This window comes from Spinacia oleracea, chromosome 2, assembly GCF_020520425.1.
Source record: "Spinacia oleracea cultivar Varoflay chromosome 2, BTI_SOV_V1, whole genome shotgun sequence".
In the NCBI taxonomy this organism is placed as follows: domain Eukaryota; kingdom Viridiplantae; phylum Streptophyta; class Magnoliopsida; order Caryophyllales; family Amaranthaceae; genus Spinacia; species Spinacia oleracea.
In genome coordinates, this window is record NC_079488.1 from 85,754,493 (window position 1) to 85,826,581 (window position 72,089).

At 36.5% G+C, this 72,089-nt stretch overlaps 2 protein-coding genes and 1 long non-coding RNA gene across 10 annotated transcripts; all 3 read left to right on the forward strand.

The window, feature by feature from the left end:
- Positions 1-1,008: 1,008 nt before the first annotated feature.
- LOC110777309 (uncharacterized) lies at positions 1,009-6,907 on the forward strand. Of its 7 annotated transcripts, none has more exons than XR_008928155.1 (11): positions 1,009-1,279; positions 1,391-1,480; positions 1,984-2,161; positions 2,308-2,395; positions 2,525-2,656; positions 2,753-4,503; positions 4,630-4,725; positions 4,857-4,984; positions 5,480-5,547; positions 5,690-5,845; positions 6,537-6,907. It is a non-coding gene; the product is annotated as an uncharacterized lncRNA (long non-coding RNA). The 7 variants fall into 7 exon arrangements; XR_008928154.1 differs by lacking the exon at positions 5,690-5,845 and having other exon boundaries at positions 2,753-3,340; positions 4,350-4,503; XR_008928149.1 differs by lacking the exon at positions 5,690-5,845.
- A 10,738-nt stretch (positions 6,908-17,645) lies between these two features.
- Positions 17,646-22,335, forward strand: LOC110777311 (fatty acyl-CoA reductase 3). Of its 2 annotated transcripts, XM_021981916.2 has the most exons (10): positions 17,656-17,834; positions 17,923-18,026; positions 18,458-18,657; positions 20,225-20,325; positions 20,429-20,621; positions 20,714-20,875; positions 20,983-21,064; positions 21,445-21,711; positions 21,808-21,935; positions 22,038-22,335. In XM_021981916.2, exons 1-10 carry the CDS (start codon positions 17,756-17,758, stop codon positions 22,186-22,188), a joined length of 1,467 nt encoding a protein of 488 aa, XP_021837608.1. In that variant the 5' UTR covers positions 17,656-17,755; the 3' UTR covers positions 22,189-22,335. The 2 variants fall into 2 exon arrangements, with proteins under 2 accessions (XP_021837609.1, XP_021837608.1); XM_021981917.2 differs by lacking the exons at positions 21,445-21,711; positions 21,808-21,935; positions 22,038-22,335 and having other exon boundaries at positions 17,646-17,834; positions 20,983-21,094.
- Positions 22,336-28,394: 6,059 nt separating this feature from the next.
- LOC110789284 (uncharacterized) lies at positions 28,395-30,260 on the forward strand. Its single transcript, XM_056835534.1, has 3 exons — positions 28,395-28,940; positions 29,229-29,805; positions 30,123-30,260. Exons 1-3 carry the CDS (start codon positions 28,677-28,679, stop codon positions 30,146-30,148), a joined length of 867 nt encoding a protein of 288 aa, XP_056691512.1. The 5' UTR covers positions 28,395-28,676; the 3' UTR covers positions 30,149-30,260.
- Positions 30,261-72,089: the final 41,829 nt, after the last annotated feature.

Below are 72,089 nucleotides of genomic sequence, written 5' to 3' on the forward strand. Positions count from 1 at the left end.
ATTGCAACCGGCAACAATTGTTGCATCAACACGTGACAATCATGAGATTTCATTCCAACAAATTTCAAGTCAGACCATGGACACAAGGCTACGAAAATTTGAAGAGTATCCAGCAGGGACCTTTAAGCCATGCAAAGACTCACAAAAGCTAACTTTCTCCTTTTTAGACAAGGTGAAGCAAGCTGGGGGAAGGTACCAGCGTTTTCCCCTCTCTTGAGGTGCCAACTCGGAGCGACCCATAGCAGCCATATCTTTTCTAACTTTAGGCCCATCTTTCGTTTTCCCTTGCATATTCAACAATGTCCCAACAATGGCATCACAAACATTCTTCTCAATATGCATTACATCCAAACAATGCCTAACTTCCAAATGTCTCCAATAAGGGAGATCCCAAAACGTAGACCTCTTCTTGTAACCACCACTTGACTGACCTTTATAAGGCTTACCAAACTCTGTCTCAATGTCTTTAACCCGTTCATAAACCTCACACGCACATAAGGGAGCAGCAGCTTCTCTCTTCTCCACTTCTCCATTAAAAGCTTTCTTCTCTTTTCGAAAGGGGTGATCTTCAGGAAGATACATCCGATAATCCATGTATACATCTTTCCCACAAAACTTTAGGCGCCTCGAGACCAAATCATCATGACAAACTGGACATGCCTTCTTTCCCTTTACAGAATACCCTGACAAATTTCCATAAGCCGGAAAGTCATTTATCGTACAAAAAATCATGGCACGAAAAGTGAAATTGGTTTTGGTGTATGCATCAAACATCAACACCCCTTAATCCCACAACAATTTCAAATCTTCAATGAGTGGCTCTAGATACACATCTATGTCATTTTCGGGTTGTTTAGGCCCAGAGATCAAGAGTGACAACATGATGTATCTACGCTTCATGCATAACCAAGGAGGCAAATTGTATATGGTGAGAAGAACCGGCCAAGTGATATATTGAGTACTAAGTGTCCCAAATGGGTTCATTCCATCTTTTAATTAGATTGGAGTTTTATAGTGCAGAAGAAAACATTATTTGTATTTGGACTGATATTAAGTATATAGAGTTGTTGCTAATTACATTTCCATTGATTATTGATCATATGGTACTTCCTCCTCTGCTGATGTAATTTTGAAGCGACTTAAAACAAGCGCACCTGGACCATGCAAAGCTTGTCAGAAATCCAGCAATATTCTGCATAATGTAGGGGCTGTTGTTGTGACCTGTGGCATATGAAAGATGGAGTATATGCTGCCGTATTGACAACACTTCCAGAGGATAGTAAGTGTTGTTTTCTCTACTTTAATTGTGTAATTATTATCTGGAAATCCTCTTACAAAGGATTTTTCATGGTTGTTATTTTCTATTTATATATGCTCCATTGTTTTTTAGTGTTCAAGGTTCATGCAGACGGAAATCATCTAATGATATGTCAGCTGAAGTTAAGAACTTGCTATCAGCTCTTAACGATCTTCTAATGAGGTTTGATTTGATTACGTTTAGTTGTTCATTTAATGCTTCATTTGATCATTTGTTTGCAAAAGAGCCAGTACTGTAAAGGGTAGTGGACTTTGTCTTGGCGCTTTTCTATATGCCACTTGGACCTTGGAAGATATATTTCTTTACTTTGCATCATGGGAAGTTTCACCGCTTTCTTCGTGTCCATTCTTTCCTCTTTCCATACTATGTCAAAAATAATTTCAAATCCGTCTGACCCCTCATCAGTGAATTTTCTGGTACATGATGCATTGTTACCCTTGCTTTAACCCTTCCTAAACTGGCCAGATTCATCTGTTTCCTTGCTTATCCAAAGCCTAAGATTATCTTGTGAAACTTATTCACATTGAACAACCTTGATGATTCTGACAATATGGTACTTTAATCTGTGTCAAATATGTAAATCGAATATTCTATGTCATTCTCAACATAGTCTGGTATATGTTTATATTCTCTAACTTTTGCAAGATTTGACATACCCTTTTCAGGATCCGCCTATGGAAGAGTTATGTCATACCCTCAAGTACGGTAAGTTATGGACAGACGGGTACTGATAAAAATATATTCACTGAGACCTATTGCTGAATATGCAATTGAGGACATATTTCATACTCCTATATCACAATTTTCTCCCTCTTCTTCTCAGGCTTCCTTGCAACAACAATGGTGAGTTCCATTAAATCTTCTCATCACAATTAATTGTTTTATGCCAGTTCTTATTAGTTGCATCACCGTTTTCTTCAAATTAGGTTTAGATTTAGGATTTATGAAAGAGTTTTTAAAATTTAGGGTTTGTCTTGGGGGTTTATCAGAAGTACGAAAGGAATGAAAGTCGAGAAGTTGAGGCATAAGTCCAAGGTGAGCTCTTGATCCGGGTTCGTGCAAGGTATCTTAAACTAGGTATTATAGAACATAAATCATTATTTCTCTCGATGATCTTCTTTTCAAAATTAATAGTGTGTTGAATGGACTTGCACTTAAACTCCGTACCTTCCTAAACCTTTGATTAATGCTGAAAATTTGGATTAGGTTCGAGCTGGAGCAAGTTAGTTGATTGTCTTCTGAAGAGCATGGACGAGCATCCAATCCTCTGCATTTCTCCTCTCATCCATCTCTTGGTGTCGAAGATCGACCTTTTCTGCTTTTGGTTCAGGTTTAACTGTAAGAAATTTTGGTCATCGTAGATTGAATTCTCTGTCTTCCTCATTGTCCTCATTTTCTTTCCTGCTTCGTAATAATCTCTTTAAATTGCTACAGCTGTCAAGGAGCTTCAAGTTAGAATCAGATGCTACATTATTGGAATTGCCTTTGATGGCCTCTTGTATATTGTTTCTGATGGCTGGTGATGCATATACTTCTTATGTCTTGTGGTAATCTTCCATTCCTGATGCTTTTACTTCACCAACATTACCCTCAATCGAGGAGAGTTCTACCTTGTTTGAATCTTCTACTTCACCAGTATTCGCTGGTCTTTTACTGAAGCAATTGTCAGCTTCACACAGTTTCCATTCTGTAACATCTTCCTATAGAAAACAAGTCCTTCAACTGTAGGGCTTACATCAATTTGATCATCTTTACCGACCATGCAAATTTCTTCCTTTTTACTAAAAGAATCGTCATCAGTAATCGTTGATATAGGTGTAGTAGTCTCCTTACTTGAGTCTTCTCCGACTTCTACTACTGTGTAGTTGCCTTCACTTGATTCATTATCTTTAGTTTTGACAATAAAGTGGTAAGAATCAAGCTCTACATTTTGAGATTCTATAATTTTTTCGAGGAGGTCAGAGAAAATTTGCCTTGTTCATCCATGGACTCTTCAACAAGGAAGGTCACTTCCTTGGCTAGGTGAGAATCCTTACATATCTCATTCTTTGATTCATAATTCATATCAATTGTGACCATTACTTGCGCTTGTGTGTGCTTATTCCCTGTACCATATGTCACAATCAGGCTGCAGTTATTTATTATGTCAATCAACATTCTGTAAATACTTATCTAATCATTACTTTACACTATCTGGAGTGGGGCTTGGATGCTACTCTATGTTACATGATTGTCCGATTTATACTTGGCATGTGTGATATCTGGGAGTAGACATTGTCCATAATATAAGTAATACAAGTATAATAAAATTCTAGATTTGAGAAGTATGATTTTCGTTTTCCGTATTTATTGGATATCTTTAACAAACAAATGGACAAATGGTTGAATACTTTAATGTAGATTAACTGTAAGTCTATTACCTTGAAAGTGATGACTAGACATTTAGTTTGGTGCAGAGATATTACTTGTCTGGGTAGACTCACTGGCTGACAAAGAATCAGTATCACTGAAACTCAGACATTCCACTATTTCATCATGAGAATACGGTGGGTATGCGTCATCTAGGAACTCCAAAAATATACTCGCTAGCACTATTGCTCAACTCAAAATCTGGTATCACTGTAATTTGTCTTCGCATAAATCTCACACTTGTCGTGGGTGGTATGATTTTGCCCCTCTTCCCATTCCATATCTAAGTTTTCGCAAAATAACTCACTAGGAGAGCTCTGACGCTCAAATGATATTTGTTTCCGAAGAGTAGTTGGGGAATAGTCTTCGTCTTTGAGACTGGAATTCATCCTTAACAGACCAGTGTCTTCAGTTAGAATTGGATGGAATTCTCTGTGATATGAAAGGGTTACTCAGATCATTAACTTACCTTCCAACCCATATTTGGGGGTTATAATCTCTTGTTATAAATATTATTTAAATAATCCATAGGTTGCAGTTGATTGTAGTTTACAAAGGAGAGTGGATGCTTATCTTGCTGACTACCTTTTTCATAAATCTAAGAGTTTAAATGTTTTGCAAGATAATGGGATTTCAAGATCAAGCAATAGTGTTAGTATAGCCACCAATAAAGGTGTCTTCGAGCAACCAGAACCCCTGAATCTTTGTAGTTCTTCATGGAGAGAATTACTAGGTGAAGAAACTTGCAGCGTCATGATTAGAAGCTTGCTTCGAAGGTTTATCTTCTGAATTCATCCCTGTTGTTGAAAAATGCGGATTTATCGCTCGGGAGATTAGAGAATAGGCTATTATATCTTGTACTTTATATTGTTAATAATAGAGTTGCATTTTATATACAACAGGAATGCTCGAACGGAAGAAAAATGTTGGAGTTTCGCCAAAGTCTTCCAGCATATAAGGAGAAAGATGCACTAATAACAGGTGTAACATGTAATCAGGTAATTCATCGCATTAGCAGTCAAAGAGTTGAAAAGGGAGGGTATTGTTTATCATTTGGTTTTGTTTAAAGAACTAATCTCATGGAGTATTGTTTTATGCAAATTCTAATCAAAGTTCCTATTCATTCCAGATTTTCTTCTTATTGTGTCGAAAGAGCTACTTTCTCATAGACCAGAGTTAAGTTGATATTGATGAGTGCGACATTACTCTAAGCTATTCTCTTCTTATTTTGGTGGTGCTCCTGTGGTGAACATCGTGGTAAGTCCGCCATCGATTAACTTGTTATTTCTCCTAAGGGGTGATTTGACAAAAGTAATTATAGTTCAGTTTATGTCTTGATGAAAAGTGGGATATTGTTTATAATTTGGTTATATTTCCTAATAGCTTATAATGTGACTTTGGATCTTTCTTCTTAAGGAAGGGAGCTTTAAATCTTATGATTAACACTATATTACAATTGTATTGCATTTCCAAGGGAAAACGGTAAGGTAACATCATAGTTTTAGGCGTCTCTTAGTTGATCTATTTTGTCCCCTATGTTCGGCATAAGATTCATCAACTAATATCTCTCTTATAATTTAGGATTTAAGGTTTTAAGTTGGTTGTTATTCTATTTGATGTTCGGATTTTAGTGCTCCCTCCTCTCTTTTGATTTTCTGTTTTCATTTTTACTAGACTTTTTCTTGATTTTTTCTCTCTTTCTGAAGCACCATAAAGAGATTCTAAAGTTACTACTTGATGAAATTCTTGCAGGAAGAATATGCTCAGCAGGTTGGTTTGTGTCTGCACCCTTGTCAATCCATGATGAATTGAAAAAGGAGGTATGTACATAATAATATACTTCAGATTTTTATTTTTATTTGGTTAGGTAAATTTTTTTTCTCGCATTCTCTTAGTTGCTTATGGTTATGGGATGAGGCGTAAATTAGGCATTATAATTTCCTTCTTACCTTAAATTTACAGGAAACATTTCTTATTCAGTTTTTCCTTTCTGGCTAGAAAGCAGAAGACTTGGTTCAGAAGTGCACTTTTAAATAAGTTTAACAAAGATAGGTAGCTAATTACGTTCCCGAACCAAAGCGTACCATTACTTTGGTAACAGTCAAACCATAAGTCCAGGTTAGAATTGATCCATCAATCATGTCCTACCTATCGTGTGAGAAAAAATCTCTAAGTTGTCTACAAAAGAAAAATATTGGTCCTTTTATAAAGAGAAACAAGAAAAATAGTTTTGTAAATAATCATCTTTAGGCTTCTACCCTGATTTTAGTGATGTTATGCTTGAAGGTTTATCTAAAAGGTAAGGGTGTTAACATTCAGTTGTCTGTCTTTCTCTTCTAAAGCTCACTCTAAGTCAGTAAGGTACTTTATTAATTAGTAAGACTGACACAGTTCAATCATATCCATCTGAAAGCCTGTATTATGATAATTGTTGCTGTACAAAAAGCATCCACAAACTCGATCTTGCATAACACTATTTAGTTTATAGTATTTCACTCTTTTGAGTTATCAAACATTATAAAAATGTTTGTTTGGGATGTGGGATATTCAGTAATATTGAAGGTTTTGAGTGGATATCTTTCAACAAATATTGTGCACAACAAATTGATTCTTTAAATTCTCAGCAGCTATCTTAATGCCGTATTGTTTTAGAAATATTCTCAACGTAGTCCAAGTTTATTTAGCTGGTTTGAAATAGTAGTTTTTAAGTTTTCAACCAATATTAATCTGGCTATTAGTCATTAGTTGAGTCATTGTATACTTGTATTTATTTTTTCCCTATCATAATATACGTTCTATCTGATTTCAGCGTGTTACAATGTCTACTCCCCAAATATTTGCACGGAGTTTACAGATGCAACCAACTTTGTAATGGAAGTTGTTCCTCATTTGAAGAATCTCCTTTCGTACCATTACACAAATAGGAGGTTGTCAGACTTAAAATCTCATTAGTTGTGTTGGAGAGGGAGTTGCATCCAAACTATCAACGACCTACATTGTAAACGTACTTATGGGTCCGTATTGTGTATTATATATTTCGTATATTGCAACTCGAATTTTAGCATACCTTTGCTAGCATTGCATTTTCATAAATTTGGAATGCTCGTCTTTTATACAACATATTTGTAAAACACTTTTACCGAACCTGATTGATATGAATGATTATATTGTATTGACGATATGTTTGTATTTGCGATAAAGTTTTTAGAACCGACCTTTTACGTAAACTTATATGCATAAGATATTATTATATCTTGGGGGACCGTGCGCGCTAGCGCACGGGCCAACAACTAGTATTGTTAAAACTTACGGTATGTCTAGTAGAGTAACTATATTGCATATAAGTAAACTATATCAACGTAAGAGTTACTATATGGGTCGCGGGTTTTTTAGATCACGTGAACATTACTTGTACATGTCATCTTTAAAAACTGTAAAATACCTAAATATCTTGGTCCACACTAATAATAACGTGGACCTGGTCCATACAATTGGATTGTAATAATAAAGACAAATACTTCGTATATACTCCGTATCACTAAATGCGCATTACGCTAGTGGTTATTTCAGCCTTTCAGGGTTAATAAGTAGGTAAATATTTTACGAAGTTTCCTATCACACTAATATCTTTAGTTAATTGTGTACATGGCAGTTTGTTCGTTTGGTATAACTTCTTTTAGATATTCACCCATTTTCCATCTAATGAAAACTTGTCCCTAGTTTTCGGCCCAAAACATGTTTAGAGAAAGAAAAGGCCAGGGTGACAAAATTAGCTAATACCAAAAATTAGAACAAATTTATCTATTTGATGAACGAATTGATAAACAATTGTTGCATCGTGGACACCCACTATCCTAAAAGACGATTCCGCGCTACCTTCCGATGTAGTAGAACATAAAGCGGTCGCCTTACAAGATTAGCGCAACTCCAAATTTGTGTGCACTCATAAACGCGGATGGAGCCAGAACATGCATATGCCTAAAACCGAAAGCAATTTGTGAGAGAAAAAAGAGTGTGTTTTGAATTTCTGGAAATTGGGTAATGTGTATTTGGAATGAACGGAAACTCTGATTAAGTAATCAGGGTTAGGGTGATCAAGCAAAAGTAAAAAAAACGGGGAGAAATAATAATGGCTGTAACGGACGCAATTAAGGCTAATTATTCCAACGATTACGTAATCAAATACAGATTCACGTAACATAGTTAATAAAAACAGCCCGGGGCCAAAAAGAATAGGTAAGACACACAAAACCCAACCCACGCCCGCACATCGCATCTCCCGAGATCCCAGTCTCGAAGCCCGACCCGACCCAACCCAACCAGCCAACTCGCGCGCGTGTTTTATATGTCAATACATACCACTCTCTCACTTTCATATACAAGAGTATAACAATGCTCCTACTTTATAAACAAAGCAAAAAGAAGATTTTCTACCAATGTGGGACAATTCCCACAATACACATTTCCTAATATTTTCATGCTTTCTCACTAGAACTTCTAACCTAAACAACACCTCATAACTCTTTAAATAGGAGCGGCGGCAAGCAGGGGCGGATGTAGCATACACAAAGGGTATGCAGTTGCACACCCTGACATTTACTTTAAAAAAAATAGGAGCACCTTAAGAGCAAATACATGAATGCAACAAGTTGTTGGTTTTAGCATATTTAACTAGTATAGTACCCGTGCGATGCACGATTTATGATATGAATATTAAATTTGCATATCTAAACTTTTACTAAACTATAGCTATAAACAATTATCATCAACAAATCTTATTGAGATAATGCAAAAGAGGCAAATCACGGTTTGTAATCTAAATATAAATTTATATGAAGTCTAAACTATAATGGTATACAATAATAATCAAAATAGAGGTTATAGATATTCTCCTAATTAAAATTAATGATGGATAATTTCGTTATTGCCCTATTAGTCGTCTTACTTGTTAAAAAAATAAAACAAAAAAGGGTACATGGACAAAATTATATTCATCTTAATTCACCACTTGTCTCAAAAATAAAACAAAAACATCCACCATTCCCTTCGATAGTCATATCTACTTAATACTCGCCTCATTTGCCACATTATTCGACCACTTAACACGTAACCTCACCATTTACTTTATTTAGCTAGAGATCACTTTGAGGCGAGGCGCGACCTTTACATATATCGTACTCGCCTAAAAAATTTCATCCCCGTCCCACCACCAGTAATAAGAACAATAGCCACCCCTGCCAATCCCCGTCTCGAGGGGGAAAACAAAATTCATCCCTGCTCCACCACCCACCAGCGCATCCACACCCACCTCAAACCCTCCCCTAGACTCACCTATTTTTTCAGTAAGAGAGTTTGAATTTTAAATCTTTTTTCTAGAGTATTCGACAATTCGGTTATCTGATTAGAGTAATTGAGTAAATAAACAAAATTTATACTACATAATATGTAGGATAGTATTCTATCCGTCTCAATTTAATTGTCACATTAAGTTTTCACGAAGTTTTATACGATATGTAGATTTTGGCTTATCTATTATATTCAAACACAAAAGTATTTTAATTGAATGAGAGAATAAGTGATACCTTAATTTTTAATAGTGAGAAGAGAGAGGTAATATATTAGTGAGTTCATACCATAAAAGAAGTGGAGAATGAAAATTAAATTGTGCGATCGAAAAAAGAATTAGAAAGTGTGACGATTAAATTAGAATAGAATCAGTAGTAAAAAAAAATATTGATATATTTATAATGAATAAGATGAAGGATAATCAAGGAAGGCAGGTCCAATATAAAATTCATCACCGCCTCATCGCCCGTGTGGAGTACATTTTTTTAACCCCATTACCCACCAAAACTATCATCCACCCCCGCTAGGCCATGAGACGAATCCGCGAGGGATCTCCCAAACAACCCGCCCGCTAACAATCTAACATCCCTATATTCAGTAGATAATTTACTTTATTTTTCACCTAACTTTTGAATAAATTGACATATGCTGATTTCAGGGTATTAAAACTGATTATGTTGATAAAATAATTTTAAAAAGTGACATACATAATTTGGATTTATTGAGTGTCTTCAAATCCAATAAATTTAAACTCGCTCCATCACCAGGGTGGGTACTTGATATCCTTAAACCCGCTCATCAACACAAAATCTCTATTTATTAATCAATCATCAATGTCTATCTTCGTCGTTAGCCCAACCTAAAACCAAAATCGTCCGATCATAAAGTGTGATGCACGGTTTACATATCAAAATGTTAAATTTGCACGAAAATTTATATATAAGTGATATTGAAATCCTTTACATTAACATATTCAAAATATTTATGTTGTTGCAAACATATTAATACATATTGATTTTTATTACAATACTACCACCATTTTTAAATAGTTGCACAATTTTAACTATTTTTTTTAGTTTGAGATGAAACTCAACATTAATTTTAATCTAAGTTTTTTTAGAAAATTTTATCATAAGTTTATTTATTGATTATTTCCTTAATTTCTTATTTTTCTAAATTTTCAATTTAACTTATTTACTTTGCTTTTTTTTTTTAAGTCTATTCCTTAAATAAATAATTACTTTCTTAACAATATGATTTTGTTTTAGATGACAATTTTATTGAATGAAATTTATAATCAATTATTTTCTTAATTAGCTTCATTCACAGTCAATTATAATTAATAGTCAATTCAAAATTTACTTGAGTGCATGCATATTAGGTTCTTGCATTTTTATTTTTTTTTTGTCAAATTGCATGTCATTTGAAATTTATTTTTCGTTCTAAATTGCGGAATTAAGAGATAAATTAAGAATTTTATTCCCTTAATTATTTAAACTGTAATTTTGACTCTTAAAGCATTAGTATTATCAAGTTTTAGAAGAAAACAAAAATGTAATACGCATTAATTTTATCTAACTTTTGTCAACAATCAAAATCTCACAATCTCCGGCTTTAATTTCTAAAATTTTGCAAGGGGTCATCTCAGGGACACCATATATAGTGAATATACATGTAATACATGAGATATTTTATATACATTTTTTATAATATTTTATGAAAAGGATTATTGGAACATGAAATATTTTTATCTCAAAGGTTATCGCAAGTGTACAAGTAGATTAGCATATATTGTACTCCTTATACTTCATAACATGGAAAAGAGATGAAGTATATGAGTATATAAAAGTTTTCTTATTTTAATCAAGTTTCATAAACTATTTTTTTGGCAAATATTGTTGCAATTTTAAACAATGTTATGCTAAAGATTAGCGGCTACTTATGGCTAAGATAAAACAATATCATTTCATTTGTAATTTTCCATAATAAATTTGACTCATTTTCGCAATCAATTTACAGATTATGTAATAGATATTTTTATACGTATATGTAAATCTCAGTCCTATTTTTTGGGAAGTTATTCACAAATTACGTGATATTATTGGTATTTGAAAATTTTGTTGCTTTAATTTTTTATTAAACTTAACTATTTATATTAAAAGAGAGGCGAATCATGTAATGACATTTGTCAAAATTTACTTGAGTGCATGCATATTAGGTTCTTGCATTTTTTTTTTTTTTTGTCAGATTGCATGTCATTTGAAATTTATTTTTCGTTCTAAATTGCGGAATTAAGAGATAAATTAAGAATTTTATTCCCTTAATTATTTAAACTGTAATTTTGACTCTTAAAGCATTAGTATTATCAAGTTTTAGAAGAAAACAAAAATGTAATACGCATTAATTTTATCTAACTTTTGTCAACAATCAAAATCTCACAATCTCCGGCTTTAATTTCTAAAATTTTGCAAGGGGTCATCTCAGGGACACCATATATAGTGAATATACATGTAATACATGAGATATTTTATATACATTTTTTATAATATTTTATGAAAAGAATTATTGGAACATGAAATATTTTTATCTCAAAGGTTATCGCAAGTGTACAAGTAGATTAGCATATATTGTACTCCTTATACTTCATAACATGGAAAAGAGATGAAGTATATGAGTATATAAAAGTTTTCTTATTTTAATCAAGTTTCATAAACTATTTTTTTGGCAAATATTGTTGCAATTTTAAACAATGTTATGCTAAAGATTAGCGGCTACTTATGGTTAAGATAAAACAATATCATTTCATTTGTAATTTTCCATAATAAATTTGACTCATTTTCGCAATCAATTTACAGATTATGTAATAGATATTTTTATACGTATATGTAAATCTCAGTCCTATTTTTTGGGAAGTTATTCACAAATTACGTGATATTATTGGTATTTGAAAATTTTGTTGCTTTAATTTTTTATTAAACTTAACTATTTATATTAAAAGAGAGGCGAATCATGTAATGACATTTGTCATCACCACATTGATTTCCTCTCTTTTAGTATAATATATAGATATATAGATTATGGTAGTCTGTGACATAGGCTTTGAGTTTACCGTTTGGAATTTTCTCCCCACTAAATGGTTCAAATTTTAGAAAAAAAGAGACGAGTACTAATACCTAAAAAAAAGAGTAGTCGGTTAAGAAATATATTGTACTATGTTAGGATAATAAAGGGTATAAATAGATTAGAATTATTTTCTATATAATTCTGCATACCCTATATGTAAATCCTGAATACGTCACTGGCGGCAAGATGGAGGTACAGTCAGACCAACTGATAGGGGCGACGACAAGATGGAGGTACAGTCAAACCAACTGATAGGGGCGACGACAAGATGGAGGGTTTATGAGTTCATTAACCATAACTATTTTTCTTGGAAGGCAGATTTGGTGCGGGAAATATTTGTTTGGGCTAATGCTTGTTCCATTCTGGCAATGGAGGTTCTAAACGAGGACGTAGAAGACTTTAAATACTGGAAATTTTCGAAATCATGTATATTTATAATTCATTCAGGTTATGAGTATTTGTGTAAGGAGTACGCGAATGATAGTCGGATGCTAGAGGAACAGGACGTTTCTTTGCTTCGTATAATCTGGAAGATGAACATTTTTCCTAAATGGAAATAATTTATATGGAAGATTCGCTATGATGGGCTAGTTGTTAAATCGAACTTAGTAAGCAGAGGAGTGGATTGTGAAGCGTCTTGTAACTATTGTGGTTCTTAGGGGGAAAGTCTACAACATGTTTTTAGGTTCTGTTCGGTTGCATATTTGAGTTGGACCCTATATTACAAATCGAACCTTTAGAAAATGAATCGTGGTCATTGCAAAAATGGGCACGAAGATATATCCTGCTTTTTCATAGCGAGGATGGGTGGAATGGAGGGCGTGTTCGAAACTTCATAGCTTTGCTTTGGAGTCTTTGGAGAGTGAGGAATGCTAGGGTTTTTAAAGAAATTAGGGGACATCCGGAAGCTGTTTTGGCCTTACTTGGGGATCAAATCAAGGAGGGGGAGATCATTATGGCTCGTGATCCGATGAGGGAAATGGAGGGGACGATGGAGCCTCGGGGGTTTCATATGACTAGGGATGGCAATGGGTCAGATCTGGACCGGGTCCGACAGGATCCAGACCCAGACCCGCTTTTTAAGAGGTGGATTCAGATCCGACCCAGATCCGATGGGTCCAAAAAAATCAGATCCAGACCCAGATCCACTGGGTCTAATGGGTCTAGGGTCGGATCTGGATCCTAAATGGGTCTAAGCGTATTTCTTTTCCAAAAAAATTTGTCCCTCATTTTTCTCATATTACGTAATTTTTTCTCCCATTTTTTGTATGTAAACGTAACGTTGCTTTAATAAAACCACTAAATATGGAATATTCGTTAATTTTGTTTAGGAAAAAAATCATATTAGCCCTGTAATACAATAAGTATTTAAAGTTTCTAATATTATTATGTATATGTCACGTCAAACAATTTTTAAATAGTTTAGTATCATAAGAATTGAATAAAGTTTAGCACGTAAAGATTGAATTATATTTAAATTTTAATATTTTTTTTAAAAAAATTTATATAGGGTATGTGGGTCGGATCTGGACCGGATCTGGATCTTTAATTCTTGGACCCAGACCCAGACCCGCCCCATTGAACAAAGACCCAGATCCGCCCCAAATCCACAGGGTCTAATTTTTTTGGACCCAGACCCTTAAAAATGGACCGAGTCCAACCGGATCTGGATCGGGTCTTGGACCCATTGCCATCCCTACATATGACTCTCTTAGGCCAAGAAAAAGTTTTATGTACTAACTTTGTTTTGCAGGTTGACGGATTATGGGATAAAAAAAAACTAGAAAGGCAGGGTGGGGCTTGGCGGTTTCGTCAATAGATTCTGATATTTCTGCAGGACAACATGGAAGGGCGGTGTCTTCAGATCATGCAGGGGAAAAAGCTTGTCTTCTGGCTTTGGAATGAGCCGCCAAAAGGCACATTCAAAGATTACGAGTTGACACTGACTCCTCTTTCCTAGTCTCATGTTTGGGTAGGAATGGGGTTCTTGACATATCAATAATGAGAATCATTGAGGAAATCAAGAACTTAGGGAAGACCTTTCAACAATGCTCGGTTCTAAAAGTTCCAAGGGAGGAGGTGTGTAAAGCACACAATATCGCTAACAAATGTAGGATGTTAGGCTTTAATTTTGACTAGTGTTTGTTGTCTTTGTAGCTTTTGTCAAAAAAAAAAAAAAACACCTCATAATTTGATCTTATGTCAATTTATTTGGTTTTCTTCACATTAAGCATGATATAATATCATACGAGATAGAGTTCTATTAATTATCAATATTCTAGAAGGGAACTCCTGAGGTCATTTTAGTCATTAAACTTTTGGTGACCCCTTATAGAATATTCTATAATACCCTTACTAACTTCACAACTTAATTGATGAATTAACTAAAAGAAATGATTGTTTCTATCAAACTGAATTGAATTAATTTTAAAAACTTAATTAATGACAAATTACCAATCATGAAAGTGTAATGTAAATCATTCGTAAAATCACGCAATTGTGTAATATGACAATAAAAATCAACAATAATGAGCATTACATGAAGGCGAATTTAGGCTAATTTACGGAGTCGATTTTAAAATTCACAACCAAATAATCAAATATTTCACGTAATAACTTATTAGCACCAAATATAATCACGTATCTCCACAAATAAAACATAACTTGGGTAATGCATTTTAAAAAAAAGGAATATTATCTTTGGTAGAAATGAACTTTGGCAACCGTTGTAATCTTTTTTCCAAATCCTTTCCAATAGCATTACCTTTATAAATTTTCTTTATAGTATTTATTTTTTTAATTAGCACTTAATATTAAAAAATTAGCGGCTGACTAATAGAAAATTAACCTAACAAAAAAATAATAAATAAAATTTCTACAAACTTAATTTGAAACCTATAAATCATAAGAAATCAAAATCCAAATCCAAACACAAAAATCTTAACGAAACAACAACAAATTCAACGTTCATTTCGTCTTCATCTTCAAGACTTCAACCATACTTCTTCCAATCAAGAAAATCCCAGAAAATCAATCCAAATTTTAGCTCTTGATGCAGTTGTTCGTGATTTTGAAGAAGCATCACCCAAAAAACAAAATGGAGGTCGTTGTTCTTTTCATGAGACTTGCTTCCTATTGGAACTCGTTGATTACGACTTACGAGGTTCGTTTCATTGCTCTCTCTCTCTCTCTCTCTCTCTCTCTTCCACTAACCAACTACCATCGAATGTCGACCTGCATCCAACTGCATCGGCACCACTAACCCAAACTCGGGCCTCTGGCTAGCTACGTACCCACGTAATCTCTGCACTCTCTTTCCTTCATTTTTGTTCGTGATGACCGAACTTTGTTTCTTTATTTTATTTTAAATAAATGTATTTCAGGTTATTAAATATAATAAAACAATGTGACGTTTTAATTTAATTTTGCACTAACTGCGTGCGTATAAGATTAGTTATTATAAGGTCAAGATCTCATTCGTATCTATCTCTATTATATAAGTGAAGAGATGAAGTTATTTTAGTAAATCCACTTTTGGTGTCCCCATTGAAGTACTAAAATACCCTCCACACCTATAGAATAGAGAATATGATGACTACCTACCCAATAGGAAAAACCCAAAGAAGCATTTTAATCAGTCTATCCCCTTAAATAAATTTTTATTATTTTAATCAATTTGTATATATGCGTTCAGTTCTATCTAACTTATATGTTTATTATATTCGCACGCATCGCATTTATATTATATTCTTTACATTTTATTCCAGGTTTAAATATAATAACACAAATTTGTTTCTTATATCCGCATGCATTGCGTGCATATAAGACTAATATTCAATAAGGGAACTCACGAGGTTATTGTAGTAAATGGCGTTTTGGTGTTCTCCTGTGGAATAGACTATAATATCCTTAATCAGTTTATTATTTAATTTAATTAATTAAACTTGGGTGCGTTCTATTCACCTGATTTTCACTTATTTAATTTTTTTCTGAACTTATCTGAACTTATTAAAACTTATCAAAACTTATTTTATTTATAAGTTGTACTTGGTCAACCTTATTTTTCCTGAACTTATAGGAACTTATTTTTCCTGAAATAAGTGGAAATAACGTGAACAGAATAGAGCCTAAATTGTAATAATTCTAAAAACTGATATTTAAATGTCATATAAAATTTCAATGCATGTGACAACACAAAATCAACAACAATTTAATTGAATTCCTCTAGAAAACATGAAAGAAAATATTAAGACAGTTAAAAAAAAAGAATCCATCTCTTCAATCTCGCATTTTTTTAATTAGAAAATTAAACTTAGTCTTACTCTTGATCACACCATAACTTTTTATATTGTTAAACAAGCAACTTTCGGCAAAAAACGCAAAAAAAATAAACAAATATAAAACATGCACAATCTTTTACGTTTATTTCAGTTAATTTGTTATTACATTAATTCCTAAATAGATTTTGTTACATATAAATATGTTTTTTTTATTAGTTTTAAATAAATTTTCTTACATGTTTTAGCAAATGTGAATACTTTTAATTACGTATAGCGTGTATATATATAGAACTATATTTTAATTAACAAATTGGAAAAGAAGGTCATTGAAGTATTATTTTAGTTCATTCTAATCAAACTGTAGTTTAATAACTTAGTACTTAGGTGTACACATAAGATATCGATAATACCTTATGTTTAAAATTTTGTAAAACGTTGAAACATTACTTGCGCATATTTCAAATCAGATTTAAAAAAATATCGGCACGCAACACGATAGGAACTAGTGTAATACTTCGTATGATGCAACATGGGTTCGTCCTATCATGGCAGCTGGTATGTGGGAGGATGTACCTTCCTCGAAAAGTAATGCATGGAAACATTTCAAAAAATTAAAACATGGATTAGTAACACACAAGCATTTAAGCTAAGAAATTAAATATGGCTATACAAAGAAACACCTTGCAACACGTACTAATCAGAATGGTACTATGAATATATGTTAATTATATTGGCGTTTTCCCAAACACTAATCAGAATGGTACTAAACACACCATTTACCAATCTAGCCTTTTAGGTGACCATAAACAGCTAACTACTATATTTAACACAATTTGTTTTAACTTTTTTTGTTTTTCTTTTTTGTCCGCATTCAATAGAGATTTCGTTAAATCGTCAAACTCTACCGCGTTAGCTACAATTTTGGCCAACAAAAAGTAGGCACATATTTTGCTACCTTTATTGATGAAATTATAGATGAAATCATTAATATTTTATCAACTATACTCTATTCAATGTGAGTATGTGACATCGGTTAATTTAGTTTTGGTGAGTTGCTAAAAGTAATAACGACGTAGGACCACAAGTTGCTTAATTTGGTCATGGTTACATACTGGCTTTGATTTTGACTTCATCTACCTAGTTGCTAGCTGCTCCTATATATATGTTGAATCTTTTCACTTCCTTCCATCCAAAATTAAATTATCCATTTGGAAATTCCATTTACATTCAAATTTGATTTCAAAAAATTTCAATTATTTTCTCAGTTAGCTTTATAATCATGGATTTGGATAGCATAATTGGGTTTCTAGGCCACAAAACTATCTTAGTTACTGGTGCTACTGGCTTCATTGCTAAGAGTATGTATCATTTTCGTGATTTCTACGTACTAAATTCTTTGTATATGGAGTACGTATATTTTAACAAATATAATTATATATAATGCAGTTCTTGTTGAGAAGATACTTCGGACTCAACCAAATGTGAAACAACTTTACCTTCTTGTAAGGGCTAGAGATGCTAAGGCAGCCGACGCTCGGCTTCAAGATGAGGTATGCTCAATACTACTACCTCTGTTTCAAAAAAATCTTTACACTTACTATTTGCACAGAATCCGGGGCAATATTTAACGGTTAATATATCCAATCTTGTACAAAAATATATATAAAAATTTGATATTTATAAAATACATTTTGAGACGAATCTAACAAAATATCTCATTATAATTTTTGATAAATATAATAGTGAGAATTTATTGTCAAAGTTTTTATTATTGGACACATTTTTCAAAGCGTAAATAACTTAATGAAACGGAGGTAGTACCTTATAAAAATAGCATATTTACAACGAGTACGTAATGTGGTAGTTTATATATATATATACACCGTATTTTCTTGAACATTATTGTATATATAGGAGATGTAATAATAACGTTACTTAGCTGAAAATGTTTACGTATTTGTTGTTGTTGTGATCGACACAGGTGTTAGGCAAGGAGTTGTTCAAAGTTCTAAGAGAAAAATGGGGGACGAATTTTGAGAGTTTCGTGTCAGAGAAAATTAGTGTTGTTGCTGGTGATACTTCTTATGAGAACTTAGGCCTTACTGCTCATCAGATGAAGGAGATGTTTGAAGATATAGATATTGTTATTAACGTAGCTGCAACCACAAAATTTGATGAAAGGTACTCCCTCCGTCTCTTTTTGTTTTTTACGTTTGGTATTTTGCACGCGTTTTAACGACTAATTAATGTGCATTGAGATTCTTCTAAGTTTTTCATGTAAACGAGGAAAATTACGTTTATTTATAATATTTTCACTCTTATCAAAATTCTGATATGGGAAAAATGAGAAAAAGTTAATGTCTTTATGAAAAAGTGTGAGGGATTAAATCACTACAAGAATTTGTATCTTTAACGACAACCTAATTACCACGGGTTAAAAATCCCGTCGCAAAAGCCTTTTGCGACGGGGCTAACAACCAAACAATGACGGGAATAACCGCCGCAAATGTCTTTTACGACGGGTTTACGATGGATTTACGACGGGATTTTCTATTAACGACGGCCCCCTTTTATGACGGGTTCACGACAGGAAATCCCGTCGTTAATAAATGATTATTGGTCTTTCGCGACGAGATTTCCCGTCGTTAATAATACAATTTCTTGTAGTGAATGACTCAATTGATTTAATTGGTTAATATAATAATTGGGTGCAAATTTTGATAGAATATTAAATCATTTATGTGATAATATAAAATGAAATGTAAAGAACATTTTGAAACACCAAAAAAGGAAACGTAAAAAACAAAAAGAGACGGAGGGAGTATGTAATTAATTAAATACAACTTGGAATCAACAAATCAACATGTTGTTAATTGTTTCAACTAATTTATGGATTAGACGCTATCCATATCAGTCTTCGATAATCTAACAAATAACAGGTTAATTACTTCATTAATTATAGTTTAACAAGTTACTTAGTTACCCCTTATTAATGGCAACCTAATATAGTACTATACCTGTCTCGATATCCCTTAGTAATTTATTCAGCCTTTTCTTTTTAAAGTCAAAGTTTATAAATTTTTGTTGTACATTCTTGTTATTTCTGACTGTCAGTAGTAATATTTATGTGTGTTAAAAAATGTAATAAAATCTTACTAATAAATTATGTTTCAACTAATTGATAATCATGAAATCGCATACAAATTAGTGTATACTTCAATTTATATGGGTGTATCATGTACGGGACGGTGCACATATATAGAAAGTAATTAAAAACCCGTCCCCTTATACACGGAGTATTTAACTATGTGGTTATCTTATTACCCCCGTTCCAAAATCATCTTTAGTGATATTATTACTTGTACTAATATTATTCCGTAAGATAAAATAGGAAAAATGTGTAAAAATATAATTTATAATAAAATATGGATAAAGGTAAATGTGTAAAATACGGGTGGGTGTAAGAAAAAAGAATAATGTAAGAGAAAGTAAGTGAAATGTTCTAAAGGTTGCGAGAGGGAAAAAATAGTAAATTTCTTATCCAAAAGTAGAATAAAACACAATGTAAAGAATATTATGAAACAGACTAAAACGGAAAATATAAATATAATTTTGAAACAAATCACAATCTAGCTATAATTAATAATATGGTAAGTTACCCCATGACCAATTTATTGAGAAGGCAGAGTACAATCATGCATATGTACAATTTTGTATTGGTAAATATTAATTGAATGAGTATGTGTAGGTATGAAGTTGCGTTGGGTGTGAACACCTTAGGACCAAAGCATGTTGTACAGTTTGCAAAGAGTTGTGCTAAAATACAGTTGCTTATCCATGTCTCAACTGGTAAGTTAAAATCAATAACATAATTAATTATATTTTAGTACAATTAATAAATAGAACTTGATCGATTTAATTTACATATATATATATTATATTATATTGGCAGCGTATGTGTGCGGAGAGAAGGGAGGACTAATACCAGAAAGCTCGTATGCCATGGGTGAGACTTTAAATGGTGTGACTGGCTTGGATATTGAGTCTGAGAAAAAACTTGCTGAACAAACTCTATGCAATCTTAAAGCCAAAGATCTTCCAGAAAAGGTTATTAGACAAAACATGAAGAACTTAGGTTGTCAAAGGTACGTATGAATTATTTGACTAGAGTAGTTTAATTTGGAAGTGATATTATTTCTTATATATAATCGATCTATTATATGTATTTATGAAATAGGGCTAAGCATTATGGATGGCCAAATACATACGTATTTACAAAGGCAATGGGAGAGATGCTTGTAGGTCAATTTCGAGGGAATTTACCTGTTGTGATCATGAGACCTACTATTGTATGTAGCACTTTGAAAGAACCTTTTCCTGGTTGGGTCGAAGGTTGCAGGTATATATTCTTATCTTCTACACCGACACTGTAAATTATGTCCCTTTATTAATTTTTCAAAGTCATTCCATATTAATAATTTTTATTTTAACCTTGTTTGATGGCAGGACTATTGATAGTGTTGCGGTAACTTATGGAAAAGGAAGCTTAAACTTTTTCCTCGCTGATAAAAGCTCTGTCTTAGACTTGGTAAGTCACTCTTAAGTCTTTAGCTTTTATATTGGTCATTACTACAAACCTACCATATCTAGCTGTCTACCAACCAATTTGCAAAATTTACTAGATTTTTTTTTGTTGCAAATGAGCCACAAGGGCGGGGATGAGAATCGATCACAGGATGTTAAGATCTGACCCATGAAACATCACGTGTGACAGTCCCACATTGATAAAAGAGAAGAGAGTTAAACAATTAATAAGGCCAAGGGGCTAAGCTACTCCCCTTATTGCCATATGGTTTTAAGGTGGAACCTCCTACGGTTTTCAACAAAATTACTAGATGAATGTATATAATGAAGACTAGTACGGAGTAAAACGTATCAATTAACTATGTTTTAATTTGTGATATGCAGATACCAGCTGATATGTTTGTGAACTCAATAATTGTGGCTATGAAAGCGCATGTAAATCAATCTAATTTGACAGTTTATCAAGTGGGAAGCTCATACAGAAATCCAGTAACTTTCAAAGAGTTGCACGAATTTCATTTCCAGTACTTCACTAAGAATCCATGGTGCAACCGCGATGGTATCCCTGTAAAAATAGGGAGAGGTCTGGTATTGAGCAATATACTCATATTTGAAACCATTCTTTTTATGTGGCAACTCGTGGTACAAATGGTAATCTCGATCTCATGCTATCTATACTTTCATTTTAACATCGCTTTGTTTATTCGATTATATATTAACACTAGTTATTTTTAATTTGACGTACAGATCTTAATCTTTGCAACTAAAATGGGCTCTAGTAACTTCCAACGTACATTGTTTAACTTTGACAAAAAGCTGAAAATAGCAATGAAGTTGGTGGACTTGTACAAACCCTATTTATTCTTTAAGGGCATGTAAGTTCAATTTTTGTTAACTATTTCTAGTTGATTTGATTAATTAGTTCCTTCATTAAATTTCAAGCAAAGTAATTAATGGTTTTGATTTGTGCTTTACAGTTTCGCCGACACAAATACTGAGAAATTGCTAATCACTGCCCGTGAAAACGGATTGAATGAAGATGTCTTCAACTTGGACACCATTGGCATCAACTGGAAGGACTATTTCATCAATGTTCATCTTCCATCAATTGTTAAATACTTATTCTAGATGTATAGTTTTTTTTGTCAAATTTGCAAGGCCTTCATTTTTTCCGGTTTCATATTTAAACAAATTAAACTTATAAGTAACACGCTTCTCTACTTCATTCAGAACAAGATTAACTACATAATCACATATTCTTAGTTTATTATCTTATTATATTATTGCAAACTTAATTATTGTTTTGTAGCCTAAGAATGTAATACTCTCTCCATTTTTTTTAAATGTGTCCACTTTCTGAAAAGAGATGTTTTTTTTTACCTATTCACTTTCTACTTTATTTATTTTTTGTCAATCATATATTATTTTTAATCATCTTAACCATTTTCCCCATAATAAATTACACATTTTCATCATATCTGTCCTAATTTATAGTAATTAACCATTAATTTATTACATATCTCATACGTTTTTCACCATTTTTCTTACACCGAATCATCACTCCTCGAAACAAGAGTATACCGTAAATGGGAAATAACAAAAAAAAAAAAAAAAACACGCAGGGAGTACTATCAATTAAAACTTTTTTAACTTGAACCTAATTTTATACTCATCGGATTACCCTGTCTAATAACCATACCTTCTTATAATAGTAGAGGTGTAAGATATGGAGTACGAGCTACAACAGGGTTGAGAAAATTCTAAATTAGTAAAATACAAAAATTGTAGGCATTGTACCTAAAATACACAACAGTAGAAAGTTCGATCGGATATCCAGTTTCTATGATCGGTTTTATGATTTTTTTATGAAGGTAAATTTGTCAAAAACTACCTTATAAAATATGATTTTTGCGAAAAACTACCTTATAAAAAAAATGTTGTAATAAACTACCTTATAAAAATTTTATGTTGTAAGATACTACCTTTGGCCATATTATGAGCATTAATTCAAAATTACGACGTTGACTTTACTAGGTGCATATTACGCGACATCTAACGAGAAAGACGTAATTAAATGGCACGTGACATATATATGGTAAAGTCAATCCCGAAATTTCAATCAAACGTTCGTAATTTGGGAAAAGGTAGTATCTTACAACATAAATTTTTTATAAGGTAGTTTATTACAACATTTTTTTTATAAGGTAGTTTTTCGCAAAAATCATATTTTATAAGGTAGTTTTTGACAAATTTGCCTTTTATGAATATACATATTTTGAATATCCATATTTAGAAAGTTAGATTGGACATCCGATTTCTATAATAATAACATACACGATAAATAGACAGAAACTAATAACATTGAATGATAATGTAAAGAAAATAATAACATCTACAACAAATTAATTCGAAATAAAATCAGTAGGAAAAATGATAATCACGTAGGAAGGATGAAATGATTTCTACTAGTCGAGCCTCCGGTGTCCGATTGCTTAATAGAATATATTTTCGGAAAGGAAACGGGTCCACGCGTTCAACGCACCGCTACGCCGTGACTAGTGGTTTTTTAAGCCATCCGAGTTCGTTTAGGGCTCGAAAATTGCAGTTTAATTATTTTCGACTTTTGTTTTTAATTCCGTTTCGTATTAGGGTTTTGTGTTAACTATTTTTTTTTTTTTTGGTACGCAAGCAAGAATAATATTATTAATCCACCAACCAAACATACACCAACCTAACTCAAGTGAGACGAACCAACTAGGTTGGCCCCCCTCAAACCTGAGCTAGCACAACTACACCAGAAACACAAACCTCACAACTCTACAAACCACCTATGATCATTCCTACTTACTTTTTTAGGCATAACCACTAAGATTCTACTTCTTACAATCTGTTTTAAACTAGCTATTACATTCTGAGTAGTAAAAACTGACTGATTCCAATAGCTATGATTCCTACTTCTCCAAATCAGATAGACCAAAGCAGAAACACCAGCATAATACACCATTCTCCTAAATTTGGTGCATCTTCTGTGACTGATATTGTTAACAACATTCAGCAAAGTAGTACCCTGAATCTGCAGCCCAAACCAACTTGTAAGCTCATCCATACAAGTTTTGCTATACTGACAATTAAAAAACAAATGATCATGATCTTCATCAGCCTGCCCACACAGCAAACAATCAACAGAAGAGCTAATACCAATTTTTGCCAAAACTGCAGTAGTGTGGAGCCTTTTCTGCACAGCTAACCAACAAATGAACCTATGCTTAGAAAGACTAAGCCTATTCCACACAAGTTTATCCCAATGCACTGCAGGCTTGCTTCCTGCAAGCTTCTGATACACCTGCTTCACTGAATAAACACTCATACTACACAAATCTGCCTTAGTATAAACTTGCTTCAACATTTCTTTAGTAGCACATACTCTCCTCCAGTACCAACTTGCAGAAGCTTTAGGTTGATACTCCCACCAATCTCTATTCTGAATATAGACAGAGTTGATCCACCTGATCCAAACATTATCTTGTTTAGTAGCCACTGCCCACACATACTTCCCCATGCTAGCAATATTCCATAGGATAACATTCTTGAAGCCCAAACCACCATCATGATTATCACAACATACACTCTCCTAGGCTATATTACTTGGTTTACTGTTGTAAGCTTGGCCACTCCACAAGAAGGCTCTACAAATTCTAGTAATATCCTGCAACACATTCTTAGGAAGGACATAAATCTGAGCCCAATACATGTGCAGACTAAGAAGAACATAATTAATCAACTGAACTCTAGCTGAATAGGATAAATTCCTACTACTCCACACTTTAATTCTTGCTGTCATCTTGTCTACTAATACTCCACATTGAGCAGCTGTGATTCTTTTGGAACAAATGGGAACCCCAAGGTATTTGAATGGCAAGGAGCTCCTGGCAAAACCAGAAGCTTCCACCACTCTAGTGACATCCCTATCCTGCATGCCATGACAAAAAATGGAAGACTTCTGTTTATTGGCAACCAAACCAGAGGAATCAGAAAACAGCTTAAAAGCTTGCAATAACAGATAGATAGAAGGATAATCTCCTTTGCAACACAAGATCAAGTCATCTGCAAAACACAGATGAGTAAGTCTGATTTCTTTACATCTTGGGTGAAATTTGAACTGTTCCATTCTGCTCATTTTATGAAGTATTCTGGATAAATACTCCATACAAATGACAAACAACAAAGGTGACATAGGATCACCCTGTCTCAGCCCCCTACTAGATTTGAAAAAGCCATGCATAGAACCATTGATAAAAATAATAAATATTCTAATTACTTTAAATAAATTTAAATTCTAAAAATCATAAAAATGCTTTATAAATATAATAAAATATATTTATAAATACGCAAAAATACGAGGTACTCCCTCCGTCCCGGAATACTTGAACCGGTTTGACCGGCACGGAGTTTAATACAAAGTAATTGACTTATTATTTAATTAGATGGTAATTGATAATGTGGTACTTTTTAATATAGATAGGAATATGTGTCAACTTTTCTGAGGGGGTAAGGGGTAAGGAGGAGGGGTATGGGACCACAAAGTGACATGTGAAGGGGGTAGTTGATATAATATTAATAAAATTTTACCATTTATAGAAACGGTGCAAGTAATCCGGGGAACGGATTTATAAGGAAAGCTGTGCAAGTATTCCGGGAGGGAGGGAGTATTACATATAGATCATTTTTGATTTGGACCTTATTGTTATAGATCAGTTCAGATCAGGACAGGATATGTACATATCGATACTGGTCTAGACATCATATCTGTTCTGATCTTAATTGACATGATCTTTACAAACTAGGTCTGATCTGGACGTATAAGTTTTGTTATGGACATGATCTATATAGATCGGTTCTAGTCTGGACATGATATGTACATATCAGTTCTGATCTGGACATGATCTGTATAGATCGATTCTAATTGGACATGATCTATACATATTTGTTATGATCTGGACATATCGGTTCTGATCTGGACATGAGTTGTAAGATTGGTTATGATCTGATCATGATCTGCACATTCCGAATATGATATGGACACTATGATTCTGATCTGGATATGATGGTTCTAATCTGGAAATAATGGATCTGATCTCGACATTATCTACATATACTGATTCTGATATGGACATGATTTGTAAAGATCCGTTTTGATATGGACATGACACGTATAAATCGGTTTTGATCTGGACATGATTTGTACAAATCGGTGTTGATCTGGACATGATCTGTACATATCGGTACTTATCTGGACATGGTTAGTTATGATCTGGAAATGATCTGATCATACCTGTTCTGATATGGACATGATCTGTATAGATCGATTTTGATCTGAACATGATCTCCACATATGGATTATGATCTAGCCATGATCTGTATAGATCGGTTCTAATCTTTAATACAACAATAATAAAAAAAAATCTGATCTGGACTGAACTGTACTTATTTTATCTGATCTGATCTGAACTTATTTTTTCTGATCTGATCGTAATTCTCTCCCCGGTTTGAACGGCACGTAGTTTTAGGCAGTTTAATACTTATTAATTTATTAGGTGTTAGTTGATAATGAGTTATTTTCTTAATATATATTGTTAGTTGATAGTGAGTTATTTTCTTAATATATATTGTTAGTGGAAAATGTGTCAAATAAAAGAGTGATGGTGGGGTGGGGGTGATTTGAATTTTTTTATGTTGTTTTAAGGAAGTAAAAATATATGTGGGTCCAAGGTAAGTGAGTGAAATGATATAATATTAGTAAAAGTATGCCATTTATAGAAACGGAAAGAGTATTAAGTGACGACTTTATAAGGAAAATTAGACGAGTATTAAAAGAATGAAGGGAGTAAGTAATAAGCTCCTGAAATAAGGTGAGCTAAATAGGACCTTAATAGACTGGATACTTTTTGATTGGGGGGAGGAGAGTTGGGAAAGAGAATCTCACCCTTTAAATATCTTAGTGGAGCTCTGCTCTCTTTAAGTATTACTGTTGTTTTCATAGATTGTGATTTGTGACACAAATTTAATTTGTTTACTAAAAAGAAAGTAGGAAACATTTTAACCCGGCCTGGCCTTAGCTTAGCTTAGCTTACTCGTAGTCGTACGTCTGGAACCATTAATTTAGTTTTGGAACAGAAAACACATGTTCATAATTTATTGAGGCAGCTGGTAGATGAGCTATTAATGGAGACTCATAACGATTCAGCAGTTTCATACTTTCAGTCTTACAAGGAGTATCTATCAAAGAGTTTGTTTTTTTCTTTGTTCTTTCTTTCTTTCTCCAACTGCCTAACTAATGTTGGTTTATAAAAGCTAAGGTTGATCAAATAAAAAAGGTCAGGGGGCCTCAATGTACGTTATGACTTACGATGAAAAGAAAACATTTAGTGTCCAAAAAAAGAAATTAATTCAGTGGTTAAAGATCTATGGGTTTTTTGCATGGTACAACTGTATAAGAGGTTGATTTATTTATAACTAGATTAATTTTTGTATACGTACGCATATTTAAAAATTATTATTTGACCATCTTTTTTTATAAAATATTTAACTGAAATATTTATCCCTTAAATTTATTACGTAATTAATAAATATCGTACGTATTCATTAATTTGATCATATAATGTACATTTTTCGCCCTAGTACTTATTATATATTTCATATGTATCGAGGTGGCGAGGTGGGTAATACCTAGAGGTTACAACCTGTTGTAACTTTGTTTTATTGCCTACATAGGACATTTATCTTAAGAGTCAATGTTTTATTATGGTATTTAATTTATGAAAAGATTGACCACTTTCTCTATGAGGTGAATATCCATATTTCATATAAAAGGGCAAAATAAATTAAATGTAACCGGCATAAAAGTACCTCATACTCATTCGTTAATTATTGGTTTCGTCACTAGAACGACCAAATTGCATACAATGCATTATTTCGAGGTTTTGTATATATCGTGGTGATAAGTAATTTAACGTATTAAAGAATATTTTTTTTCATGCAAATGAGTCTGTCGCAAGTTGCGACGATATTTAGTTGTCGCAATCTTATGTGTCACAGTTTATGTTAGCATTATAGATTGTAATCTAGCTTATGCATTGTAATGATCAATAAGATGATCAAATAACAAGACTGCCTTGCTGTTACTCTAGCTGATGAGTCAGCACCTATGCTAACTGATTCTTCAAGAATCAGTTACTTGTTATAACTGATTATAACAAACAGAAGATTCTAGACTTCTGCTCTCTTATATAAGCTGTAATATGCTGATTTATTAATACAATTACAAAATTCCTATTTTCTGAAATCCTAAATCTAACATGGTATCAGAGCAGTGTGCTCGTTTCTGAAAAATTCCGCAGAAATTTTCAGTTGTTTTCAATTGTTTCTGATCTTTTCTTCTCTGAGAAATCGATTTGTTCTTCTCACTGTTTGAGAAATTGTTCAAATACCTGCTGATTGCTTCAATTCTGAGTTGATATCTTCGTGTTTTGATCTGGAAATTCGTATTGCAATTGTTTGCTTGTTGATCAAGTTTCTACAACATTCATTTCTGAGATTTCGGTTTTTGATCATTGAAAATGGAAAACGAAAATCATAGCCAGAGAAGATCAACTTTGCCTCCTAATCAAGATCCTGCAAGCATCTTCTACATTCATCCATCTGATGCAAATTCAGTGCAGCTGATTTCATTCAAGTTCAATGGTGAAGGCTACACAAGCTGGAAGAGGTCTATGCTGTTGGCCTTGTCTGCAAAGAACAAAATAGGTTTTGTTGATGGCAGCATTGAGAAGCCAGATCCTGGATCACTTGAATGCAAGGCTTGGGAGAGGTGCAATGATCTGGTTTGTTCTCTTATTCTGTGTAATCTTGATGAAATCATTTCTAAGAGTGTGATGTTCCTTAAATCTGCAAGAGCTATTTGGATTGATTTGGAAGAGAGATTTGGCTTTGCTTCGATGGCACAAATCTACTCACTAGAACAGAAATTGTCTGAAATCAGTCAAGGAAACAAGACTGTTTCTGAGTTTTTCACTGAAAAGTCGATATGGGATGCAATTGAGGAAGCACACCCTATGCCATATTGCACTTGCAACAACTGTACTTGTAATGTGACTAAAAAATTCTTTCAGAGACAGCAAGAAAAAATGGTAATGCAGTTCATGATGAAGCTGACTGATCAGTATGCAACTATAAGAGGCAATGTTTTGATGGTGCCAGAATTACCAAAGGTTTCAGAAGCTTACAGGCTCTTTGCACAGGAAGAAAGACATCAAGAAGTTTCTCATACAAACAACTCTTCAGAACCAGTTGCTTTTGCTGCTGAGAAAAGAAGGTTTGGGGGAGACAATTGGAATAATAGAAACAAATCACAGGCAACTGGTTATCAAAGAACAGGTGCTAATAATAAGCAAGGGAGAACAGGTGCAAATTACTTCTGTACCAATTGTCAAATTCCAGGGCACAACATTGAGAGATGTTTTAAGATAATTGGATATCCACCTGGTTTTCAGTCTAAAGAACACAGAACTGCTGCATTATCTCATGATAATCATTCTGGTGTTGAACCACCACCATTGCCAAAACCAGAAGCCACTCCAGCAATCACAGTAGATCAGTATCAGCAGTTGATGAGCTTATTAACTAAACAACAACAGAATGCAGGAGCTGGAACTGTCAATCAAACCAACAATCTAGCTATGATGGCAGGTAATCTTTGCTTGTTATCTCAGAATAATTCTAAATGGTTGCTTGATAGTGGTGCTTCAGATCATTTTTGTCATGATTTGTCACAATTTTCTGAGTATAAGTCAATTGAACATCAAGGACAATGCATAACTATACCAGATGGAACTAAAGTGGGAGTGAAACATGTTGGTTCTGTACAACTGAGTGATGATATTATACTGAAAAATGTTCTTCATGTTCCAAATTTTAAGTATAACCTGATATCAGTTCACAAGTTGTGCAAGGATTTGGATTGTGAGATTCATTTTACTCACAATAAATGTTTTGTTTGCTGCCAGAAAGGGAGTTTGATTCCTCTTGGTGATGTCAGTTCTAGACTATACAATGTTGGGGAACAAGTACCACCAAAAACAACTTCTGAGCAGTCTCATACATGCAACACAGGTTGCTTATCAGTTGTAGATAATGCTAAGTTGTGGCATCTAAGACTAGGTCATTTGCCTTTTAGTCAATTGAAGTTAATAATTCCAGATTGTGAAGTCAAAAGTTGTATACAAGATACTATCTGTCAGGTTTGTCCTGTGTCAAAACAAACCAGACTTAGCTTCCCTCATAGTAGTATCAGTACCTTAGCACCTTTTGACTTGATTCATATAGATGTATGGGGTCCACATTCTGTAAAGACTCCTACAGGGTGTAATCAGTTTCTCACTATAGTGGATGACTATAGTAGATTCACTTGGATACATTTGTTGAGAAATAAAAAGGATGTTGTTTCTGTTATGACTGATTTTTTAAACATGGTGAAAACACAATTTGGTGTCATGATTAAGTGTATAAGATCAGATAATGCCAAAGAGCTGTGTGAAGGTGATATTAGGAAATTGTGTCAACAACATGGCATTTTGAGCCAAACAAGCTGTAGTCATACCCCACAGCAGAATGGGGTGGTTGAAAGGAAACACAAACATTTGTTGGAAACTGCTAGAGCCTTATACATTCAATCAAAAGTGCCTGACAGGTTTTGGGGAGATTGTGTTCTCTGTGTGAAGGAAATAATGCCCTTGGTCCAAGTATGCATTCTATGTTAAGTCTAATAAATGCGGTTCAGTATTAATTAACAAGTTAATAATTCAGTGAGATCAAGTGAGCTGAATGCCTAGCTAGAGGCCGCTTCAGTTCAAGTGGAATTAATGATATTAATCCACAGCTTACTCTTGACTGAACCCGTAGGGTCACACAAATAGTACGTAAACGGATCAAGTATTTAATGGCATTAAATACTCCATCTATGAATATTCGGAACCGACGGATCTTGGTTTCAGTGGGAGCTAAGATCGTCACAGGCAAGAAATGAATACTCCGGAAACGATGATATTGCCGGAAACGGAAATATGGATCGTATCGGAAATATGAATATTATCCAAGTCGTAGATGTTGCCGGAAACGGAAACATGGTACGTATCGGAAAATATTATTGGAAATGGAAATATTACCAGAATCGGAAATATTGCCGGAAACGGAAATATTGTCAGAATCGGAAATATTACCGGAATCGGAAAATAATTCCGGAAACGGAAATATTAAATATTTGTTCGAAACGGAAATTAATTCCGGAATCGGAAATATTAAATATTGTTCGTAATCGGAAATAGATTCCGGAAATGGAAATTTAATCGGAAGCGTATCGTACGAATTAGCATCGGACGAGGCCTGCCGGACGAAGGCCCAGCACGAAGCCAGGCCATCGCCCAGCAAGCACGCACGCCACAAGCCCAGCGCGCACCAAGGCCACGGATGCGTGGGCCGCGCTGCATGGGCTGCTGCTCGCATGCGCATGGGCAGCCCTTGTGGCTGCCGTGTGTGTGTGTGAGTTTGTGCTCATGCGTGATTCCTAAAACTGCAAGAGTTAGTGTGTGATTAAATTCCTATTCCTAATTAGATAAATTAATTAAATAGAATTCATGTAGGATTCTAATTTCAATTAATTCGTATCCTACTAGGATTGCGATTCCTTTTCCATAACTCTATAAATAAAGGCCTAGGGGTCATTATTTATACACAAGTTTTTAAGTATTCAAAACTAAGATTTTTAAGCAGAAAAATCAGCCAATATTCTTGCCTACCCAACCGAAAATATTAGAACCTTAAGGGCGATTCTAGTTGGTCAATCTTAAGGCGGATCCGGACGTGCTGTGGACTATCTACGGAGGGACGACACTTGGAGTCCTAAAGACTTGTTCTTGTTCGGTTCGGGCGCAGCTAGGGAAGGCACGCAACAAAGAGTATGCATCTAAACTATGCTAAATGATTATGTGTAAATAATATGTTTCCTGGCTTTATGGTTTTTCCGCATGATTTATGAACTGTCATATGAATCATAACCTAACAGTGGTATCACGAGCCCCCTATTATTTTCATAATCTAAATTGCATGAACATGGTTAAATATTACAAATTTGCAAGAATTAAAAGGGGTGATTAATTTTCGTAATTGTTAATTAATTGCAAATTGCGTTTATTTAATTATATGTACGCAGTTTTTCGGCAGTTTCTTCATTACTCATCCGAATTGAGTGATTTTTGTGTCAATTCCGCATGTAAAAGGCATTCTAAAATTTTGACAAAAATAGTATTTTTCTGCCGAACCCAGAATTCTCAAATTCGAAGCCTAACTATGACTTTTCGAAGGTTTTAGTTTTTCGAATGCAAAATTTCGTAAATTTAAGATGTTAAATTAAATATTTGCGATTCTTGTTGATAAATCTTGAATTTTTGATTGACCTACTGCATATGTTTAACAAGTTTGAATGCCTAGTCTTGTTAATTATGCAATCTAATTTGTAATTATGATTAATTTGTTGAAAATTAGAATAATTTAGAATTAATTTGATTTTCATAATTAATTGTAATTTAATTAGAAACCTATGATTAAAAACCACCATAAAAATTGTAAATTTACGATAAATTTTAAATTTTTATGACCTAGACTTGAATCCATATCAATCGGAAATCAATTGGATAATAAATTTTCGATTTTTTCGCCCTAAAATTATGAAATTAATATTATTTATTAATTTGTCATTAATTTTAAATATAAATTTTAAATTTTTATGCGATTCGTTCAAATAACTTGCACGCACGAAGCAATGGACGCTTCGTGTTACCCTTAAGGGGTGTTGTATAATGCGGGCATGCGACGACGAGCAAGGGAGCTCGTCGCCCATGCGGCACGAATGCAATGAGCAAGGGCGTAGTGCACGAGCACAAGGCAGCAGCCCTGCCTTGTGTCGTGTGCCACGAGCAATGAACGAATGGGCATGGGCGAACAGCGAGCCAAGGCAGTCGCGTGTGGGCAGCAAGCGAGCTGCGCCACAGCGCGCGCTGCCTCGCACAAGTGCGCGCAGCCTCGCGCGCAGCGAGCGCAAGCTCGCGTGCCACGAGCGCTGCGCCCAGCACTACTCGCGCGCACAGCGCGCGATGTCGCGCGCCCAGCGAGCGATGTCGCGCGCCAGCGAGCGATGGCTCGCGCCAGCGAGCGATGGCTCGCCCCAGCGAGCGATGGCTCGCGCGCGCAGCGCGCGATGTCGCCCGCCCAGCGAGCGATGTCGCGCCCCAGCGAGCGATGGCTCGCGCGCACAGCGAGCGAGCCAGCGCGCCCAGCGAGCGATGTCGCGCGCCCAGCGAGCGATCTCGCGCGCGCGCACTGCGAGCGATAGCTCGCGTGCGATGGGGCGCTGTGCGGAGGCTTGCGATAGGACAGCAGCAGCTATGCAACGAGCGCATGGGCTGCGCGCACATGGCCAGCAATGGCTGTGTGCGTACGGCCCATGGGCGTGCAACGCGTAGGGTGTTTGCGTTACGATTAGATCGTTTTAAATGTTTAATTTGAAAATTTCAGTTCACGTAATTTTAATTAATTTTAAAATTAATAATTTGAATTAATTTCTTGGATTTTAATTTTGAATATTATAATTATAATAAATGGTATTTATTCTAATTATTTTACTAAAATTAAAATGATGAATTAATTTAAATGCGACTGAAATTAAATTAAATTTTGGATTCAATTATAAATTTATATGAGCTTTAAATTTTAATTAAATTTGTATGTTTCCGGTTAGACTAGAAATACAATTTTATGTTTAAAATTAGTAAAGCATATGAATTTATTGGTTTGAGTGGGAGCGCTTTTTAGTCATAAACTCTTGATTAGGTCTACAAATCCTTAAGGTTAAAACAACTTGATTAGAATTAATAAGGACTGAATAATTGGTAGATTATTGGTGCCCTTGATTAATTGCTGCAAATGTTTACGTGATGCATAATGTGTATTACTAACCAGCTATGTGGGCCATTCATGATAATGAATGGGTGAATGGTATATATTGTATATGTACTGTTTTGCAGGTTATGAAGTGACTAGTATGGCCCAAATAGGATAGAAAATATGGTCTGCGTACCATTAATTTGAATGTAATTGGTCTAAAGTACCAAAGTTATTTTTCAATTCAAATATGGTCTGCGAACCATCAAATAGTTGTAATTAGTTATAGCTTATCCTATTTGAAGAAAATGGTGCCTCCCACGGAGATTTTCAAGACGGACTTTGAAGTCAAAGCTTCAAGATGAAGTCGGGCCATACTAGATCACATTTATCTTATGCATGCTTTAAGTTATTTATTGCTTTAAATATGTCTTAAATATGCATAAGATTGTGGCTTGATTATGTTGCATGATTAAGGATTTTAGTTCACTTAAAATCTAACCAACATAGTAAGAGCCTTAAGTTCCAAACTTAAAAATTGAGTTAAAAGGTGCCATGCCAAAATATACACTTGCTTGGATATCCTTTACATCAATCTAGTAATAGTTTTCGCTCAGCGAGGTGTTACTTATTGGTCCTAAAGGGGCAAGGTACACAAATAATTGTGAGTACATGTTAGTTTTGGTGAAACTCAACGATATAAGTAAGAAGTCCTTTTATGTCGTGGCAAATTCGATAGGTTTACCTAATAAGTTCTTAGACGTACCTATCAACCAAGAATAGTTTCTAGACTATTAGCAAAAGGCTTTTGCTTACCTAAGATGTTCTAGGATTAAGTCGACAAACTGTGCTTAGTTCTTCAATGATTTTAGGATCTTGGAATCATTTTATTCACACCTGCCGGAACACATAATTCGAATAAAATGCTAATGACTTGTTGAAATTGCATGATTGCTTTAATTTCAAGTTATTATTCATGATAAATGTTTAGACTTTGCATGCTTCAATGTATGTTTTAATTATTGTTTATAATTAAATATCTTGCACTGCAATAAATCCTTTTAGAAAGGTAACAGTAAATTTCCTCGATTGGTAGTGAATCCAAGAACGATTCACGGAAATGAGAGAAAGTGAGCAATTTAAAATGTACGTTTCTTTTAGCGACTTTTATGGTTGTTTTCGAATATCAAAATCGAATGGCAAACCAATTGGTGCTTGTGAATTCAAAATACAATGTAGTTTTGAGATCATAAAGCATTGAGTTTAATACGCTCAGCTTTACCAATGGTTAACAACCTAATATCTTTGTCCATTTAATTCTCGAATGAGTCTAGTCCCTAGACATTCGAATAGATCGATGCTTAGAGAACTTTAGAAGCTTCTGTGAGATCATCTAGTTGAAACAAAATATTCAACATAAATTAAAATGGTAAAGAACTTTGTTGGTGACATTGGACATGTCTAACAAAGTATAAAAGTCAACACTAAAGAATTCAATTCTTAAGACTATAAGAAAGGGTACAAGAAATAGGAAAACGAGGAACAAATGAAAGGAATTTACGATTCCGTTTCTACCTATAAGTTTATGTTTAAAGAGAAGTGACCTAGCAATCAAACTTCCTTGGTATCATATACCGCTTGAGGTTCTTACTTCGGTAATAACTCAAACAATGGAAGCTAGGATACACTAATGACCTACAAGTGGGAAATGAAGCATGGCAATGCTACATTAGTTGTAGGGTCATCTAGTTTGTTTTAAGTCCTTTCAAAGGCTGGAACTTAATGGCTATTTTGTTCCATAATCAGCATACCTAAATTTCTGCTTCAAACACAGAAAGACTCACATTCAAGAAAAACAAAAACAATGTTTGTTTGTTTATTTGAATGAAATGGTCAATTACAGGTTGAGTCAATATTCTTGATTAAAACAAACAACTCTTTAAAGAACTTTACTAGGTTCAAATCAAGCCCTTGATTTGAGTTCAACTAATCTTTGGCATTGTTGCTTAGACCATGTCAACAAGTTAACATTCACAAGCTCTATTTTAATAGACTTTTGAAAGTTGATTGATTTCTAGATCATTTTAAGACAACTAGTCTTACTTGTTGAAAGTAACAAAAGATATGAACTATTGTTAGAACGCCTAGACAATAGAGTTCAAAGCTAAAGAAAGATTTTATGACTTTATTATTTCACATGGATTTGAGTGAATATAGGTTTATTTACTCAAATGTGATATAAATTTGAATCTGTTTGGCTAGTTCAAAGATTCAGAAGTATAAAATCCACTTGGCAAGAAATCATAAAGATCTAGGTTAGATCATGTTGATGATTACTTGAGACCAAATATGATCATCAATGATTGTGTGGTGTAATTTCACAATCTAGGTCCATAAGATATGGCATATCTTAGTTGGAATAATCAAAGTCAATTAGTACTTGATTCGATTAATGATGAATCATAAAGACTTTTCCTATAATTTCTAAAACAAAATGCTCAACTACCACCAAACTAAACCAAAATTCGTCAAAGCTATTGAAAAGTAAATTCAGAATAACTTTTCATAAAATATATCTAGAGAGTTGCGAAACTCAGTGGGAGCTTAATGTTTGTCATTCGACAAACTAAGGCCCAAGTATAGATATATGTTTCATTGTGATTTATTCAAATGAGACACAAGGGTATTGTTTCTACCACGAATTTTTGAGAACATAATGTTTGTTTGCTCGAAATGATGTCCTTTTGGAGATTCGTTTCCAAAATGACAAGTGGGAGAAAATAGACCTCGAAAGTTTTCGAGGCGAACAACAAACATAAACGGACATTCCGGAGGCTTTTCGAAGTGCTTCAGAAAATCCGAACTTATTCTTTAAGGACTTTAGAAGTGGCTTTAAAGAATAGACATCTCTTAGAAGACTTTACAAGTGCTTCAAAGAGAACAGAATATTCAAAGGACCTTCAAGTGGCTATTGATATTCTATTGTTTGATGTTCTATACCCAAGTAGGCATAGAATTCAAGTCACTGAAACTATGAGATTCTTCTATTAGATAGTGAAGAAACATAGAGATCAGGTCAATGAAACTATGAGATTCTTCTATTAAATAGTAAAGAAACCTACAACTTGCAGTCAAACTAAAAGAAGTGACTTGTAAGAAAGCTATGACGAAACCTAGATTCCCTAAAATGGTTAGAGGCCATATATAGACTCAAATGTTTTAAATGGTTAGAGGCCATAAAACATACTCAATGCTTTGATGACAAAATTGAAATTTTGTTGATTTGCAAGAATGGGTTCACACCTATTGGTTGCAAGTTTGTTTTAAGGATAAAAACCATCAAACATAGAATTGTGTTCACACACAAAGCTAGATTAGTTGCTAAAGGTTACAGGCAAATTCATGGTGTAAATTGTGTTGAAACCTCATGCATAATCGTAATGCTCAAGTCTATAATTCAAGCAATGATTGCATATTGGTACATATAGCAATTGGATGACAAAACGTATTCCTCAATCAAATGTTGGAATAAACTATGTACATGGTATGTCATAGGATTTGTGGATCCAAATAAATGCTTGAAAGAGAAAGCTAGCTTATAAAATCTAAGTACAGATTTAAGCAAGCAATTGGGAATTGGAACTGTATTTTAAGTGAAGCTAATAAGCATTTTAGTTTCATAAAATATACATGATTCTTATACATATATAAGAAGTTTAGTGGGAGTACATAAAAACTTAATTGGTCCTATGTGTATCACACACATATCTCTCTATTGTAAAATAAAATTCAAATGCTAATGACTTAGATTTGAGATTATTCATCAATGATGGACCATGGCGAAACTTAGTACATACTGGGTATTAAGATCTATTTACAAAGATCTTATGATATTGTTTTGGATTAAGTAATGGCATTTACTAAATCAAACACGAAAGTCTCCATTGGAGATATTCGACCCATGTGAATAAATCTAAGTAAAGGATGTTTGAACTATGTATAAGCATTTACTAAGTTAAACATCAAAGAGTCTAAATGAGATTCTTAACCTATATTATATGTCAAAGAATTTAGCTAAATTTAGTATCTACTGAAACTAGATAAGCTAAAGTTACATGAATAGAATTCAATTGGGAATTATTCTGCAAAAGAATTTATCATGTATGATATAATATGAGGATCGCCAAAAACGTATCGTATGACTTTAGGCATGACGAACATATACCAATCTCTATTGATCTAAGTGAAGATCAACTAGATTGAGATCAAGAATACTTATGGTACTTGAAAAGGTACATAGGAATAGTTCTTGATTCAAGGAAATAAAGATATGCTAAATATTGATGCTACACGCATAAACACTGGCAAAGGATCAAGCAAGACCCTTTGGAGTTAACCATTGACAAGGACGAGCTATAGAGCATCGTGTTTTGAAATGGCAACATGGATTGGAGACCATGAGTTGTTGCGTGGGAAATTAAAATAATAATTTCTATGTTCTAAGATATAGTTGGAGAGTCTTCCACATATCTATGAACTGCTTGGATAGGTAAATCCAAACAAAGCATCACTAGCAACCTATACAGTTGAAGTAAAAGTAATTATTGCCTAAAGAGCAATAAAACAGGGTTGTTTAAAGTTCTTCACTGAACTTGGGTAGATCACCTATCTGCTGGCTTGATGGTTCTTCATTGAAAAATGCGTAGAACCACTCTTGAAAGCAAGAAAAACGTCTGCTAACTTGATGGTCCTTCATTGCAAAATGCGTAGAACCACTAATGTAGCAAGAAAGACTAGATCACAAAATAAACATACTCAAAAGATCTTATCATCATATCTCGAAGAACATTCGATGAAAAAGGATATTAAGATTGGCAAAGCATAATAACTAAACCTATGCAACAAGTGAGAAGCAACACTCACATTGTCGCACTGGAAATCAAGCATAGCTTTGAATTCCATGAATTGTTTTAGAAGATAGGTTTGAGGCCCATGGTTATAAAACATTGGGGTTGAACATTTATCATATATGAAATGTATTTTCATATTCCATTTAATCTTGGTTTAGTATTAAATGATGAGTCCCTTCAAATTTGACGATATATTCAAGATAGACTGTCAGGACCAGTCCTGTGACTAAGAAATGTCTATCAAGTGAACTTGAATGTCAAAGGTTGAAAATGGTCCCTGGTCGGAGTTTTCTATAAAATTGGACGCATAGAAAACGTTAGACGATTAGAATGCAAGATGACTAGTAGTTCTGTTTCTTGAACTATGTGGACATGGCAATGTCATAATCATTTGCATAGATACTTACTTTGGGAAGACTAGTATCGGACAAGACCTATGAAACTTTACTGTAAGAGATGAAAATATGTCATAAGTAAATTTCATTAAATTATTAGACACTAAATCCTCAATACCTGAGTGATTTGAGATTACTTGTTTGAGAACTGGTTGCTTTGACGTTGACCAACCGTCGCACCGTAAAAGGAGGCTATAAAGGCAACGCTCAGGTAATCACCTATCAAACGAAGTCTAATCTCAAGATCGCAAGATTGGGATTGTCCTCCCATAAATCGGGAAGAGATGCTTAAAAGTTGTACAAGGCCACTCGGAGAGCTAGAAACTGTGAAATGCATGGCCGTGCTCGGATGAATCATAGGCTATGATTATCTGTTTATTTGATCAGTTGAACTCTGAAACCGAGGAACACCTCTGGACATAATAAGGATGACAACTCTTACCTTATGTTCAAGAGCAAGCATCGAGCGACAAAGGAATTAGGAAATGCACACTTGGGAGACTGAAGGAAATAATGCCCTTGGTCCAAGTATGCATTCTATGTTAAGTCTAATAAATGCGGTTCAGTATTAATTAACAAGTTAATAATTCAGTGAGATCAAGTGAGCTGAATGCCTAGCTAGAGGCCGCTTCAGTTCAAGTGGAATTAATGATATTAATCCACAGCTTACTCTTGACTGAACCCGTAGGGTCACACAAATAGTACGTAAACGGATCAAGTATTTAATGGCATTAAATACTCCATCTATGAATATTCGGAACCGACGGATCTTGGTTTCAGTGGGAGCTAAGATCGTCACAGGCAAGAAATGAATACTCCGGAAACGATGATATTGCCGGAAACGGAAATATGGATCGTATCGGAAATATGAATATTATCCAAGTCGTAGATGTTGCCGGAAACGGAAACATGGTACGTATCGGAAAATATTATTGGAAATGGAAATATTACCCGAATCGGAAATATTGCCGGAAACGGAAATATTGTCAGAATCGGAAATATTACCGGAATCGGAAAATAATTCCGGAAACGGAAATATTAAATATTTGTTCGAAACGGAAATTAATTCCGGAATCGGAAATATTAAATATTGTTCGTAATCGGAAATAGATTCCGGAAATGGAAATTTAATCGGAAGCGTATCGTACGAATTAGCATCGGACGAGGCCTGCCGGACGAAGGCCCAGCACGAAGCCAGGCCATCGCCCAGCAAGCACGCACGCCACAAGCCCAGCGCGCACCAAGGCCACGGATGCGTGGGCCGCGCTGCATGGGCTGCTGCTCGCATGCGCATGGGCAGCCCTTGTGGCTGCCGTGTGTGTGTGTGAGTTTGTGCTCATGCGTGATTCCTAAAACTGCAAGAGTTAGTGTGTGATTAAATTCCTATTCCTAATTAGATAAATTAATTAAATAGAATTCATGTAGGATTCTAATTTCAATTAATTCGTATCCTACTAGGATTGCGATTCCTTTTCCATAACTCTATAAATAAAGGCCTAGGGGTCATTATTTATACACAAGTTTTTAAGTATTCAAAACTAAGATTTTTAAGCAGAAAAATCAGCCAATATTCTTGCCTACCCAACCGAAAATATTAGAACCTTAAGGGCGATTCTAGTTGGTCAATCTTAAGGCGGATCCGGACGTGCTGTGGACTATCTACGGAGGGACGACACTTGGAGTCCTAAAGACTTGTTCTTGTTCGGTTCGGGCGCAGCTAGGGAAGGCACGCAACAAAGAGTATGCATCTAAACTATGCTAAATGATTATGTGTAAATAATATGTTTCCTGGCTTTATGGTTTTTCCGCATGATTTATGAACTGTCATATGAATCATAACCTAACACTGTGCAGCTTACTTGATTAACAGAATGCCATTGAAAGCTATAGATCTCAATACACCTTATTACAGAATGTATGGGAAGCTACCTAATCTGGATCACTTGAGAACTTTTGGTTGTTTATGCTATGTTTCCACCTCTAAGGTTGGAAGAACTAAGATGGATTACAGGGCCACACCCTGTGTTTTTCTTGGATATTCCACAACACAAAAGGGTTACAAGGTTCTTGAGGTTGATACCAATAAACAGTTTGTCACCAGAGACATTAAATTTCATGAAAGACATTTTCCTTTCCATCTTTACCATAAACACAAAACACCACTCTCAAACTATACCAATGCCATTTATCTTCCTGCTATTTCTTCTCCCCCAACTTTTGATACACCAGACTTCACTACACCAGAAACCACTTTTCCATCCAATGACACATTTTCAAATTCTCCTCTCATCCCAGATTCTCCCATTTCTCCATCACCCAACTCTTCACTTGATTCCATCTCTCTTTCTGACTCCAATCATGACAATAATCCAGTTCATGACACTATTGTTAATACACCAGACCAGACACATGAATCATTTCCAGTCAGACAATCTTCTAGATCTCATAAACCACCATCCTACTTAAAGGATTATAAGTGCTACACAGCTGAAGGCACAGAAAACACACAGCATCCAAGTTACTGGTTTAACTTAGTGTCATATGAGGCTTTTCCTACTGAGTTTCAAGCTTTCTTATCACTATCATGTGACATAGTTGAACCGTTGAACTATTCTGAAGCTGCAAAGCAACAGTTGTGGGTGGAAGCTATGAGAAAAGAGTTGCAAGCTTTGGATGACAACTTCACCTGGGAATTGGTAGAATTGCCTAAAGGAAAGAAACCAATAGGATGCAAATGGGTGTTCAAGGTTAAGTTAAAGTCTACAGGTGAACTAGAAAGGTGCAAAGCAAGGCTAGTGGCAAAAGGATTCAATCAAAAGTATGGCGCCATTGACTATGAAGAAACCTTTAGTCTAGTTGTCAAAATGAGCACTATAAGGTGTTTGATTGCAGTTGCAGCAAGCAAAAACTAGCCTTTGTTTCAACTGGATGTAAACAATGCATTTCTGCATGGTGATTTAAAGGAAGAAGTGTACATGAATGTACCAGAAGGCGTTCCTAATCCACACAGCAAGGTTTGCAAATTGATCAAATCCATATATGGATTGAAGCAGGCATCCAGACAGTGGCATGAAAAGTTAATGACAGCACTTCAGAGCCAAGGTTTCATTCAGTCTAAGTTTGACTACAGTTTATTTATTCACAGAGATAACACAGATATCAACATTGCAGCAGTATATGTTGATGATGTGATCCTCACTGGAACAGATTCCAGTAGACTTGAAGCTTTGAAGGTGTTTCTACACAAAGAATTCAGTATAAAAGATTTAGGGCACCTAAATTATTTTCTTGGGATTGAAGTTGGATACACAGAAGAAGGAATCATACTAAGTCAGAAGAAGTTCACAAGAGAACTCATCAAAAACTGTGATTTTGATGTCTCCAAAAGGGTTGTTACTCCTCTACCTTTGAATATAAAGCTGACTAACTTTGATGGAGCACCTTATCATGATATAGAGAAATACAGGTCCTTGGTTGGAAAGTTAAACTTTTTAACTCACACCAGACCAGACTTGTCATACACAGTACAGACACTCAGTCAGTTTCTTCATTCCCCTAGATTGCCTCATGTTGAAGCTCTACACCACACCTTGAAATATCTAGCACATACAGAAGGGCAAGGTGTTCTCTTAAAGGCAACAAACAACATCAGTTTACAGGCTTTTTCAGATTCTGACTGGGCATCATGTCCAGATTCCAGAAGATCAATAACTGGCTATGTCTTACTACTTGGTGGCTCACCTATCTCTTGGAAATCTAAGAAGCAGAATACAGTTTCTAAATCATCAGCAGAAGCTGAATATAGAGCAATGGCTGCAGCAGCTGCAGAGGTAACTTGGATTGTCAACCTTCTGTCAGACCTTGGGATAAGTGGACTAAAGCCTATCACTCTACATTGTGACAATCAGTCAGCTCTACACATAGCCAAGAACCCTGTGTTCCATGAAAGAACAAAACATATTGAAATAGATTGCCACTTCACACGAGACAAAGTTCTAGAGGGGCTATTGCAATTAACTTATCTACCTACTCAACAGCAATTAGCAGATGTCTTCACAAAGCCACTACCATCTGCACAATTTCAGAAGCTTCTATCCAAGATGGGAGTATCTATGACTCCATCTTGAGGGGGACTGTTAGCATTATAGATTGTAATCTAGCTTATGCATTGTAATGATCAATAAGATGATCAAATAACAAGACTGCCTTGCTGTTACTCTAGCTGATGAGTCAGCACCTATGCTAACTGATTCTTCAAGAATCAGTTACTTGTTATAACTGATTATAACAAACAGAAGATTCTAGACTTCTGCTCTCTTATATAAGCTGTAATATGCTGATTTATTAATACAATTACAAAATTCCTATTTTCTGAAATCCTAAATCTAACAGTTTAATTGGTACATATAGGCGCCACGTAGGCTATGTGTCATCCGAATATTTTTACTACCAATGCAATATTTTTACTATGAAAATATGTAAATAAGGTAGTCGATATAAAAAAGGAAACAAATTAGAATATTAAGATTTTCTCACCTTTTTTGTACATATATAATATGTTATATATAAGTTAAATATTTCAGTTTCCAATTTAAATCATGACACGTAAACATGCCATGTGATCATTGTGACACGTCTTAAAGGTCTCATGTTGCGACCTTTATCTTTTTTGTACATGCAAAGCTTCTGAAGTTTGTGATAGAAGGTTAATCAGTCGAGTCAAGGTCACAACTTGAGCGCCTCTTCCATCTCGGCTCTAATTGGTGCCGCCGTTGGTCGATAAAGATAACCTTTTAAGGTTAGAGTTTCTGTTTGAATTGGAATTTGGCTGGGTTGTATTCTTTTTGTAGGTTTTTGGGTAGTATCTTGTTTTGTGGGTTTCTTGGCTTGTATTTCCCTAGCCCTTCTAATCACCATCGTCTTTTTTGTGTCGGACCACCCCGATTTGGACGGTAACGGTAATTCCTGGTATCTTGTAGTGTCGAACCACCCCTACCTTGGCGGTAAAGGTAAATGTTTTTAGAGTTTAAGTGATTTGGGTTTGATTTTGCTAATTGTATGTGTGCCCATAGCTCCTTCAGTTGCCTTTTCTTGGGTAGTAATGTGTCGTGTTATTACTTTGTTTAGGTAGTAATGAGTTGTTTTCTTCTTGATTTTGTAAGTTGTTGTTCGTATGAGATCGTTGGTTGTATGAGTTTTCTGATTTTAATTGGATGTATCTTAAGGGTATAATCGGTTTGGAGATGGTTTTACCCCTATGAGGGAAATCAAATTCGGGGGTTAGTGGTTGTGTGTGGAGAGTTAATGTATAGTCAGGTGAGTGTTTCCTCCACCAAGGCTGATGTTGGAAGACTAGCGGTTACCTTCGCGGGGTTTGGGTGTGGGATTTGGGTTTGTTGTCTTAGTTGTTTGGTTAGGGAAGGAGTAATGAGTAATGGGAAGGTTCGGTGTCCTCGGGTTTGGGTTGTCGTGGGATCGCGGAGGGTAACTTTTGTTATCCCTTCTTTTAGGGTAGTTGAGAGTTGTTCTTAGCGCTTTCAAAAATCATAATTTGAACTATGCTCCTCATAGCATGCTAAACAAGTCGTGTTTAGACGCTTGTGAGAAATACACAAGGTCTATTAACCTACCTCAAAACATGTTAGCCTCTCATTAGAACCATCTTCTGTAAAGAAGACTCAACCACAAAATGCCTTGGTTACATATCATTGCGTAGGTGTACACAAGGCACTGCTAACAATCACGTAGCAAAACATGAAGAGCTTACTGCCTTGTATTTATCAAATGTTGAATATTTTGTTTGTTTACTATGTGTAATGGCCTATAAAGGCCTTAGTGTAGTTTTACTATGTAGTGTATAGTTGTGTAATAACTTTTTATTTTATGTAAATTTAGCCTATGTCAAAAAAAAAAAAAAAAAAAAACCTAGAAAATTATTCATCAAATTACCCCTCTAAAGAAAATATTGACATCATGTCTATTAAAAATATGTAAATAGTGCAATAATAACGCACTTCAATACTCATGGTACTTCAATACTCATGGTCTTTGATTGCTAGAATTACAAACTTTAGTTCTTCTGTATTTAGTTCCTTGACAATCTTAGCAATTGTAGTAATTCCCGAATCATTTTTGCCATTTATGTATTGTTATTTTTTTAGTTTTAATTTCTTGTGAATTTGGAGCAGTAGTAGTAGTAGTTAATTTTTTTCTTAACGCAAAAGAGAAGAAATTATATTACGACCTACGGCCTAAACATGTTCTTTACAAAAGGTGCTTTGTGCCAAAAACTTACAGCCCATCTCTACACACTAAAAGCTAACCAGTAACCCAAAATACACCAAAAAATATCAACAAGCTCTAGCCTAAAACACAACATGCCATCATGATTCATCCCAGCAGCTAGAGTATTCAACCACCACCATGGACTACGTACTTTGCCCGCATCACCTGATTATGTGTCCTTCCTCCCTACTGAATTACGTACAAACGCTGATTGTTGAAGTGGAAATAGTTGTGGGGATTGTACCAAACAAAATCTGAGTTGTGTGTGCACCTGGGCTCTCATGTTGCGGAACCTCTTCCAAATCAATTATTGGTCTTTGACATTTGGTACCAGCAGCACTAGACTCTCCCACAATAGTGTGATGGCTCTGTGTTTTCAACTCCTCCTGGCGATCAAGTGTAGCACAAGGCGGCACCTTCAGAAAAACCCTATACCCAACCGACATCAAAATTAAAGAGCATGCTTAACTAAGTTATGAGCCACCATATTTGCCGATTTTGGAATATGCTTAACAATCAATGAGATAAACTTAGTCATTTGATATGCTACATAACATAGAACTGGTGCTCACTCATAATCATACTTCTGATCCATGTCCTTCAGTATTTTGACCAGAATCTGCGCATCAGTCTCCAACTCCAACTGCTGTACTCAGGGGCGAATCTTCAGTCTGGCGGGCAAGGGCCTGGCCCCCCCTCAAATCTTGGCCCAAACCAAACAGTAACAAGTAAATGAGTAAAACAGGCCCAAAACATGTTATTTGGCCCCCCTGAAAACTGGGCAACAGTAGCGCATGGAACAACACGGTGTGTTTACATCTGATTTCTTTAATAAAAAGTGTTAAATTTGGGTGGGTCCCAGGCATAAAGGTTAGAAAAGGAGAGAGAAAAAGACAGGAAAGAGATAAGGAGCAGTAAAACCAATAACCAATGAGAGAATAAGAGAGAGAAAGAGAGTAATATGTTAATATATAGAGAGAAAAATAAGGAGTAGCAGCACTCAATTGCGAATTTGTGATATTCCTTACTAGTACTTCCAAAATACGAAGTGATTCCCTTAATAATGTTTTGCTTTAAGCTAAATTAACAATTACTCTAAAAAAAAAGCTAAATTAACAATAATGTGTTACATGTTTATAATTGAGTTAGAATTTGTGATTTGTATCTACTTGAATTTGCGGAATATAATTAATTTTTTTCGTTTCGCCCCCCCAAAGAAAAGTGGTCAAGATCCGCCACTGGCTGTACTTGGTTCAAGAGCCAAGACAACCCCTCTCTAATTTCATAGAGTTCAACTGCAAGGGGAGTTATATCATTATACTTGCTACTATACCAATATACCAGACCCCTGTAGATCTCCTAATGTAGACACCTAATTTGTGTCTTCCCTAATGGGATGATGAAGAGACCATTATCCTAGCTAGGTGGTTGGTACAACTCCGTGCGGAAGTCCCAATTGCTAAGATATATTCCAAAATCCAATATCCAAAGTCCAAATTCCTGAGCCCGTTCCCATTTCGGAACTCGGTACAACATTCAATTTCCAAAAATCAAATTCAAAATCCAAACACAATGTCACCCAATGGACCTCTTCTTGGTTTCACAAGGTCGTTTCCAGTCGAAATGCCATTAAGCAATCCAAAATCGGGCGCCGACCCATAAACCCAAGCATGCCGGGCCCCGTCCCGTAAAACCGACTCCAAAATACAAAAATGTTGCTGAGACCAGAAACAACAAGGATGACCTCCTAAAAAACGTAGATCAGATTCAGGAGCCAAGTCTCTGGCTTCGGGTACTTAAAGTCGCTGGTCCTAGCTAAGAACCACAGTAGAAGATCAGAATAATTAATGCTTATCTTATTAGGAGAACCCAATCCAGACATGTTCGGATCCACCATGAAGAACTACTTCGGGGGTCGGTAAAAGTTGGGATACCTCGGATCCACCTGAACCCGAACAAGGAGCCACTTGTTAGGTTATGATACATATGACAATTCATAAATCATGCGGAAAAACCATAAAGCCAGGAAAGCATATTATTTACACATAATCATTTAGCATAGTTTAGATGCATACTCTTTGTTGCGTGCCTTCCCTAGCTGCCCCCGAACCGAACAAGAACAAGTCTTTAGGACTCCAAATGTCGTCCCTCCGTAGATAGTCCACAGCACGTCCGGATCCGCCTTAAGCTTGACCAACTAGGATCGCCCTTAAGGTACTTAGAATTTTCGGCACTTATAGGCTATTGTATGACTGAATTTTTGCTCTCAAAAATCACTTTGAATACTTGAATACTCTCTGTAAATATGTGACCCTAGGCACCTATTTATAGAGTTATGGAAAAGGATTTGGAATCCTATTAGGATACTAATTTATTTAATTATAATCCTACTAGGACTCTAATTAAATAAACTAAATCTTTTAGGATTAGATTTAATCATATGACAAATCCCGGTAGCCTTAGGATTCGAGTAACACACTTCGAGTGATACGCTAGCACCGCACGCAGGCCTTGCGGCCCACGCACAGCGCCAGCCCACTCGTCGCAGCCCCCCGCGCGCGCCAAGGCCATTGCTGGGCCTGGCCTTGCGCTGGACCGGGCGTGGCTTTGCAGCGTGTTTTTGGGCGCTTGGGCTTGCTGAGCGTAGGCCTGGCTTCGTGCTGGGCCTTTGTCTAGCAAGTCTCGTCCGATGCTAATTCGTACGACGCGCTTCTGATTAAATTCCCGATTCCGGAATTTATTTCCGATACGAACAATATTTAATATTTCCGATTCCGGAATTAATTTCCGTTTCGAACAAATATTTAATATTTCCGTTTCCGGAATTATTTTCCGATTCCGATAATATTTCTGATTCTGACAATATTTCCGTTTCCGGCAGTATTTCCGATTCCGGCAATATTTCCATTTCCGATAATATTTTCCGATACGTACCATGTTTCCGTTTCCGGCAACATCTAAGACTTGGATAATATTTATATTTCCGATACGATCCATATTTCCGTTTCCGGCAATATCATCGTTTCCGGAGTATTCATTTCTTGCCTGTGACGATCTCAGCTCCCACTGAAACCAAGATCCGTCGATTCCGAATATCCATAGATGGAGTATTTAATGCCATTAAATAATTGATCCGTTTACGTACTATTTGTGTGACCCTACGGGTTCAGTCAAGAATAAGCTGTGGATTAATATCATTAATTCCACTTGAACTGAAGCGGCCTCTAGCTAGGCATTCAGCTCACTTGATCTCACTGAATTATTAACTTGTTAATTAATACTGAACCGCATTTATTAGACTTAACATTGAATGCATACTTGGACCAAGGGCATTATTTCCTTCAGTCTCCCACTTGTCCTTAGGGACAAGTGTGCATTTCCTAATTCCTTTGTCGCTCGATGCTTGCTCTTGAACATAAGGTAAGAGTTGTCATCCTTATTATGTCTAGAGGTGTTCCTCGGTTTCAGAGTTCAACTGATCAAATAAACAGATAATCATAGCCTATGATTCATCCGAGCACGGCCATGCATTTCACAGTTTCTAGCTCTCCGAGTGGCCTTGTACAACTTTTAAGCATCTCATCCCGATTTATGGGAGGACAATCCCAATTTTGCGATCTTGAGATTAGACTTCGTTTGATAGGTGATTACCTGAGCGTTGCCTTTATAGCCTCCTTTTACGGTGCAACGGTTGGTCAACGTCAAAGCAACCAGTTCTCAAACAAGTAATCTCAAATCACTCAGGTATTGAGGATTTAGTGTCTAATAATTTTAATGAAATTTACTTATGACAGATTTTCATCTCTTACAGTAAAGTTTCATAGGTCTTGTCCGATACTAGTCTTCCCAAAGTAAGTATCTATGCAAATGATTATGACATTGCCATGTCCACATAGTTCAAGAAACAGAACTACTAGTCATCTAGCATTCTAATCGTCTAACGTTTTCTATGCGTCCAATTTTATAGAAAACTCCGACTAGGGACCATTTTCAACCTTTGACATTCAAGTTCACTTGATAGACATTTCTTAGTCACAGGACTGGTCCTGACAGTCTATCTTGAATATATCGTCAAATTGAAGGGACTCATTATTTAATAAACCACAAATTAAATGGAAAAATGAATTCTTTTCATTTATTGTGAATGATTAACCAATAATGTTTTACAAAGATTTAAACTCTAAAACTTTAAAACATTAAACAGGGATATCAAAGCCATTCTCCAATATGCTTGATTCCCATAGCTGCAGTGTGCGAGTTGTGCTTCGCCTGCGGCAGAGGTTTAGTTAATGGATCTGATATGTTGTCATCAGTTCCAATCTTGTTTATCTCGACTTCTTTTCTTTCAACGAACTCTCGTAGAAGGTGAAATCTACGAAGTACATGCTTGACTCTCTGGTGGTGTCTAGGCTCCTTTGCCTGTGCAATAGCTCCGTTATTATCACAATACAGGGCTATTGGTCCTTTAATGGAGGGGACTACACCAAGTTCACTTATGAACTTCCTTAGCCATATAGCTTCCTTTGCTGGTTTATGTGCAGCAATGTACTCCGCTTCAGTTGTAGAATCCGCAATGGTGCTTTGCTTAGCACTTTTCCAGCTTACTGCACCCCCGTTGAGGCAGAAGACAAACCCAGACTGTGATCTGAAATCATCTTTGTCGGTTTGGAAACTTGTGTCCGTATAGCCTTTAACAATTAATTCATCATCTCCACCATAGACCAGGAAGTCATCTTTGTGCCTTTTCGGGTACTTCAGAATATTCTTGGCAGCAGTCCAATGCGCCTCTCCTGGGTCTGACTGGTATCTGCTCGTAGCACTGAGTGCGTACGCAACATCCGGGCGTGTACATATCATAGCATACATTATTGAACCAATCAATGATGCATATGGAATCCCATTCATTCGTCTACGCTCATCAAGTGTTTTTGGGCACTGAGTCTTGCTTAGAGTTATTCCATGAGACATGGGTAGGTAGCCTCGCTTGGAGTCCGCCATCTTGAACCTATCAAGCACCTTATTGATATAAGTGCTTTGACTAAGTCCAATCATCTTTTTAGATCTATCTCTGTAAATCTTGATGCCCAATATGTACTGTGCTTCTCCTAGATCTTTCATCGAAAAACATTTCCCAAGCCAAATCTTGACAGAGTTCAACATAGGAATGTCATTTCCGATAAGTAATATGTCGTCGACATATAATACTAGGAAAGCAATTTTGCTCCCACTGACCTTCTTGTATACACAAGATTCGTCTGCGTTCTTGATGAAACCAAAGTCACTTACTGCTTCATCAAAACATATATTCCAGCTCCTGGATGCCTGCTTCAATCCGTAGATTGACTTCTTTAGCTTGCATACCTTTTTAGCATTCTTTGGATCCTCAAAACCTTCAGGATGTGTCATAAACACAGTTTCTGTTAAAACGCCGTTTAAGAAAGCAGTTTTGACATCCATCTGCCATATTTCGTAATCGTAATATGCAGCGATTGCTAACATTATCCGAATAGACTTTAGCATTGCAACTGGTGAAAAGGTTTCATCGTAATCCACACCGTGGACTTGCCTGTAACCTTTTGTAACCAATCTAGATTTGAAAACTTCAAGTTTCCCATCCTTGTCCTTTTTCAGTTTGAAAACCCATTTGCTTCCAATGGCTTGGTAGCCATCTGGTAAATCGACCAATTCCCATACTTGGTTTTCAGACATGGAGTCTAATTCAGATTGCATGGCTTCTTGCCATTGCTTGGAGCTAGGGCTCGTCATAGCTTGTTTGTAAGTCGCAGGTTCATCACTTTCAAGTAATAGAACGTCATAGCTCTAGTTCGTCAAAATACCTAAGTACCTTTCCGGTTGAGATCTATATCTTTGCGATCTACGCGGGGTAACATTTCTAGATTGACCATGATTCTCACCAGATTCTTCTAAAGATCTCTGAGTTTCATCCTGAATGTCATCTTGAGCATTCTCTAGAGTTTGTTGTTCGACTCGAATTTCTTCGAGGTCTACTTTTCTCCCACTTGTCATTTTGGAAATGTGATCTTTCTCCAAAAAGACACCATCTCGAGCAACAAACACCTTGTTCTCAGATGTATTGTAGAAGTAATACCCCTTTGTTTCCTTTGGATAGCCCACAAGGATACATTTGTCAGATTTTGGATGAAGTTTGTCTGAAATTAATCGTTTGACGTATACTTCACATCCCCAAATCTTCAGAAAAGACACATTTGGAGGCTTTCCAAACCATAATTCATATGGAGTCTTTTCGACAGCTTTAGACGGAGCTCTATTTATAGTGAGTGCAGCTGTATTTAGTGCATGTCCCCAAAATTCTAATGGAAGTTTGGCCTGGCCCATCATTGATCTGACCATGTCTAGCAAGGTTGTGTTCCTCCGTTCCGACACACCGTTCCATTGTGGTGTTCCAGGAGGAGTCAATTCTGATAGAATTCCACATTCTTTCAGATGGTCATCAAATTCATAGCTCAGATATTCACCGCCTCTATCAGACCGCAGTGCCTTAATCTTCTTGCCTAATTGATTCTCTACTTCACTCTGAAATTCCTTGAATTTGTCAAAGGATTCAGACTTATGCTTCATTAGGTAGACATAACCATATCTACTGAAGTCATCAGTGAAAGTGATAAAGTAGCTGAAACCACCTCTAGCATTTGTACTCATTGGTCCACATACGTCTGTATGGATTAAACCCAATAGTTCATTTGCTCTTTCTCCAACTTTAGAGAAAGGTTGCTTTGTCATTTTGCCAAGTAAACATGATTCGCATTTACCATAATCCTCTAAGTCAAATGGTTCTAGAATTCCTTCCTTTTGAAGTCTTTCTAAGCGTTTCAAGTTTATATGGCCTAATCGACAATGCCACAGATAGGTGAGATCTGAATCATCCTTTTTGGCCTTTTTGGTATTTATGTTATATACTTGTTTGTCGTGATCTAATAAATAAAGTCCATTGACTAATCTAGCAGATCCATAAAACATCTCTTTAAAATAAAACGAACAACTATTGTCTTTTATTAAAAAGGAAAATCCCTTAGCATCTAAGCAAGAAACTGAAATGATGTTTTTAGTAAGACTTGGAACATGGAAACATTCTTCCAGTTCCAAAACTAGCCCGGAGGGTAACGGCAAATAATAAGTTCCTACAGCTAATGCAGCAATCCGTGCTCCATTTCCCACTTGTAGGTCGACTTCACCCTTGCTTAACTTTCTACTTCTTCTTAGTCCCTGTGGATTGGAACATAAGTGTGAGCCACAACCTGTATCTAATACCCAAGAAGTTGAATTAGCAAGTATACAGTCTATAACGAAAATACCTGAAGATGGAACGACTGTTCCGTTCTTCTGATCTTCCTTTAGCTTTGGACATTCTCTTTTGTAATGGCCTATTCCATCACAATAAAGACAGCTTGATGTGGACTTGTCCTGCTTTGATTTAGCATTGCCCTTGGACTTTCCACTTTTCTTGAACAGTCTCCTTCTAGCCTTGAGTAAATCTTTGGCTTCACAGTCCAGTATTATCTCAGCCTTTCTGACAAGGTGAACAAATTCTGCAACTGTTTCTTCTCTTGGTTCACTTAGGTATAGTTGCTTGAAGCGACCAAACCCACTGTGTAGTGAATTGAGCAAGATAGAGACTGCCATCCTTTCGCTTATTGGTGTTCCTAGTAGACTTAGGCGATCAAAGTATGAACGCATAAGATCCACATGGAACCTCAGTGGGACGCCTACCCTCTGTTTAGTGCGAAGGAGCTGAACATGTGTTTCTTGGACTTACATCCTATAACACCTGTTGGGAGAACTAACCTTTAGACCAGACATTGATTCAATCAACTCATGGACGTTCAGGTCCCTGTCCTCCGTGCTTCCACGACAGATATCCTTCAGATTCTTGATGAGCGTAAAAGGTTCATAGGCTACAAACCTTCTAGCCCAATCATCAGGGATATTGTTCAGCATGAGACTCATAACCTTTTTGAGATCCGCATCCCAAGCGTAAAATCTCTCAGGGGTCATGTCTCTGGCATAGTATCTTGGCATGGGATGTGATAGTACATACTCAAGTCCATTGAGTTTGACTATTTCAACTAGCTTAGCTTCCCGTTCAAGAAAATTTGCAAGGTTCAGCTTGACCATAAGCTCAGAACCTATGATGATGTTTTGATTGTTGTTTGCCATATTTAAAACTACAATTGAAAAGAATAAACAAATAAATAACCATTCACAGTTTCTCTTAATAAACTTAAATTCTAGCATACATGCATAATTCAATGTTCATTAAGCATTTTATTCAAGTTATGTGTTCCGGCAGGTGTGAATAAAATGTTTCCAAGATCCTAAAATCATTGAAGAACTAAGCACAGTTTGTTGAATTAATCCTAAAACATCTTAGGTAAGCAAAAGCCTTTTGCTAATAGTCTAGAAACTATTCTTGGTTGATAGGTACGTCTAAGAACTTATTAGGTAAACCTATCGATTTTGCCACGACATAAAAGGACTCCTTACTTATATCGTTGAGTTTCACCAAAACTAACATGTACTCACAATTATTTGTGTACCTTGCCCTTTTAGGACCAATAAGTAACACCTCGCTGAGCGAAAACTATTACTAGATTGATGTAAAGGATATCCAAGCAAGTGTATATTTTGGCATGGCACCTTTCAACTCAATTTTAAAGTTTGGAACTTAAGGCTCTTACTATGTTGGTTAGATTTTAAGTGAACTAAAATCCTTAATCATGCAACATAATCAAGCTTTTGATCTCATGCATTTTAAGACATATTTAAAAGCAATAAATAACTTAAAACATGCATAAGATAAATGTGAATTAGTATGGCCCGACTTCATCTTGAAGCTTTAACTTCAAAGTCCGTCTTGAAAATCTCCGTGGGAGGCACCATTTTCTTCAAATAGAATAAGCTATAATTAAAACTAATTACAACTATTTGATGGTACGTAGACCATATTTGAATTGAAAAACAACTTTGGTACTTTAGACCAATTACATTCAAATTAATGGTACGCAGACCATATTTTCTATTCTATTTGGGCCATACTAGTCACTTCATAACCTGCAAAACAGTACATATACAATATATACCATTCACCATTCATTATCATGAATGGCCCACATAGCTGGTTAGTAAAACACATTATGCATCACATAAACATTTGCAGCAATTAATCAAGGGCACCAATAATCTACAAATTATTCAGTCCTTATTAATTCTAATCAAGTTGTTTTAACCTTAAGGATTTGTAGACCTAATCAAGAGTTTATGACTAAAAAGGGCTCCCACTTAAACCAATAAATTCATATGCTTTACTAATTTTAAACATAAAAATGTATTTCTAGTCTAACCGGAAACATACAAATTTAATTAAAATTTAAAGCTCATATAAATTTATAATTGAATCCAAAAAGTTTAATTTAATTTCAGTCGTATTTAAATTAATTCATGATTTTAATTTTAGTAAAATAATTAAAATAAATAAAATTTATTATAATTACAATATTCAAAATTAAAATCCAAGAAAATAATTTAAATTATTAATTTTAAAATTAATTAAAATTACGTAAACTGAAAATTTCAAATTAAAATTTCAAAACGATCTAATCGCAACGCAACAACTCCACGCATCGCACGCCCATGGGCCACACGCACACAGCCATCGCTGGCCATGTGCGCGCAGCCCATGCGCTGCCTCGCATCGCTGCTGCTCACCATCGCAAGGCATCACGCGAGCTGGTGCTCGCTGCGCGCGCCAGCGTTCGACGCACGAGCATGCTGCCGCAGCCCATCGTTGGGCGCAGCGCTCGTCGCACGTCGCAACAAGCACTCGCACGCCATCGCTGGACGCAGCACTCGTCGCACGCACAACAAGCACTCGTACGCCATCGCTAGGCGCTGCGCTCGTCGCACGCACAATAAGCACTCGCACGCCATCGCTGGGTGCAGCGCTCGTCGCACGCACAATAGCGCTCGCTGCGCGCGAGCGATCGATGCTTGGCGCAGCACTCGTGGCACGCGAGCTTACGCTCGCTGCACGCGAGGCTCCGCACGCTTGCGCGAGCCAGTGCGCGCTGTGGCGCAGCTCGCTTGCTGCCCACACGCGACTGCTCGTGCCTTGCTCTCGCCCTCGCCCATTCGCCCATTGCACACAGCCCACGACACAAGGCAGGGCTGCTGCCTTGTGCTCGTGCACCATGGCCTTGCTCATTGCATTCGTACCGCATGGGCGACGAGCTCCCTTGCTCGTCGTCACATGCTCGCACTATACAACACCCCTTAAGGGTAACACGTAGCGTCCATTGCTTTGTGCGTGCAAGTCATATGAGCGAATCGCATAAAAAATTTAAAATTTATATTCAAAATTAATGACAAATGAATAATTAATATTAATTTCATAATTTTAGGGCGAAAAATCGAAAATTTATTATTCAATTGATTTCCGATTAACATGGATTCAAGTCTAGGTCATAAAAATTTAAAATTTAACATAAATTTACAATTTTTATGGTGGTTTTTAATCATAGGTATCTAATTAAATTATAACTAATTATGAAAATCAAATTAATTCCAAATTATTCCAATTTTCAACAAATTAATCATAATTACAAATTAGATTGCATAATTAACAAGGCTAGGCATTCAAACTTGTTAAACATATACAGTAGGTCAATAAAAAATTCAAGATTTATCAACAAGAATCGCAAATATTTAATTTAACATCTTAAATTTACGAAATTTTGCATTCGAAAAACTAAAACCTTCGAAAAGTCATAGTTAGGCTTCGAATTTGAGAATTCTGGGTTCGACCGAAAAATACTCTTTTTGTCAAAATTTTAGAATGCCTTTTACATGCGGAATTGACACAAAAATCACTCGATTTGGATGAGTAACGAAGAAACTGCCGAAAAACTGCGTACGTATAATTAAATAAACGCAATTGGCAATTAATTAACAATTACGAAAATTAATCACCCCTTTTAATTCTTGCAAATTTGTAATATTTAACCATGTGCATGCAATTTAGATTATGAAAATAATAAGAGGCTCGTGATTCCACTGTTAGGTTATGATACATATGACAATTCATAAATCATGCGGAAAAACTATAAAGCCAGGAAAGCATATTATTTACACATAATCATTTAGCATAGTTTAGATGCATACTCTTTGTTGCGTGCCTTCCCTAGCTGCGCCCGAACCGAACAAGAACAAGTCTTTAGGACTCCAAGTGTCGTCCCTCCGTAGATAGTCCACAGCACGTCCGGATCTGCCTTAAGCTTGACCAACTAGGATCGCCCTTAAGGTACTTAGAATTTTCGGCACTTATAGGCTATTGTATGACTGAATTTTTGCTCTCAAAAATCACTTTGAATACTTGAATACTCTCTGTAAATATGTGACCCTAGGCACCTATTTATAGAGTTATGGAAAAGGATTTGGAATCCTATTAGGATACTAATTTATTTAATTATAATCCTACTAGGACTCTAATTAAATAAACTAAATCTTTTAGGATTAGATTTAATCATATGACAAATCCCGGTAGCCTTAGGATTCGAGTAACACACTTCGAGTGATACGCTAGCACCGCACGCAGGCCTTGCGGCCCACGCACAGCGCCAGCCCACTCGTCGCAGCCCCGCGCGCGCGCCAAGGCCATTGCTGGGCCTGGCCTTGCGCTGGACCGGGCGTGGCTTTGCAGCGTGTTTTTGGGCGCTTGGGCTTGCTGAGCGTAGGCCTGGCTTCGTGCTGGGCCTTTGTCTAGCAAGTCTCGTCCGATGCTAATTCGTACGACGCGCTTCTGATTAAATTCCCGATTCCGGAATTTATTTCCGATACGAACAATATTTAATATTTCCGATTCCGGAATTAATTTCCGTTTCGAACAAATATTTAATATTTCCGTTTCCGGAATTATTTTCCGATTCCGATAATATTTCTGATTCTGACAATATTTCCGTTTCCGGCAGTATTTCCGATTCCGGCAATATTTCCATTTCCGATAATATTTTCCGATACGTACCATGTTTCCGTTTCCGGCAACATCTAAGACTTGGATAATATTTATATTTCCGATACGATCCATATTTCCGTTTCCGGCAATATCATCGTTTCCGGAGTATTCATTTCTTGCCTGTGACGATCTCAGCTCCCACTGAAATCAAGATCCGTCGATTCCGAATATCCATAGATGGAGTATTTAATGCCATTAAATAATTGATCCGTTTACGTACTATTTGTGTGACCCTACGGGTTCAGTCAAGAATAAGCTGTGGATTAATATCATTAATTCCACTTGAACTGAAGCGGCCTCTAGCTAGGCATTCAGCTCACTTGATCTCACTGAATTATTAACTTGTTAATTAATACTGAACCGCATTTATTAGACTTAACATTGAATGCATACTTGGACCAAGGGCATTATTTCCTTCAGTCTCCCACTTGTCCTTAGGGACAAGTGTGCATTTCCTAATTCCTTTGTCGCTCGATGCTTGCTCTTGAACATAAGGTAAGAGTTGTCATCCTTATTATGTCCAGAGGTGTTCCTCGGTTTCAGAGTTCAACTAATCAAATAAACAGATAATCATAGCCTATGATTCATCCGAGCACGGCCATGCATTTCACAGTTTCTAGCTCTCCGAGTGGCCTTGTACAACTTTTAAGCATCTCATCCCGATTTATGGGAGGACAATCCCAATCTTGCGATCTTGAGATTAGACTTCGTTTGATAGGTGATTACCTGAGCGTTGCCTTTATAGCCTCCTTTTACGGTGCGACGGTTGGTCAACGTCAAAGCAACCAGTTCTCAAACAAGTAATCTCAAATCACTCAGGTATTGAGGATTTAGTGTCTAATAATTTTAATGAAATTTACTTATGACAGATTTTCATCTCTTACAGTAAAGTTTCATAGGTCTTGTCCGATACTAGTCTTCCCAAAGTAAGTATCTATGCAAATGATTATGACATTGCCATGTCCACATAGTTGAAGAAACAGAACTACTAGTCATCTTGCATTCTAATCGTCTAACGTTTTCTATGCGTCCAATTTTATAGAAAACTCAGACTATGGACCATTTCAACCTTTGACATTCAAGTTCACTTGATAGACATTTCTTAGTCACAGGACTGGTCCTGACAGTCTATCTTGAATATATCGTCAAATTGAAGGGACTCATCATTTAATAAACCACAAATTAAATGGAAAAATGAATTCTTTTCATTTATTGTGAATGATTAACCAATAATGTTTTACAAAGATTTAAACTCTAAAACTTTAAAACATTAAACAGGGATATCAAAGCCATTCTCCAATATGCTTAATTCCCATAGCTGCAGTGTGCGAGTTGTGCTTCGCCTGCGGCAGAGGTTTAGTTAATGGATCTGATATGTTGTCATCAGTTCCAATCTTGTTTATCTCGACTTCTTTTCTTTCAACGAACTCTCGTAGAAGGTGAAATCTACGAAGTACATGCTTGACTCTCTGGTGGTGTTTATGAAGGAAATAATGCCCTTGGTCCAAGTATGCATTCTATGTTAAGTCTAATAAATGCAGTTCAGTATTAATTAACAAGTTAATAATTCAGTGAGATCAAGTGAGCTGAATGTCTAGCTAGAGGCCGCTTCAGTTCAAGTGGAATTAATGATATTAATCCACAGCTTACTCTTGACTGAACCCGTAGGGTCACACAAATAGTACGTAAACGGATCAAGTATTTAATGGCATTAGATACTCCATCTATGGATATTCGGAATCGACGGATCTTGGTTTCAGTGGGAGCTGAGATCGTCACAGGCAAGAAATGAATACTCCGGAAACGATGATATTGCCGGAAACGGAAATATGGATCGTATCGGAAATATAAATATTATCCAAGTCGTAGATGTTGCCGGAAACGGAAACATGGTACGTATCGGAAAATATTATCGGAAATGGAAATATTGCCAGAATCGGAAATATTGCCGGAAACGGAAATATTGTCAGAATCAGAAATATTATCGGAATCGGAAAATAATTCCGGAAACGGAAATATTAAATATTTGTTCGAAACGGAAATTGATTCCGGAATCGGAAATATTAAATATTGTTCGTATCGGAAATGAATTCCGGAACCAGGAATTTAATCGGAAGCGTATCGTACGAATTAGCATCGGACGAGGCCTGCCGGACGAAGGCCCAGCACGAAGTCGGGCCATCGCCCAGCAAGCCAAACGCGCGCCCAGCCAAGGCAGCGCCCAAGCCCACCGCAAGGCAGGCCCAGCGCGCGCCAAGGCCATGGCCTCGCTGCGTGGGCTGCTGCTCGCACGCACACGCATGGGCGGCCCTCGTGGCTGCCGTGTATGTGTGAGTTTGTGTTCATGCATGATTCCTAAAACTATTAGAATTAGTATATGATTAAATTCCTATTCCTAAAAGGATAAATTAATTAATTAGAGTTCTTGTAGGATTCTAAGTTTAATAAATTCGTATCCTACTAGGATTCCAATTCCCTTTCCATAACTCTATAAATACGTGCCTAGGGTCACATATTTTCTGAGATCAATTAAGTATTCAAAGTGAGTTTTGAGAGAAAAATTCAGTCATATTTCTTACCTAAGAGTGCCGAAAATTCTAGTACCTTAAGGGCGATTCTAGTTGGTCAATCTTAAGGCGGATCCGGACGTGCTGTGGACTATCTACGGAGGGAAGACACTTGGAGTCCTAAAGACTTGTTCTTGTTCAGTTCGGGCGCAGCTAGGGAAGGCACGCAACAAAGAGTATGCATCTAAATTATGCTATATGATTATGTGTAAATAATATGTATTCCTGGCTTAATGGTTGTTTCCGCATGATTTATGAATTGTCATATGTATCATAACCTAACAGTGGTATCACGAGCCCCTTATTATTTTCATAATCTAAATTGCATGAACATGGTTAAATATTACAAATTTGCAAGAATTAAAAGGGGTGATTAATTTTCGTAATTGTTAATTAATTGCAAATTGCGTTTATTTAATTATACGTACGCAGTTCTTCGGCAGTTTCTTCGTTACTATGACTTTGACTTTTCAAATTGCGTTTACCCAGAATTCTCAAATTCGAAGCCTAACTATGACTTTTCGAAGGTTTTAGTTTTTCGAATGCAAAATTTCGTAAATTTAAGATGTTAAATTAAATATTTGCGATTCTTGTTGGTAAATCTTGAATTTTTGATTGACCTACTGTATATGTTTAACAAGTTTGAATGCCTAGCCTTGTTAATTATGCAATCTAATTTGTAATTATGATTAATTTGTTGAAAATTAGAATAATTTAGAATTAATTTGATTTTCATAATTAATTATAATTTAATTAGAAACCTATGATTAAAAACCACCATAAAAATTGTAAATTTATGATAAATTTTAAATTTTTATGACCTAGACTTGAATCCATAATAATCGGAAATCAATTGGATAATAAATTTTCGATTTTTCGCCCTAAAATTATGAAATTAATATTATTTATTAATTTGTCATTAATTTTAAATATAAATTTTAATTTTTATGCGATTCGTTCATATAACTTGCACGCACAAAGCAATGGACGCTTTGTGTTACCCTTAAGGGGTGTTGTATAGTGCGGGCATGCGACGACGAGCAAGGGAGCTCGTCGCCCGTGCGGCACGAATGCAATGAGCAAAGGCATGGTGCACGAGCACAAGGCAGCAGCCCTGCCTTGTGTCGTGGGCCACGAGCTATGAACAAATGGGCATGGGCGAAAGGCAAGCCAAGGCAGTCGCGTGTGGGCAGCAAGCGAGCTGCGCCACGACGCGCACTGCCTCGCGCACAGCGAGCGCAAGCTCGCGTGCCACGAGCGCTGCGCCCAGCGATTGATCGCGCGCAATTGCTCGCGCGCACAGCGAGCGATGGCTCGCGCGCACAGCTAGCGATGGCTCGCTCGCACAGCGAGCGATGGCTCGCTCGCACAGCGAGCGATGGCTCGCGCGCACAGCGAGCGATGGCTCGCGCGCACAGCGAGCGATGGCTCGCGCGCACAGCGAGCGATGGCTCGCGCGCGCAGCGAGCGATGGCTCGCGCGCGCAGCGAGCGCTGGCGAGCGCGCACAGCGAGCGATGGCTCGCGTGTGTCGAGCGCTGGCGCGCGCGCAGCGAGCACCATAACGTGCGATGGCTTGCGATGGAAGATGCAGCAGCTATGCGACGAGTGCATGGGCTGCGCGCACATGGCCAGCGATGGCTGTGTGCGTGCGGCCCATGGGCGTGCAATGCGTAGGGTGTTTGCGTTGCGATTAGATCGTTTTGAATGTTTAATTTGAAATTTTTCAGTTTACGTAATTTTAATTAATTTTAAAATTAATAATTTAAATTATTTTCTTGGATTTTAATTTTGAATATTGTAATTATAATAAATTTTATTTATTCTAATTATTTTACTAAAATTAAAATCATGAATTAATTTAAATACGACTGAAATTAAATTAAACTTTTTGGATTCAATTATAAATTTATATGAGCTTTAAATTTTAATTAAATTTGTATGTTTCCGGTTAGACTTGAAATACATTTTTATGTTTGAAATTAGTAAAGCATATGAATTTATTGGTTTAAGTGGGAGCCCTTTTAGTCATAAAACTCTTGATTAGGTCTACAAATCCTTAAGGTTAAAACAACTTGATTAGAATTAATAAGGACTGAATAATTGGTAGATTATTGGTGCCCTTGATTAATTGCTGCAAATGTTTACGTGATGCATAATGTGTTTTACTAACCAGCTATGTGGGCCATTCATGATAATGAATGGGTGAATGGTATATATTGTATATGTACTGTTTTGCAGGTTATGAAGTGACTAGTATGGCCCAAATAGGATAGAAAATATGGTCTGCGTACCATTAATTTGAATGTAATTGGTCTAAAGTACCAAAGTTATTTTTCAATTCAAATATGGTCTGCGTACCATCAAATACTTGTAATTAGTTATAGCTTATCCTATTTGAAGAAAATGGTGCCTCCCACGGAGATTTTCAAGACGGACTTTGAAGTCAAAGCTTCAAGATGAAGTCGGGCCATACTAGATCACATTTATCTTATGCATGCTTTAAGTTATTTATTGCTTTAAATATGTCTTAATTATGCGTAAGATTGTGGCTTGATTATGTTGCATGATTAAGGATTTTAGTTCACTTAAAATCTAACCAACATAGTAAGAGCCTTAAGTTCCAAACTTAAAAATTGAGTTAAAAGGTGCCATGCCAAAATATACACTTGCTTGGATATCCTTTAAATCAATCTAGTAATAGTTTTCGCTCAGCGAGGTGTTACTTATTGGTCCTAAAGGGGCAAGGTACACAAATAATTGTGAGTACATGTTAGTTTTGGTGAAACTCAACGATATAAGTAAGGAGTCCTTTTATGTCGTGGCAAAATCGATAGGTTTACCTAATAAGTTCTTAGACGTACCTATCAACCAAGAATAGTTTCTAGACTATTAGCAAAAGGCTTTTGCTTACCTAAGATGTTCTAGGATTAAGTCGACAAACTGTGCTTAGTTCTTCAATGATTTTAGGATCTTGGAATCATTTTATTCACACCTGCCGGAACACATAACTTGAATAAAATGCTTAATAAACATTGAATTATGCATGTATGCTAGATTTTAAGTTTATTAAGAGAAACTGTGAATGGTTATTTATTTGTTTATTCTTTTCAATTGTAGTTTTTAATATGGCAAACAACAATTCATTCAACATTCGATCAATTCTCGAAAAGGAGAAGTTGAACGGGAAAAACTTCCTTGACTGGCAAAGGAACTTGCAAATAGTTCTTATGCAGGAAGAAAAGGAGTATGTCCTAGATGAGGTGATGCCCGAAGCCGCAGGCGACGGGGTCACTCAGGCAGCCCTCAATCGTTGGATTGATGCCAACAAGGATGTGAAATGTCTAATGCTCGCCACCATGAGTGCGGATCTGCAGAAAACGTTCATCAACTCAGATGCTTTCACAATCATAAGTGAGTTGAAGAACATGTTCCAAGATCTGGCTCGAGTCGAAAGATTCGAGACTCATAGGCAAATTCTTGAGACCAAGCTTAAGAAAGGCGAGCCCGTAAGTCCACATGTTCTCAAAATGATTGGACTCATTGAGAATATGAGTCGGCTGGATCAGCAATTTTCTCAGGAAATGGCTATAGACACCATCCTCCATTCTCTTCATAGCGGGTATGATCAGTTCAAACTGAACTACAGTATGAATAGTCTGGACAAAACGCTCACTGAGCTTCACGGTATGCTGAAGACCGCTGAAAAGACGCTCAAAAGTGATAAGCAGATGTGCTTATGGTGCGTGGGGGCAAGTTCAAGAAATCTGGAAAGAAGAGGAATGCTAAGAAAGGTGGCAACAAGGCAAGCCCAACTAAGCAAACTGGCGCCAAATCTGTAAAGAGGAAGGTCAGTCAACCCACTTCTGAATCCGAATGCTTCTACTGCAAGAAGAAGGGGCATTGGAAGAGAGATTGCTTGAAGCTAAAGGAAGATCAGAAGAACGGAACAGTCGTTCCATCTTCAGGTATTTTCGTTATAGACTGTATACTTGCTAATTCAACTTCTTGGGTATTAGATACAGGTTGTGGCTCACACTTATGTTCCAATCCACAGAAACTAAGAAGAAGTAGAAAGTTAAGCAAGGGTGAAGTCGACCTATGAGTGGGAAATGGAGCACGGATTGCTGCATTAGCTGTAGGAACTTACTATTTGTCGTTGCCCTCCGGGCTAGTTTTGGAACTGGAAGATTGTTTCCATGTTCCAAGTCTTACTAAAAACATCATTTCAGTTTCTTGCTTAGATGCTAAGGGATTTTCTTTTTTAATAAAAGACAATAGTTGTTCGTTTTATTTTAGAGAGATGTTTTATGGATCTGCTAGATTAGTCAATGGACTTTATTTATTAGATCACGACAAACAAGTATATAACATAAATACCAAAAAGGCCAAAAAGGATGATTCAGATCTCACCTATTTGTGGCATTGTCGATTAGGCCATATAAACTTGAAACTCTTAAAAAGACTTTAAAAGGAAGGAATTCTAGAACCATTTGACTTAGAGGATTATGGTAAATGCGAATCATGTTTACTTGGCAAAATGACAAAGCAACCTTTCTCTAAAGTTGGAGAAAGAGCAAATGAACTATTGGGTTTAATCCATACAGATGTATGTGGACCAATGAGTACAAATGCTAGAGGTGGTTTCAGCTACTTTATCACTTTCACTGATGACTTCAGTAGGTATGGTTATGTCTACCTAATGAAGCATAAGTCTGAATCCTTTGACAAATTCAAGGAATTTCGGAGTGAAGTAGAGAATCAATTAGGCAAGAAGATTAAGGCACTGCGGTCTGATAGAGGCGGTGAATATCTGAGCTATGAATTTGATGACCATCTGAAAGAATGTGGAATTCTATCAGAATTGACTCCTCCTGGAACACCACAATGGAACGGTGTGTCGGAACGGAGGAACAGAACCTTGCTAGACATGGTCAGGTCAATGATGGGTCAGGCCGAACTTCCATTAGAATTTTGGGGACATGCACTAAATACAGCTGCACTCACTATAAATAGAGCTCCGTCTAAAGCTGTCGAAAAGACTCCATACGAATTATGGTTTGGAAAGCCTCCAATTGTGTCTTTTCTTATGATTTGGGGATGTGAAGTATACGTCAAACGATTAATTTCAGACAAACTTCATCCAAAATCTGACAAATGTATCCTTGTGGGCTATCCAAAGGAAACAAAGGGGTATTACTTCTACAATACATCTGAGAACAAGGTGTTTGTTGCTCGAGATGGTGTCTTTTTGGAGAAAGATCACATTTCCAAAATGACAAGTGGGAGAAAAGTAGACCTCGAAGAAATTCGAGTCGAACAACAAACTCTAGAGAATGCTCAAGATGACATTCAGGATGAAACTCAGAGATCTTTAGAAGAATCTGGTGAGAATCATGGTCAATCTATAAATGTTACCCCGCGTAGATCGCAAAGATATAGATCTCAACCGGAAAGGTACTTAGGTATTTTGACGAACTAGAGCTATGACGTTCTATTACTTGAAAGTGACGAACCTGCGACTTACAAACAAGCTATGACGAGCCCTAGCTCCAAGCAATGGCAAGAAGCCATGCAATCTGAATTAGACTCCATGTCAGAAAACCAAGTATGGGATTTGGTCGATTTGCCAGATGGCTACCAAGCCATTGGAAGCAAATGGGTTTTCAAACTGAAAAAGGACAAGGATGGGAAACTTGAAGTTTTCAAAGCTAGATTGGTTACAAAAGGTTACAGGCAAGTCCACGGTGTGGATTACGATGAAACCTTTTCACCAGTTGCAATGCTAAAGTCTATTCGGATAATGTTAGCAATCGCTGCATATTACGATTACGAAATATGGCAGATGGATGTCAAAACTGCTTTCTTAAACGGCGTTTTAAAAGAAACTGTGTTTATGACACAGCCTGAAGGTTTTGAGGATCCAAAGAATGCTAAAAAGGTATGCAAGCTAAAGAAGTCAATCTACGGATTGAAGCAGGCATCCAGGAGCTGGAATACACGTTTTGATGAAGCAGTCAAGGACTTTGGTTTCATCAAGAACGCAGACGAATCTTGTGTATACAAGAAGGTCAGTGGGAGCAAAATTGCTTTCCTAGTATTATATGTCGACGACATATTGCTTATCGGAAATGACATTCCTATATTGAACTCTGTCAAGATTTGGCTTGGGAAATGTTTTTCGATGAAGGATCTAGGAGAAGCACAGTACATATTGGGCATCAAGATTTACAGAGATAGATCTAAAAGGATGATTGGACTTAGCCAAAGCACTTATATCAATAAGGTGCTTGATAGGTTCAAGATGGCGGACTCCAAGCGATGCTACCTACCCATGTCTTGTTCCCACTGACCTGGGACTTAGCCAAGCGGACTTATTGATAGCCAAGCGGACTTAGGACTCCCAGGTCATTGGGAACAAGACATGGGTAGGTAGCATCGCTTGGAGTCCGCCATCTTGAACCTATCAAGCACCTTATTGATATAAGTGCTTTGGCTAAGTCCAATCATCCTTTTAGATCTATCTCTGTAAATCTTGATGCCCAATATGTACTGTGCTTCTCCTAGATCCTTCATCGAAAAACATTTCCCAAGCCAAATCTTGACAGAGTTCAACATAGGAATGTCATTTCCGATAAGCAATATGTCGTCGACATATAATACTAGGAAAGCAATTTTGCTCCCACTGACCTTCTTGTATACACAAGATTCGTCTGCGTTCTTGATGAAACCAAAGTCCTTGACTGCTTCATCAAAACGTATATTCCAGCTCCTGGATGCCTGCTTCAATCCGTAGATTGACTTCTTTAGCTTGCATACCTTTTTAGCATTCTTTGGATCCTCAAAACCTTCAGGCTGTGTCATAAACACAGTTTCTGTTAAAACGCCGTTTAAGAAAGCAGTTTTGACATCCATCTGCCATATTTCGTAATCGTAATATGCAGCGATTGCTAACATTATCCGAATAGACTTTAGCATTGCAACTGGTGAAAAGGTTTCATCGTAATCCACACCGTGGACTTGCCTGTAACCTTTTGCAACCAATCTAGCTTTGAAAACTTCAAGTTTCCCATCCTTGTCCTTTTTCAGTTTGAAAACCCATTTGCTTCCAATGGCTTGGTAGCCATCTGGCAAATCGACCAAATCCCATACTTGGTTTTCAGACATGGAGTCTAATTCAGATTGCATGGCTTCTTGCCATTGCTTGGAGCTAGGGCTCGTCATAGCTTGTTTGTAAGTCGCAGGTTCATCACTTTCAAGTAATAGAACGTCATAGCTCTAGTTCGTCAAAATACCTAAGTACCTTTCCGGTTGAGATCTATATCTTTGCGATCTACGCGGGGTAACATTTATAGATTGACCATGATTCTCACCAGATTCTTCTAAAGATCTCTGAGTTTCATCCTGAATGTCATCTTGAGCATTCTCTAGAGTTTGTTGTTCGACTCGAATTTCTTCGAGGTCTACTTTTCTCCCACTTGTCATTTTGGAAATGTGATCTTTCTCCAAAAAGACACCATCTCGAGCAACAAACACCTTGTTCTCAGATGTATTGTAGAAGTAATACCCCTTTGTTTCCTTTGGATAGCCCACAAGGATACATTTGTCAGATTTTGGATGAAGTTTGTCTGAAATTAATCGTTTGACGTATACTTCACATCCCCAAATCTTCAGAAAAGACACATTTGGAGGCTTTCCAAACCATAATTCATATGGAGTCTTTTCGACAGCTTTAGACGGAGCTCTATTTATAGTGAGTGCAGCATTATTTAGTGCATGTCCCCAAAATTCTAATGGAAGTTTGTCCTGACCCATTATTGATCTGACCATGTCTAGCAAGGTTCTGTTCCTCCGTTCCGACACACCGTTCCATTGTGGTGTTCCAGGAGGAGTCAATTCTGATAGAATTCCACATTCTTTCAGATGGTCATCAAATTCATAGCTCAGATATTCACCGCCTCTATCAGACCGCAGTGCCTTAATCTTCTTGCCTAATTGATTCTCTACTTCACTCTGAAATTCCTTGAATTTGTCAAAGGATTCAGACTTATGCTTCATTAGGTAGACATAACCATATCTACTGAAGTCATCAGTGAAAGTGATAAAGTAGCTGAAACCACCTCTAGCATTTGTACTCATTGGTCCACATACGTCTGTATGGATTAAACCCAATAGTTCATTTGCTCTTTCTCCAACTTTAGAGAAAGGTTGCTTTGTCATTTTGCCAAGTAAACATGATTCGCATTTACCATAATCCTCTAAGTCAAATGGTTCTAGAATTCCTTCCTTTTGAAGTCTTTCTAAGCGTTTCAAGTTTATATGGCCTAATCGACAATGCCACAGATAGGTGAGATCTGAATCATCCTTTTTGGCCTTTTTGGTATTTATGTTATATACTTGTTTGTCGTGATCTAATAAATAAAGTCCATTGACTAATCTAGCAGATCCATAAAACATCTCTTTAAAATAAAACGAACAACTATTGTCTTTTATTAAAAAGGAAAATCCCTTAGCATCTAAGCAAGAAACTGAAATGATGTTTTTAGTAAGACTTGGAACATGGAAACATTCTTCCAGTTCCAAAACTAGCCCGGAGGGCAACGGCAAATAATAAGTTCCTACAGCTAATGCAGCAATCCGTGCTCCATTTCCCACTCGTAGGTCGACTTCATCCTTGCTTAACTTTCTACTTCTTCTTAGTCCCTGTGGATTGGAACATAAGTGTGAGCCACAACCTGTATCTAATACCCAAGAAGTTGAATTAGCAAGTATACAGTCTATAACGAAAATACCTGAAGATGGAACGACTGTTCCGTTCTTCTGATCTTCCTTTAGCTTTGGACATTCTCTTTTGTAATGGCCTATTCCATCACAATAAAGACAGCTTGATGTGGACTTGTCCTGCTTTGATTTAGCATTGCCCTTGGACTTTCCACTTTTCTTGAACAGTCTCCTTCTAGCCTTAAGTAAATCTTTGGCTTCACAGTCCAGTATTATCTCAGCCTTTCTGACAAGGTGAACAAATTCTGCAACTGTTTCTTCTCTTGGTTCACTTAGGTATAGTTGCTTGAAGCGACCAAACCCACTGTGTAGTGAATTGAGCAAGATAGAGACTGCCATCCTTTCGCTTATTGGTGTTCCTAGTAGACTTAGGCGATCAAAGTATGAACGCATAAGATCCACATGAAACCTCAGTGGGACGCCTACCCTCTGTTTAGTGCGAAGGAGCTGAACATGTGTTTCTTGGACTTACATCCTATAACACCTGTTGGGAGAACTAACCTTTAGACCAGACATTGATTCAATCAACTCATGGACGTTCAGGTCCCTGTCCTCCGTGCTTCCACGACAGATATCCCTCAGATTCTTGATGAGCGTAAAAGGTTCATAGGCTACAAACCTTCTAGCCCAATCATCAGGGATATTGTTCAGCATGAGACTCATAACCTTTTTGAGATCCGCATCCCAGGCGTAAAATCTCTCAGGGGTCATGTCTCTGGCATAGTAGCTTGGCATGGGATGTGATAGTACATACTCAAGTCCATTGAGTTTGACTATTTCAACTAGCTTAGCTTCCCGTTCAAGAAAATTTGCCAGGTTCAGCTTGACCATAAGCTCAGAACCTATGATGATGTTTTGATTGTTGTTTGCCATATTTAAAACTACAATTGAAAAGAATAAACAAATAAATAACCATTCACAGTTTCTCTTAATAAACTTAAATTCTAGCATACATGCATAATTCAATGTTCATTAAGCATTTTATTCAAGTTATGTGTTCCGGCAGGTGTGAATAAAATGATTCCAAGATCCTAAAATCATTGAAGAACTAAGCACAGTTTGTTGAATTAATCCTAAAACATCTTAGGTAAGCAAAAGCCTTTTGCTAATAGTCTAGAAACTATTCTTGGTTGATAGGTACGTCTAAGAACTTATTAGGTAAACCTATCGATTTTGCCACGACATAAAAGGACTCCTTACTTATATCGTTGAGTTTCACCAAAACTAACATGTACTCACAATTATTTGTGTACCTTGCCCATTTAGGACCAATAAGTAACACCTCGCTGAGCGAAAACTATTACTAGATTGATGTAAAGGATATCCAAGCATGTGTATATTTTGGCATGGCACCTTTTAACTCAATTTTAAAGTTTGGAACTTAAGGCTCTTACTATGTTGGTTAGATTTTAAGTGAACTAAAATCCTTAATCATGCAACATAATCAAGCTTTTGATCTCATGCATTTTAAGACATATTTAAAAGCAATAAATAACTTAAAACATGCATAAGATAAATGTGATCTAGTATGGCCCGACTTCATCTTGAAGCTTTAACTTCAAAGTCCGTCTTGAAAATCTCCGTGGGAGGCACCATTTTCTTCAAATAGAATAAGCTATAATTAAAACTAATTACAACTATTTGATGGTACGTAGACCATATTTGAATTGAAAAACAACTTTGGTACTTTAGACCAATTACATTCAAATTAATGGTACGCAGACCATATTTTCTATTCTATTTGGGCCATACTAGTCACTTCATAACCTGCAAAACAGTACATATACAATATATACCATTCACCATTCATTATCATGAATGGCCCACATAGCTGGTTAGTAAAACACATTATGCATCACATAAACATTTGCAGCAATTAATCAAGGGCACCAATAATCTACAAATTATTCAGTCCTTATTAATTCTAATCAAGTTGTTTTAACCTTAAGGATTTGTAGACCTAATCAAGAGTTTATGACTAAAAAGGGCTCCCACTTAAACCAATAAATTCATATGCTTTACTAATTTTAAACATAAAAATGTATTTCTAGTCTAACCGGAAACATACAAATTTAATTAAAATTTAAAGCTCATATAAATTTATAATTGAATCCAAAAAGTTTAATTTAATTTCAGTCGTATTTAAATTAATTCATGATTTTAATTTTAGTAAAATAATTAGAATAAATAAAATTTATTATAATTACAATATTCAAAATTAAAATCCAAGAAAATAATTTAAATTATTAATTTTAAAATTAATTAAAATTACGTAAACTGAAAATTTCAAATTAAAATTTCAAAACGATCTAATCGCAACGCAACAACTCCACGCATCGCACGCCCATGGGCCACACGCACACAGCCATCGCTGGCCATGTGCGCGCAGCCCATGCGCTTCCTCGCATCGCTGCTGCTCACCATCGCAAGGCATCACGCGAGCTGGTGCTCGCTGCGCGCGCCAGCGCTCGACGCACGAGCATGCTGCCGCAGCCCATCGTTGGGCGCAGCGCTCGTCGCACGTCGCAACAAGCACTCGCACGCCATCGCTGGGCGCAGCACTCGTCGCACGCACAACAAGCACTCGTACGCCATCGCTAGGCGCAGTGCTCGTCGCACGCACAATAAGCACTCGCACGCCATCGCTGGGTGCAGCGCTCGTCGCACGCACAATAGCGCTCGCTGCGCGCGAGCGATCGATGCTTGGCGCAGCACTCGTGGCACGCGAGCTTACGCTCGCTGCGCGCGAGGCTCCGCACGCTTGCGCGAGGCAGTGCGCGCTGTGGCGCAGCTCGCTTACTGCCCACACGCGACTGCTCGTGCCTTGCTCTCGCCCTCGCCCATTCGCCCATTGCACACAGCCCACGACACAAGGCAGGGCTGCTGCCTTGTGCTCGTGCACCATGGCCTTGCTCATTGCATTCGTACCGCATGGGCGACGAGCTCCCTTGCTCGTCGTCACATGCCCGCACTATACAACACCCCTTAAGGGTAACACGTAGCGTCCATTGCTTTGTGCGTGCAAGTCATATGAGCGAATCGCATAAAAAATTTAA

What these genes read in the sequence shown, in the direction of transcription:
- LOC110777311 (XM_021981916.2), top strand. Translation starts at nt 17,756, where the DNA reads ATGGATTTGGATAGCATAATTGGGTTTCTAGGCCACAAAACTATCTTA. An exon ending in ACCACAAAATTTGATGAAAG is followed by an intron (nt 18,658 to 20,224) that starts GTACTCCCTCCG and finishes GAGTATGTGTAG; the next exon opens with GTATGAAGTTGCGTTGGGTG. An exon ending in TATTTATTCTTTAAGGGCAT is followed by an intron (nt 21,936 to 22,037) that starts GTAAGTTCAATT and finishes TGTGCTTTACAG; the next exon opens with TTTCGCCGACACAAATACTG.
- LOC110789284 (XM_056835534.1), top strand. Translation starts at nt 28,677, where the DNA reads ATGGAAAACGAAAATCATAGCCAGAGAAGATCAACTTTGCCTCCTAAT. An exon ending in GGGAGAGGTGCAATGATCTG is followed by an intron (nt 28,941 to 29,228) that starts GTTTGTTCTCTT and finishes AAATTCTTTCAG; the next exon opens with AGACAGCAAGAAAAAATGGT. An exon ending in CAATCTAGCTATGATGGCAG is followed by an intron (nt 29,806 to 30,122) that starts GTAATCTTTGCT and finishes GTTTGCTGCCAG; the next exon opens with AAAGGGAGTTTGATTCCTCT.